At 37.0% G+C, this 72,089-nt stretch overlaps 2 protein-coding genes and 2 long non-coding RNA genes across 4 annotated transcripts; all 4 read left to right on the top strand.

The window, feature by feature from the left end:
• The first annotated feature begins 15,826 nt into the window (after positions 1–15,826).
• On the top strand, positions 15,827–18,866 carry LOC113783812. Its single transcript, XR_003469987.1, has 2 exons — positions 15,827–16,087; positions 18,680–18,866. It is a non-coding gene; the product is annotated as an uncharacterized LOC113783812 (long non-coding RNA).
• A 6,361-nt stretch (positions 18,867–25,227) lies between these two features.
• Positions 25,228–28,267, top strand: LOC113783816. Its single transcript, XR_003469989.1, has 2 exons — positions 25,228–25,488; positions 28,081–28,267. It is a non-coding gene; the product is annotated as an uncharacterized LOC113783816 (long non-coding RNA).
• Positions 28,268–30,688: 2,421 nt separating this feature from the next.
• On the top strand, positions 30,689–33,480 carry LOC113783798 (probable purine permease 10). The gene is made up of 2 exons (XM_027330015.1): positions 30,689–30,767; positions 32,233–33,480. The coding sequence occupies exons 1-2, from the start codon at positions 30,731–30,733 to the stop codon at positions 33,342–33,344; spliced, it is 1,149 nt and encodes a 382-aa protein (XP_027185816.1). The 5' UTR covers positions 30,689–30,730; the 3' UTR covers positions 33,345–33,480.
• Positions 33,481–67,449: 33,969 nt separating this feature from the next.
• On the top strand, positions 67,450–69,523 carry LOC113783680 (purine permease 21-like). Its single transcript, XM_027329883.1, has 2 exons — positions 67,450–67,593; positions 68,258–69,523. Exons 1-2 carry the CDS (start codon positions 67,554–67,556, stop codon positions 69,376–69,378), a joined length of 1,161 nt encoding a protein of 386 aa, XP_027185684.1. The 5' UTR covers positions 67,450–67,553; the 3' UTR covers positions 69,379–69,523.
• The last annotated feature ends 2,566 nt before the right edge of the window (positions 69,524–72,089 follow it).

Here is a 72,089-nt window from a genome sequence, read left to right as displayed (position 1 = left end):
GTATGGTCGAGGAGATTGATAAGTCGTAGGGACTGTTTTATGGAATCATTGGGTATGAGACCCTTGATTTTGGTATACTCGAGTATTACCATTGTAAACTGAATGGAGTTCGGGCCCGGTAGGGGTATGTGAGGTGGATGAAAATTGGCGAAAGCGGGGTCTACGGTATTGGTTACTTCTTTAAGCGTTGACGGAGGGTCAACAGGGCAAGATCAAGTACGGCAAGCGAGAAAAAGGGCTCTTGAGAGCCGCCCATATCCTTTTACTGAATTTAATGTAATGTTAGTTCGGATTACTTGTTGAACGTTGGACTGAGCAACTTTGTGCTTATGTGAACCTTACTGATCCACATGAGTGTACCTCATTGGGCGAAAGCTCACTCCATTGCTTTTGTTTTCCTTACAGGGATGTGAATACCTTTTGGAAACTGTGAATTGGAAGCCGAGTTGAGCTAGTTTCATATACTTTTGTATAGTTTCTTGATGGTTGGAAAACCTAAATGTATTTTGTTGTAACACTATATTTTGAGTTGTAATTTGGGAATCTTACTTGTATAAATATGTTTGACACTGTTCATGTGAGGCTTTGATATTCCGTTTCATTTCATGGTTTTGTTTCGCTTGAGCGCGCTATTACCTTCCGGAACATTTTAGATTGTACATAATCGAGCTAGTAGTCCTGGCGAGAGTTGGGCAGGCAGTCCGCTAACCCCTTTGGTACGCCTTAGGAGAAGGTGGGGCTGTCACAGGTGGTATCAGAGCCTAGGTTAGAAATGACCTAGGCAAGTTTGACTTTTGTTCCTTAGGACCTGTGAGGGAAGTGTTAAGGAACCGTTAGGTCTGCTTATCTTTACGTTGTTTAAGATATGAATCCTTTTGCTATCCTTGTAGGCTATGGCTGGAACCAGTGGTGCCGGTGGAGGTGAGCTACCTAGGAGACGCCCGCGCGTTGTCGATTATCAGGAGAGGCCAGGAGGTCCTATCCGGCTCTGGTATACCGCTAGTCGGACTCGTCGCTGTAGTCGTTGCCAAAGTCACTCCAATGCGGATCACGTGATCGTGGCGGTACTGGATGAGCGGAGGAGGCTTAGACGGGCTGCCGCCCTGGACCACACAGAGATGCTTAGGCTGAGTGGCATCACAAGGATGCAAGCCGACCGGATAGGGGAGCTCCGTGAGGATATAGCTATGGAGCAGGAACGCACTAATGCGCTTAGGGAGCAGTTGCAAGGGGTTAACCATCGTCTTACCAATGTCGTCCGGGAGGTTAGAGACCGTTCCGGCGGCATTATTAACGAGTGTGAGGCGCTGATCCAGGGTGTGATTGGCGCCAATGTGCAGGCGGAGGCTCCTAGTAATGGAACCTCTGACGAGGGGAGCACCCCTAGTTCTAGCCACGGGGGAGAGTCGGTGGCCTCGGTAGGGAGTTAGGTTGGACGTTTTGAACCACTTTTGTTGCTATGGGAACCGTAGATCAGGGAAGAACCCTTAGCTAGTCGTTTTTGTACGTTTGGACTAGCATTGTATATATAACTTTTGGATGATGCAATTCCCTCATGGACTTCCTTTGTATTGTACTTGACTGACTGTTACTATGTGACTTGTTTGCCACTGTTGTGTATATGTGTATATGTTTTGGTTGTGTATATGTTTTGGTTCCTTATTTCCGTTTACTATTATCTTTAATGTTATATTATATTCATGATCTACCCTAGATCGACTCGACTCTATGGAAGGCACTCGTAGTGGTCGAGGCCGTGGACGCGGGAGTAGGCAACCCACGTCTGATAGAGACACCGGAAAAATCTCGTCTGGACCAAACCCTGAACCTAGGGTTGACCCCAATGTCCAAATAGCTGCTGCCATGCAGCAAATGACTAATTTATTGGCCCAAGTGGTGCAGCAACAGGGTCAAAACTCTAATCCTAACCCGGGAAACCCTGACAACCACGTGGAGAGTGAGGATTGGGCTCTCGAGATATTCCAGAAGTTTGTCCCACCAAAGTTTATCGGGGGCCCGATCCGGACGTGGCCGAAAGGTGGTTAGAAAAGATGATGGATATTTTTGCCGCCTTACATTATATGGAAGAGAGGCAAGTGACTTTCGCCGTCTTTCAACTAGAAGGGGCGGCCCGTTCCTGGTGGAACGTCATACGACAAAAGTAGGAATAGGAACAAACACCCAGGACCTGGGTGAAGTTTATGAGGGAGTTCAACGCCAAATTCTTTCCTCCTCTGGTTCAGGAGCGGAAAGAAGATGAATTTATCCGATTTCGCCAAAGGACCCAGACTGTGATCGAGTACGAGAGCCAATTCACTCGGCTGTCCAAATTCGCGCCCGAACTCATCGTGACCGAGCAACCAAGAATACGGCGATTCCTCCAGGGTTTGAACGTGGAGATCCAGAAGGATCTAGCCGTCGCCCAAATTAACGTTTTCAGTGATGCTGTAGAGAAGGCGCAACGAATAGAAAGTGCCAGGCTCCAAGTGAGGAATTTCCAAGCTAAAAAGCAAGGACTTCCTAGTAGTAGTTCTGGACAGGGGGATAAGATTACCCCTTCCAAGTTTGGACGGGGAGCTGGGGGTGGAAGGCAACCGGGAGTAGCGAGAGGGGCTCAATCCAGAGGTGGCCAAGTTGGGCGAGGCCAAAGAGGAAATTTCCAGGGGGCTCAGCTTCAGTATCTCGCAGTCCCTGTGGGCATTGTGGGAAGTCAAACCACACGGAAGACAATTGCTGGCGGAAGGAAGGGAAATGTTTACGCTGCGGGAGTGCATACCACTAACTGGCCACTTGCCCGGTCCTCAAACAAGATGGAAGGGGGAGCCAACAACCTCCGAGGACTAATTCTGGACCAGCTAAAGGAGAAGGGACTAAACCCAAGGTGCCGGCACGAGTGTATTCGCTAGAGTCACAGCAGGTCCCTGACTCTTCCGAGGTCGTAGAAGGTACGATCCCTGTATTTCATCGATTTGCGAAAGTCTTAGTAGATCCTGGTGCCACCCATTCCTTTGTTAACCCTACTTTCATGTGTGGTATTGATATCAGACCTGTTAGATTACCTTATGACCTAGAAGTTAGTACCCCCACCGGGGACCATCGTTTGATCACTAGTATGATTTATAAGGATTGCGAGGTTTGGGTAGGAGAGAGAAAATTGATGGGAAATTTGATCAACCTGTCAATTAAGGGGTATGATGTAATCTTGGACATGGACTGGTTAGTCAGGTATAATGCTCAACTGGATTGTAAGAGAAAGGTAGTAGAATTCGGCATTCCTGGGGAGGCTACCATAAGACTGGATATGAGGGGTAGGTTAGCCTCATCCGCTTTGATCTCGGGTATTCGGGTTAGGAAATTGTTAAATAGCGGGGCGCAAGGGTTTTTTGCCTTTCTAATCAATACCCCCATCGATAAACTAAAGGTAGAGGATGTGCATGTAGTGAAGGAATATCCGGATGTGTTTCCTGATGAGTTAGTAGCTCTACCTCCGGAAAGAGAGATAGAATTCAAAATCGAATTGTTACTGGGAATCTCGCCTATCTCAAAAATTCCGTATCGGATGGCCCCTGCTGAATTAAGGAGTTGAAATTGCAGTTACAAGACCTTTTGGAGAGGGGTTTCATTCAAGAGAGTGTGTCTCCTTGGGGAGCCCCTGTATTGTTTGTGAAGAAGAAGGACGGGAGTCTGTGAATGTGTATAGACTATCGGGGGCTGAACAATGTTACGATTAAAAATAAGTATCCACTGCCCCATATTGATGAGTTGTTCGACCAGTTGCAAGGAGTAGTGGTCTTCTCGAAATTAGATCTTCGACAAGGGTATTACCAGTTGTTGATTAGGAAAGAGGATATTCCGAAAACTACTTTCAACTCAAGATATGGGCATTACGGTGATTGTATTACTCACATACTTGTTACTTCATTGCTTCGCTATACTTGAAATCTATGGCTTGGATGCTTGTGTGTATTGATGAGCTTGGTTGAGTTAAGGGTGTACTTTATCACTCTTACACTCAATAGCTTATGTGACTGGCTTATGTGATTGTTACTGTATCAAGTGAATGTCTTTGAATATACTTGAATTGGTGTCGTTTGGATGTATCCAACGACTCTTACTGTTTACTCTGAGCTCAACCCTATTGGAAGTCGATTGACTCGAGCCAACAAGGGTATGGTCGAGGAGATTGATAAGCCGTAGGGACTGTTTTATGGAATCATTGGGTATGAGACCCTTGATTCTGGTATACTCGAGTATTACCATTGTAAACTGAATGGAGTTCGGACCCGGTAGAGGTATGTGAGGTGGATGGAAATTGGCGAAAGTGGGGTCTACGGTATTGGTTACTTCTTTAAGCGTTGACGGAGGGTCAACGGGGCAAGATCAAGTACGGCAAGCGAGGAAAAGGGCTCTTGAGAGCCGCTCGTATCCTTTTACTGAATTTAATGTAATGTTAGTTCAGATTACTTGTTGAACGTTGGACTGAGCAACTTTGTGCTTAGGTGAACCTTACTGATCTGCATGAGTGTACCTTATTGGGCGAAAATTCACTCCATTGCCTTGGTTTTCCTTACAGGGATGTGAATACCTTTTGGAAACTGTGAATTGGAAGCCGAGTTGAGCTAGTTTCATATACTTTTGTATAGCTCCTTGATGGTTGGAAAATCTAAATGTATTTTATTGTAACAATTTATTTTGAGTTGTAATTTGGGAACCTTACATGTATAAATGTGTTTGGCACTGTTCATGTGAGGCTTTGATATTCCGTTTCATTTCATGGTTTTGTTTCGCTTGAGCGCGCTATTACCTTCCGGAACGTTTTAGATTGTACATAATCGAGCTAGTAGTCCTGGCGAGAGCTGGACATGCAGTCCGCTAACCCCTTTGGTACGCCTTAGGGGAAGGTGGAGCTGTCACACCAACTCTCGCCAAGACTACGGATCGGGAGCAAACGTAAATCCTACCAACCGCTCAAGGAACTTCGAGAAGATAAACATTTAGAACCCAGTTGAGCCGAACTAAAATATATAATCAATCTTTGGTACAACGCTCCCACGAAAAATCAAAACTAAATGGAAGTGCCGCTAGGACTACTAAGCTAATCACATCCTGAAAAACTTGTTCCGAAAGATTATACAGTGTTCGAGCGCTACAACGACCGTTAAAAGAAACGAAACGAAAAACGAAAACAAGTTGCGGATGAACAGTGACTGCCACGTCACATTTCGGCCGGAACCCAATCGAATACAGATAACGTTATATAACTCTAGAGAATAACATTTTCAAACCAAATAAAATGCATGAACATGATTAAACGATTTTATATATATACGTTTGTAATTTACAAATCAAAAGAAAAATATTTGGCTCAAGGTACATTTAGGGTTTTCCAACTCCCGAGTAGCTAAACAAAAGAGTATTTACACTAGCTCATTTCATTCTTCAAAACATCAAAGTTCCAAAAGATGGTTCCCTGTAAAGAAAACAAGGATAACGGAATGGGGTGAGTTATAAGCTCAATGAGGTACCAAAAGTATAAACAGTCGAAATCATGAGAAAACACTTTTAAGACACATGTACACATCAAATAAAAGAAATGAACGAACACCACAATTTAAAGGATACAAGTGGCTCTCAGGAGCCAAATTCCCATTGCAATACTTGATCCAACCTTGTTGACCCTCCGTCAACGTTTAATGAAACACACGTCCGTAGACCCCGCTTACGCCAAAATTCCGATCACCAAATACATCCCTTACCGGGCCCGAACGCCAAATAAGAACAGGAATGATAATACTCGAGTATACCGAAAATCTAGAGTCTCCAATACCCAAAGATTTTCCAGGAACAGGCACCCATGGATTATCAAATTTTTCGACCAAGTCCTTGCTGGCTCGATCCAATTGACTCCCCATGAGATTGAACTCAGATTTAGCAAAAAGGTTGTTGAATGCACTTCTAAATGACATTATAACAGGCACAGGTAACAGATTCAAATATATACAGGAAACAAGTCACATAGGCCAGAGAACGAGTGCGATAAAGTACACACTCGTCTCGTACAAAATAAACAGTTGGCAAGGATATTCAATTAGCAATTTGCAAGTACAGATAACTAGTTTAAAAATAATTCAGGGGAGTGGTACACTCACCAATTAAAGCAAGGATACGTCAAAAGTTTCAACCAAGGTAGGGCTCTAATCACCAAGAAACCCTAGAATAACCAAGGTAAACAATTATGGTTCCCACAGCCACAAATCCAGTAAATAAAATGCACAAATGAGACTCGACTACAAGTCGTAGATCTTGCCAAATAATTACTCATGCAAGTGTGCAAAACATGATTTTGGGACGAAAATGTAACATGAAGACCTAGGGCTCGAACAACCCCAAAAACCCTTCTTATATATATCCCAAATCAAACCAAACTCGAAGAAATCCAACACTCCCAAAATTTGGACAGCATATCCCCTACATTTCCTTACTTTTCCATTCTGCAAGCAGCACCAATACATCTCAAATCAACCACATACACATCATATACTATAAAATACACCTTTCAGCACAATAAGCACAACTGAAGCTACACTTATCATATTGAAACAAATCTTATGGCGTTTCGAAACCAAAACATATACCTATATTTCTTATGAAGACCTCCAAAGCCAAATCATGCATTTTCATGATCAAAAATGAAAATCCCCACGAAAATAGAAATCTGCCCGCGAAACAGGGTTCATGGGCAGTCAAGAGTATTTTGGTCATTTCATGGGTTACAGTGCTCCAATTGAGCTAAAATTTTGCAAGCAGCTTGTTAACATCATTTGCTACAACTTTCATGTTTTAACCTAAGCCTGATTCGGCCTCTAACATGCACTAATAAAGTCGGTCAGAACAGGACAGATTGGAACCCTAAAACTGAAATTTTCCGCACAAACTGAAATTTTCCACAAATAACCGCAATTAACGCACAAGGGATCCATTTAACACAATTTAGAGCCATCAATCCAAGACCAACCATAATCATCATATGAAAACAGAAAAATTCCAAAAAAAATTAAAAATTTGGCTAACTCCACTTTAATCCATGAAATCTTCCACAAAGTAGCATCTATAACAACGATAAGCCACTACTTATCAATTAATTGAAGTAAAGAGAAAGTTTGTAAGCAAAGTACCTTGACACCTCAAGAAAGATGATAACTTAGGATTTTTCTTTTCAAAACAACTCCACGACCTCTTTAATCCTTCCTAGCAAGGAGTTTTTATGGAGTGATTTGTGATATTAATGGTTGGAACTCAAGATTTGGGCTTGGATTTGAAGAAACAAGATGAAGTTTTCCTCTCTTTTCTCTCCTCAAAGATTCGGCCAACAAGGTGAAAATGAAGAAACATTTGATCAAAATTTGATTTTAGTTAAGGTAAAGAAATTTGGTCAAAGTCCCCAACCAATGGTGTCATGACACTTGACTCTTCTTAAGTTTATTCTTATCCCTTTGTCTACCAAAGTTAACCTAGATAACTATTCTCTAATTATCTCCTCACACCCTGTAAAATGATATCCCTTAATATGAAACTTAACCTAGTCGTCAAAATTTTATCGCACTTACCACGCTAGCGGGTCCCACGCCCTTAATACATTGCCAAATTAGTCCGAACTAACTTATACTAGAAAATATTTTGAAAAACTATATTCACTTATAAAATCTCTGAAAAATTAATATAATAAGGTTAAATGAAGAAAATGCATGCGATAAAATAAAATAAAATATTCTAAAATAAAGAAAATTTACGGATCCTCACACTCTCTCCCCCTTAAAGAAATTTCATTTCTCGAAATTTTCTTAGCACTCGGATCTATAAAATCTAACGTAAATGGCGGATTGTACCTTCTACGTGCTCAGACGGGTTAGGGGTTTGATGTGACTCTAGGGAATACACCCGAGCCAACACCTTCGGTCCAGTCCCTTCTCCCTTCGACTGGTTAGAGTTAGTCTTGGTTGATTGTCGATTTCCACTCCCTTCTCGAGATCGGCTTGGGCAATTAGCGATTTGATGATCTGCACTCCCGCAACGTAGACATTTTCTTCCTTTCTTCCAACAGACATCCTCCGTGTGATTCGGCTTTTCCATAGTACCCGCAGGGACCATGGGAAGCAGAGCCCGAGCCTCTCTGTGAAGCATCACTTGACATTCCAGGAAATCTTAACCCTACAGTTCCCTTTCTGAGCTTGGGAGGTGTACTCGTATCCTCTTGTCCCATGCTACTTCCAGGAATAGTTCTTTTCTTCGCCTGAAAGGTTCTAACTTGCAACCTCGCGCTTTCAACTCGTTGAACTTTTTCCACTGCGTCACTGAAGGCACTCAGTTGGGCTACAGCCAGATCCTTCTGAATCTCAACATTTAAGCTCTGGACAAACCGCCTTATCCTCATTTGCTCAGTCACAATTAGCTCGGGAGCGAATTTCGACAACCTAGTGAACTGGCTCTCATATTCGGCGACAGTCTGAGCTTCCTAGTGAAGCCTAATGAACTCATCTTCCTTATTTTCTTGAATTAAGGGTGAAAAATATTTTGCATTGAACTCTATCATGAAATTCGCCCACGTTCTCGTTGTTTGTGCTCTTTCCCATTTCAATCTTATTACATTCCACCAAGAACGGGCTGTTCCCTCCAGTTAGAAGACAGCAAATGTCACTTGTCTTTCCTCCGTATAGTGCAACGCCGCAAAAATATCAATCATTTTCTCTATCCACCGCTCGGCCACATCAGGGTCTAGTCCTCCAAGAAATTTCGGTGGGGAGAACTTCTAAAATCGTTCGTGGGCCCTATCTTCCCCCTCTATATGGTTACTAGGGTTTCCAGGTTGAGGAGTAGGGTTTTGATCCTGATGCTCGATTACGTGAGTTAAAGATCAGTCATGCGCTGGATAGCCGCAGCTACCTGAACGTTAGGATCCACTCCAGATTCAGGGTTGGGTTCAGGCATTGGTTCCAGATTTTCCACTTCATTCGAGGGTTGCCTACGTCCACGGCCCCCGTCTTGTCCACTACGAGTTCCTTCCATTGGATTAATTAAACTAGGCTCGAGGCACGAATACAAGATACAAACTAGTGAGGTCAGTCAGTCAGACAAACATATAATACGTCCGCATCAATTCAAAAGCAAATATACATATAACACGACTGTATCAAACAAATCACACAGTAACAGTCAGTCAAATACAAGCACTATGGAAGTAAGGGGGTCATTCAATAGTACATACTACGAACTAGACCAAGAGTACAAAAGCAACTAACGAAAAGCTTCCCCCCCCAAGGTTCAATCCGTCATCTACAACAAATCACAATTTATCTCTTAGGCAGGGTTAATCATCCACACATCATATAAAGTTCTGTAGAATCAGATGTCTAATTCGCCCAAGTCATTTCTAACCTAGGCTTTCATCCCTTTTCGTATTTGGGTACAAAAATCTAAAATAAGATAATTCACCACTCGAGCTGGCCAGTTCCAAGAGTAAATCATCTATATTTGTAATTCCTACCTGACATATGTATCTATAGTCTCCAAGTACCAGAATAATGTTTTGAAACCTATAATACACCGTGATTCATAGCTTATGCTCAAAAGAGTACTTAGTCCCTTACACTTATTCAAATGAGCGAGACCACAACACCACTTGGCCCTAAACTCACTCCGTGCAGAAATCACGTGAAACAGCTCTGATACCACTTATGACAGCCCCACCTCACCCTAAGGCGAACCAAAGGGTTCGGCGAACCGCCTGCCCAACTCTCACCGGGACTACGGATTGGGAACAAACGTAAACCCTACCAACCGCTCAAGGAACTTCGAGAAGATAAACATTTAAAACCCAGTTGAGCCGAACTAAAATACATAATCAATCTTTGGTACAACACTCCGACGAAAAATCAAAAAGAAATGGAAGTGCCGCCAGAACTACTAAGCTAATCACATCCTGAAAAACTTGTTCCGAAAGATAATACAGTGCTCGAGTGCTTCAACGACCATTAAAAGAAACGAAACGAAAAACGAAAACAAGCTGCAGATGAACAGTGACTGCCACGTCACAATCCGGCCGGAACCCAATGGAATACAGATAACGTTATATAACTCTAGAGAATAACATTTCCAAACCAAATAAAATGCATGAACATGATTAAACGGTTTTATATACATACGTTTGTAATTTATAAATCAAAAGAAAAATATTTGAATCAAGGTACATTTAAGATTTTTCAACTCCCGAGGAGCTAAACAAAAGAGTATTTACACTAGCTCATTTCATTCTTCAAAACATCAAAGTTCCAAAAGATGGTTTCCTGTAAGGAAAACAAGGATAACGGAACGGGGTGAGCTATAAGTTCAATGAGGTACCAAAACTATAAACAGTAGAAATCATGAGAAAACACTTTTAAGACACATGTACACATCAAATAAGAGAAATGAACGAGCACCACAATTTAAAGGATACAAGTGGCTCTCAGGAGTCAAATCCCCATTGCAATACTTGATCCAACCTTGTTGACCCTCCGTCAACGTTTAATGAAACACACGTCCGTAGACCCCGCTTACGCCAAAATCTCGATCACCAAACATACCCTTTACAGGCACCAAACATACCCTTTACAGGGCCCGAACACCAAACAAGAACAGGAATGGTAATACTCGAATATACCGAAAATCTAGAGTCTCCAATACCCAAAGATTTTCCAGGAACAGGCACCCATGGATTGTCAAATTTTCTCGACCAAGCCCTTGCTGGCTCGATCCAATTGACTCCCCATGATGTTGAGCTCAGATTTAATAGAAAGGTTGTTTGATGCACTTTTAAATGACATTATAACAGGCACAGGTAACAGATTCAAGTATATACAAGAAACAAGTCACACAGGTCAGAGAACGAGTGCGATAAAGTACACACTCGTCTCGTACAAAATAAACAATTGGCAAGGATATTCAATTAGCAATTTGCAAGTACAGATAACCAGTTTAGCAATAATTCAGAGGAGTGGTACACTCACCAGTTAAAGCAAGGATACGTCAAAAGTTTCAACCAAGGTGGGGCTCTAATCACCATGAAACTCTAGAATAACCAAGGTAAACAATTATGGTTCCCACAACCACAAATCCAGAAAATAAAATGCACAAATGAGGCTTGACTACAAGTCATAGATCTCGTCAAATAATTACTCATGCAAGTGTGCAAAACATGATTTTGGGACGAAAAGGTAACATGAAGGCCTAGGGCTCGAACAACCCCAAAAGCCCTTCTTATATATATCCCAAATCAAACCAAACTCAAAGAAATTCAACACTCCCAAAATTTGGACAGCATATCCCCTACATTTCCTTACTTTTCCATTCTGCAAGCAACACCAATGCATCTCAAATCAACCACATACACATCATAGACTATAAAATACACCTTTCAGTACAATAAGCACAACTGAAGCTACATTTATCGGATTGAAACGAATCTTATGGCGTTTCGAAGCCAAAAAATATACCTACATTTCTTATGAAGACTCCAAAGTCAAATCATGCATTTTCATGGTCAAAAATGAAAATCCCCACGAAAACAGAAATCTGCCCGCGAAACAGGGTTCATGGGCAGTCAAGGGTATTTCGGTCATTTTATGGGTTACAGTACTCCGATTGAGCTGAAATTTTGCAAGCAGCTAGTTAACATCATTTACTACAACTTTCATGTTTTAACCTAAGTCTTATTCGGCCTCTAACATGTACTAATAAAGCCATTCGAACAGGGCAGATTGGAACCCTAAAACTGAAATTTTTCGCACAAGCTGAAATTTTCCACAAATAACCGTAATTAACGCACAAGGGATCCATTTAACACAATTTAGAGCCATCAATCCAAGGCCAACCATAATCATCATATGAAAACAGAAAAATCCAAAAAAAAATCAAAAATTTAGCTAACTCCACTTTAATCTATGAAATCTTCCACAATGTAGCATCTATAATAACGATAAGCCACTACTTATCAATTAATTGAAGTAAAGAGGAAGTTTGTAAGCAAAGTACCTTGACACCTCAAGAAAGATAATAAGTTAGGGTTTTTCTTTCCAAAACAACTCCACCAACCTCTTTAATCCTTCCTAGCAAGGAGTTTTTATGGAGTGATTTGTGATATTAATGGTTGGAACTCAAGATTTGGGCTTGGATTTGATGAAACAAGATGAAGTTTTCCTCTCTTTTCTCTCCTCAAAGATTCGGCCAACAAGGTGAAAATGAAGAAACATTTGGTCAAAATTTGATTTTAGTAAAGGTAAAGAATTTTGGTCAAAGTCTTCAACCAATGGTGTCATGACATTTGGCCCTTCTTAAGTTTATTCTTATCCCTTTGTCTACCAAGCTTAACCTAGATAACTATCCTCTAATTATCTCCTCACACCTTGTAAAATAATATCCCTCAATACGAAACTTAATCTAGTCGTCAAAATTTTATCGCACTTACCACGCTAGCGAGTCCCACGCCCTTAATACACTTCCAAATTAACCCGAAGTAACTTATACTAGAAAATGTTTGGAAAAACTATGTTCACTTATAAAATCTCTGGAAAATCAATAGAATAGGGTTAAATGAAGAAAATGTATGCGATATAATAAAATAAAATAAAAAAAATAAAAAAAATTTACGGGTCCTCACACCGGTAAAGGGGTTGATTGGTGGACGGAGATTGAAGTTAAAGTGGTGTACTACTGGACTGGTTACTTTACTTGAAAGTTGACGGAGTGTCAACTACTACTTGATCAAACTATGATGAAACAATGGGAATTTGGCTCTTGAGATCCATCGGTATCCTTATCTTTGAAATAATTATTACTTGTCGTGTTATTGTTTCTTTTTATGAACTTTTACACTCGCTCATTTTAAGAGTTCAAGTTTTATATATGACCAACTTGCTACTTGGGTCTGCATGAAGTTTTGGAACCTCACTGAGCTTTAACTCACTCTATTCTGTTAAATTTTTTTTCCTTACAAGGGGTACGAGCGAGGGCGTGAGACTGGTACAGATTAGCATAGTCTATTTTTTAAATTTTTGCGATTGTATTCATGCTAGTGCTCGATTAGGGTTGAATGTATCTAGAATTCATATCTTTTGTTATATTTGGGATTGTATGAATGTTTGGACTAGAGATGAATGTACATGTATGTTCCAAACTTAGGAACTATTATTCCATTTACGCTTGAGGTTGTGAACTATTTTATTTGACATAAGTGAGCGAGTCCTGGCGAGAGTTGGGCAGGCGGTCCGCGAAACCCTGGGGTACATCCTAGGGGGGGTGGGGTCGTCACAGATGGTGTCAGAACTCTTATCGAACTCGTGTCGGGAGAGGGTTCTCGGACTGTGGTGATTGGCTTGTTAAGTATGGAACAAATGTCTATGGTTGGGGACATTAGATATGTATGTTGGGTAGGAATTTTAAAAGTGGTTGATTTCCTCTTGAGACTAGCTAACTCAAGTAGTGGATTATCATATTTTCGGATTCTTGTACCCGATTACCAAAGAGTGATACCTTTATGATAAGTCGATATCTCGAATAATATTAGGATAAGTCTGGATGGCGAAAGCCAAGATACGGGGAATACGAATAGTCTAGACTTGGGAGATATTGAAGATATTAGTGAGATTTGGGACTCTTATTATTCAAGTGTACATACCTGGTTGTACTTTTTCGAGTTTTGATTAAGTATAGTGCTTGAGGAATACTTGGAGTTGATGTCCCATAAGGTATGTGACCATATATATAAGGAGAGTGTTTTATTTTAAATGTGCTATATTATTTTCATTTTATGATTTAAAATTGCTTTTATCGAACTTTATAGCTCCTTTCTTTTGCTTATATCTATATAGTGTATCGTTTTTCAAAAGAGACATAGATGGTAGGCGAAGTCAGGGGTGTTAGAGTGGTAGAAGGTACGATTCATGTTTCCCATTGTCTGGCTAACATTTTGGCTATGGTAAGACCTGAGAGTTAGAGACGGACATGCAAGAAAAATACCCTGAGTTAGTTACGACTAAATGTATGAATTTCGAGATCGAAAATCTTTTAAAGGGGAGAGAGTGTGACGACTTGAAAATTCACCTATATTTTTCTTATAATACCCTTTTATTTTGAATAAGTTATTTTATAATATCTTTACTACTAAATTACTCCTTCCCTAGTTGTAATAAATAATAAAATCGAGAGTTTTATCTTTACTTTTATAGTTAGGGTAAACTAGAATTTTTGCGTATTTTGGCCGTGTGATCATTTGGTGAGGTATGTGTACTAAATTTGGTGGTTAAGAGTGCGTTTTAGATAAGAGGAAGTGTGTGATTAGAAATGCTAACATAGTCTAGTTTTTGAATTTTTGCGATTGTACTCACGTTAGTGCTTGGTTAGGATTGAATGTATCTAGAATTCATATCTTTTGTTATTTTTGAGATTGTATGAATGTTTGGACTAGAGATGAATGTACATGTACGTTCCAAACTTGGGAACTGTTATTCCATTTACGCTTGAAATTGTGAACTATTTTATTTGACGTAAGTGAGCAAGTCCTGGCGAGAGTTGGGCAGGCTATCCGCTAAACCCTGGGATACGTCCTCGGGGGAGGTATGGTCGTCATAGCAAGAGTTATAAAATAAGAGGGGCTTCACAAGTTTATGCTTTATACAGATTCTTATGTCGGTTTAGTTGTAATCATCTTATTTTAATGACCCACAATGGAAGTACTCCATGGTGGTATGCCATATTAGTTCACTACATCTAAAGTTGTTTTCTGTATTTTGTGTCCATAATTTCAATAGTCTAATCTATTTTTTTATTGTTATTCTTTCTGTTTGACAGGTTGATTTCCGCTTTCTGTGCAATTATTGTGGGTGTCAATAAGCAAGTATACTATTTAATTTATAATTTCTAGGTTCATGTCACTATTTTGCTTTTTAGTTTTTTAGGCGCTTATTGGTTTCAGATTCTCCAATTTGTAATTTGCTTTAGTGCTGATTCTGTATTTGGTTAGTGGTTTTCGTTAGGCAATTTGTAGGACTTGATTTATTTTGCTTCATTCCTTTTTTATCATAACTTCTGTTTGTGGTTGGTGTATATATATTTCCTTTTTCACTTTGATACTTTATACATATACATCGGAAGATTTAGGATTTCAACTACCACAACATAAAAAATCCATCCTCTGTGAGGACTCGAAAATTTTTATTATTTTAAAATCCCTAATTTTGGCTCAATTAATTAATTATTTGGATTTTTGTCACGAATAATATTTTCTAACCTTATTAGACCGAAGTACATGGTTTTATAGATTCGTTATATTTTTAAAGCGCCTCATTTCAAAAAATTATTTTTTTTTAAAAGCTTGTTTAGCGAAAAGTGAAAACGTGTCTAAACACTTTAGCCAATTGGGAGTACAATAAGCTCAAAATTTGAGACCTATACAATGGTCCTAAAATAGACAATTTTAGGTTTAATTATACAAGTGATAGCTAGTGGTACAATCGTTATAAGAATTTTTCAAAGGTTTCAATTTTTATTGCGCCTAAATTAGAAATACGTGTTTGCACGTGCGCGCTTAATTGAGGGATTTTGGAACATTATTTTGGGACAATTAAGAATGGATAATATTTATATAAATGTAAGTACCCTATAGGTTTAGTGCACTAGTGCAACAAACGTAAGAGAAATCGAACACAAAACGCGCGCGTAGGGTACTAGTTATAATTGATTTGACGTATTAAAAGATTTGACGTCAAGCGTCTTTCGTACGCAAAGGCTTCAGAACCGCAGCTTCATTTCAATCTCATTTCATTTCTGCAAAGCTTCATGGACGGCTAGACAGCAAGAGACAACCGAGGCTTCACCATTTCTTTCTTCCAAAACTCATCCAAATCCTTACCAAAACTTCCATAGATTCTTACCAATCTCCACATTCATTTAGCTTTTCACTTGGACGGCAACTTAGCTGCAAAAGGAAGGAGCTATCCACGGTTTCTTCAAGCTTCAAAGGGGCCGAAAAATCTGTCCAAACCAGTCATCAAAGTAGGTACTAGTCAAGCACCTTGAACTTGTCTTATGGAAGTTGATCTATACATTTGAGTTGGAATCTTCACTTTAGTAGCTTGTATTGTTGGAAACGTGGGCTCTATGAACTCCCACTTTGGGTTGATGGCTGTGATGATGTTTGATGATGGTTTTATTGCTGAATTAGAGCTTAAGGAAGTAGATTAAAGGTGTATTGTGGACAGAAACGTTGTTGAACTCTTGAAGTAAAAAGTTCCCATTTTACCCCTGTTCTGTTCGGTCATTTTAATGCAGAAACTGAGGATTTAATGGCCTGATTATGTTGATTACATGTTGCAGAAGTTGTGTACAAAATTTCGTTGGAAAATATTGAGTTTTGGTTGATCAAACGAATTTATTTCAAAAACTAGTAATCTGGAAAACGGTTTCGCCGTAATCCAGACCAGTGTTTGTATTTCGTCCATAACTCCGTACTCCGACGTCGAAATCAAGTGCCGTTAGCGGCATTTGAAACTAGACGTTCCCATGTTTCCAACGGTGTATAATGGACCTTCTGGTTTCGTGTGTGTAAGCCACACCATTCATCTGAAGTCGACTGTCCTGTTTCTCCGTTCTGCCGAAATGATTTGATGATGCTGCAACTTTAGGCTTGATTTTGAACCAGTTGCATGCTGAAACTTAAAACGATTTCTTCTGTGAAGTTGTAGCCCTATGAATCTATTTTCTAACACTATCAACCATTTCCAATTCCAAGTTAAATTGAGGGAGTTATGATCAATACACGGCAACTGCCTCGTTTTTGAAAACCTTAGTTTTGGACAGATTGCCTTAAGGATTTTTCCAAATTTTGGTTGATTGAATGACCACCCTTCCGAGGGTATTTTTCCATGAAATTTGATAGAGAGATACCTTTCATATGGGAGTATTATACTGCAAAATTTGGTGTCAATCCAAGTCCGATTCGACACTTAATGAAAGGTCCAAAGTCAGAACCAAATCTGGAAATTTTGTAACAGTCTTGAATTTCTCCCAACTTTGAGCTATCATATCTGGGTGCTCGAAACTCCGATTCTTGAGCCGCTTGTTCTGTCCAAAACTTTACTTGTACTTCTAATTGAGTTATAAGTTTCAAGGGCCGGTTTACAACGACTGATTTTTGCCGAATTTCCAAAGTTAGCGAAAAACCAACCCCGGCTCAATCCTGGTAATCTAGAACAGCAACTTTAGGCTCATTTTTTGAATACCATCCACTTAGATTCATGGAATGATGTCTTCTAAGGACTTTTAGTACTTTTGAAGACGATTCCAACGGTACCAAATTCATCAAGTTTCGATTAGTAGAAAGAAAGTTATGATTTTTCAAAGATTTGACCAAAAATCGAAAATTCTGGAATTTCAGAGGAAATCCGCGAAGGAACAATTTTACCAGAATCCGGCCTTGAATCCGGCCAGTTTCTGGACGGATTGTCGGCCGGATTGGTGGTCAAATTTGAAAAAAAAGGGAGGTTAGCCACTGCCTCCAATCCGGCCAGGTTCCGGCCGGATTGTGACGTGGCCAACCCTCCTTCGATTTCGATCGTTCGTTTTGCAATCCTTTCGCTCGTACTCAATTCCAACCAATGATTTTAAGGATAATAATCCGATTTTCACTTAAGTCCTACACCCTTTTGAGAATCCAATTTCAAAAACAAGTCAAACGAAGTTTTCAAATATTTCCGAACCTTACCCGTGCCCAATCTTTCTCACCACTTGGGGACCTATAATAATTGTCTACTATTCGATGTTCAGGCACACACGAGGACCTCCAAGAGGACCCTACCGTGGAAGTTTGAACTCTCCCTCCAACCTACTTACTTGCATAACTGGTGAGTGTCAAGTGTATGCCTACTTGAACTCTAAAGTCTTGATTCATGATTGACTTACCTGATTATATGCTCGGTCTATTGGATTTTGAAAAATGGAGTCGAGTGTGTACTTAATCGCACTCGTTCTCATTTGGAACAAATGACTCATGTTTGACATGTTTTGCATGGTTTATATGACCTGAAATACATGTTTGAACCTGTCAAATGCTTGAATTTATGAAATGGTATGCTATGATTGCATACGTCGATGGAGTGAATCTCCTCGACATTTACATGATACACGGGGGACGCCCAAACTCATAGGCCGACCTTGGAACTCGAGCCGGCATGAGCCTGGTCGGGAACCTTGGTGAGCCATGAGAATTACATGATAAGCTTGATCTACTTGAGAGATCTCGCTTGGCATACTCGTGAAGTATCGCCTTATAAGTGTCGTGCGGGCCCGAAGTGGTGTATGGTGGACGGATGAGAAGTAAGTGGTGAATTACGGATATGAAAATATCAACCCGGTTGACGGAGAGTCATCACGGGGAGATATACAAATGACATCGACAAATGTGGAACTTAGCTCCTGAAAGCTTCCATATCCTTGAATTGTTTCTGGTTACATTTTGTCGGCGTTATTACTTACTTGCAAGTGATTACCTGAATTGTTATTTGGGGCTTGTAATTTGAATTATGTGTCTGCATGTGTGTTCTTGGCCTCACGAGCGTTTTTGCTCACCCTGTAGATTTGTTTTCCTTAACAGGTTTGAACTCGGAGGTAAAATGGAGAAGCCCTCTGATGTACTTTTGTTTAGGGCTTGTTATTACTTTTGGTTATGCCTTTGGTTTTGAAATTTTACTTTTGGTATGGAAATGTAACCCTTGGACGAAATGAAATCTGTATTCTGACGTGTGGTTTGGTGAATGGATGACTATTATTAGGTTTGAATACTTCCGCATTTATTGTATTTAAGTTATTGGCTTTTGTTGTGTGGTCCGGCTATAAGTTGAATGGAGTTGCTTGAGTCCTGGCGAGAGTTAGGCAGGCGTCCCGCGGATACCCTTTGGTTCGCCTTAGGGAGAAGTGGGGGCGTCACAGTTGGTATCAGAGCGCTAGGTTAGAGATCTATATGGGGAACATATTAGATACTCTACCCTTAAGACTCGATATGGGATGACTTAGTCATACCTAAAATGAAACTCGGGGCGAACTAGCAACTAAGTTAGTTTTACCTAGAGTGATATTTGGAGACGAATTAGTGATTGGGTAGGCATGCATTACAGGATGTTCAAACTAAATGGAGATTTAAATTCTAACCCAAAAAGGTGCTAATATATTGCAGGGATGAAAAACGGAAATGGAGTTCCTGCAGCTAACGGGAATGGCCTTGCTAATGGCCATATAGCGCCTCCTAGGCCTATCTTCTATCGAGCTTTGGTTGGGGAAGCTCGAGTACGCTACTTTCCATCTGACAGATATCCCCGATGTGCTTGTGGGGTGACTTTTACTTACCCAAACTATGTTGTGCTGGCCTTGGACGACGAGCGTCGTCAGTTGGTGACTGCCAACTTAGACTTACAGGCTGAGGTGGACGAGTTTCGACAGATGGTGAGCGCTCAGGGCGCTCAGGGCTAGTTGATGAGGCTATGGAGGTAGCCCAGGATTCTGAGGAGGATCCGGAGGAGGATCTTGAGGAGGAGGTTCCTCCTGGTAGTCCTGCTGCGGACTAGGTCTAGCTTGATCGACCTCTTTTGACCCTTTTGACTAGTATTAGCAGGGGTGATGCTAAGTGCTGAGGCCATTGTATTTTGCATGACTGTGTGGCCTATTTCTGAGGCACTAGCTTTACTTTAGTCTTCTGTGACTAAAAGTACTTTTATGGCACCTGTGTGTTATACTTTTGTGACTACCCCATGACTTGCTAATTGTATGAATTGGGTGTGCTAATTAATGTAAATTATTATTAATTCCAATGTTTTCTTGATTGGTTCCTGCTTTCTATTTTGCATCACATAATTTATTTATTTCTTGCACTGGGCACGCCTAGGTCATGGAAGGACTAAGAGGTGGTCGAGGCCGTGGTCGAGACCGTAGTCGAGGTCGTGGGCGAGGGACTAGACAGGCCCAACCTCAAGGGGGTGACCAGGGATCGGCAACTGCACCGATCCAAGGTCAGGAAAATATTGAGGGTAATCAAGTGGCTACTGCCATTAATAGAATGACTGATATCCTAGAGCGTTTGGCTGATAGACAGGACCCTGGACCGTTCAACCAACCTGGGGGTCAGGAAAGAGGAGTGGATAGAGCCTTAGAGAGATTCTTGAAATTTAACCCGCCTAAGTTTCTTGGCGAACCTGATCCTGAGGTGGCGGAGAATTGGTTGGAAAGGATGACCAACATATTCGCTGCTTTAGATTACACTGAGGATAGGCGAGTTAATTTCGCTGCTTTTCAATTTGAGGGAGTAGCCCGTGCTTGGTGGGATTTGATAAAAGGAAAATGGGAGAGAACTCAAACCCCTTGGACTTGGGATAATTTCACAAGGGAATTTCATGAAAAGTTTCTTCCGCCCTTAATCCAAGAAAAGAGGGAGGATGAATTTATCAAACTGAAACAGGGAACTCTTAGTGTAGCGGAGTATGAAGGAAAATTTACTAAACTTTCAAAGTATGCTCCCGAACTGGTGACCAATGAGCGGAAAAGGATTAGACGGTTTGTTCAGGGACTTAATGTGGAGATACAAGAGGGCCTGGCCGCAGCCCAAATCTCTACATTTACTGAGGCCTTAGAGAAGGCACAAAGGGTTGAAAGTGTAAGATCTCAAGTGAGAGACTTCCACAGTAGAAAGAAAAACTTTTCCAGCCATGCTTCTGGACAAGCTAGTAAAAGTGTACAGCCTTCCAAAATGGGAAAAGGAATGGGAGGACCAAGGACTACTAGACCTTCGAGAGGAGCTTTATCTAGAGGAGGTCGTAGTGGACTAACACAGGCAAGAAGGGCGCCTTCTAGTGGTTCAGCGGTGACCCCTCAAGTCTCGTGTGGTTACTGCGGAAAACCCAACCATTCTGAAAATGACTGTTGGAGGAAATCGGGGAAGTGCCTGGCTTGTGGTAGTACCGAGCATCAGCTTGCGAACTGTCCAAATAAAATGAAGACGGGAGGTGATACCCAAAGGCCAGAAAAGTCAGCTTCTAAGCAAACTAGTGCCGGAGGGAGTCGACCGAAAGTACCGGCTAGGGTTTATGCACTGGACTATCAACAAGTTCCTGAGGCAACTGAGGTGGTAGAAGGTACGATTCCGATCTTTCACCATTTAGCTAGGGTTTTAATTGATCCAGGTGCTACACATTCTTTTGTAAACCCTAATTTCATGAGTGGGATAGACTTGAAGCCAATTAAGTTACCATATGATCTAGAGGTTAAAACGCCTACTGGGGATCAAAGTTTAATTGCTAATTTGGTGTATCAAGGTTGTGAAATCTGGATTGGGGAACGAAAATTATCGGCTGATTTGATGGGATTGATGATTAATGGATACGATGTAATTTTAGGAATGGATTGGTTAACCCGTTATAATGCTCAGCTAAATTGTAGGACGAAAGTTGTGGAGTTGCGTATTCCAGGAGAGGCAACCCTGAAACTGGATGTAAAGGGTAAATTAGTTTCGTCTGCACTTATTTCAGGAATTCAGGCTAGAAAATTGTTAAGTAGAGGAGTTCAAGGATATTTGGCTTTTCTTATTAACACCCCTAGTGATAAAGTGAATGTGGAGGACATGCCTGTAGTGAAAGATTTTCCTGATGTTTTTCCTGAAGAATTGGAGTCTCTACCCCCGGAACGGGAAATAGCCTTTAAGATTGATGTAACTCCGGGAGTAGCCCCTATTTCTAGGACGCTATATCGAATGGCTCCAGCGGAATTAAAGGAGTTGAAATTACAACTGCAAGATTTGCTAGAAAGAGGTTTTATTAAAGAGAGTGATTCTCCGTGGGAAGCCCCAGTTTTGTTTGTTAAGAAAAAGGACGGGAGTTTGAGACTATGTATAGACTATAGAGGTTTAAATAATGTTACAACTAAGAATAAATACCCACTGCCCCACATTGATGAGTTGTTTGACCAGTTACATGGGGCTGTAGTATTTTCTAAGTTGGACTTGAGGCAGGGTTATTATCAGTTGAGGATTTTGGAGAAGGATATACCCAAGACTGCTTTTAACTCGAGATATGGGCATTTTGAATTTGCCGTGATGCCATTTGGGTTAACGAATGCTCCTGCTGCTTTTATGGATTTAATGCATAGGGTCTTTAAACCTTATCTAGATCAATTTGTGGTGGTCTTTATTGATGACATATTGGTGTATTCTAAGAATGTACAAGACCATGAGAAACACTTGAGAGTTGTTTTACAGACCTTAAGGGAGCACCAATTGTATGCTAAGTTTAGCAAGTGTGAATTTTGGTTAAAAGAAGTGACTTTCTTGGGACACATAATTTCTAAGGATGGAATTAAAGTGGATCCAGCTAAAGTTGAAGCTGTTTCGAAATGGAAACGACCAGAAAATCCTACCGAGGTTCGGAGTTTTATTGGATTAGCAGGGTATTACCGGAGATTCATTCAGGATTTTTCAAAAATTGCTGGACCCATGACTGAATTGACCAAGAAAAATGGGAAGTTTATATGGAGTCCTAGGTGTGAAGAAAGTTTTCAGGAATTGAAAAGACGGTTAACAAGGGCACCCGTGTTGGCTTTGCCAAACGGAAAAGATAGTTTTGTGGTTTACACAGATGCTTCTAAGGAAGGACTGGGTTGTGTTTTAATGCAAGATGGCAAGGTAATAGCATATGCCTCTAGGAAATTGAAACCACATGAAGGGAATTACCCGACTCATGACTTGGAGTTAGCGGCTGTGGTCTTTGCTTTGAAGAAATGGAGACATTATTTGTATGGAGTAACATTTGAGATTTTTACAGACCACAAAAGCCTTAAGTACTTGTTTTCTCAAAAGGAGCTGAATTTGAGGCAACGTAGATGGATGGAATTTTTGGAGGACTATGATTGTACTATCAAGTACCATCCAGGGAAAGCTAATGTAGTGGCCGATGCCTTGAGTCGTCAAGTACAAATGGCTGGATTGATGATTAGGGAGTTTCAATTATTGGAAGAAGTGAGTTACTGGAATCCTCGATTGGAACCAAGGAAGGTAATTTTGGGGAATATTGTAGTAACTTCCACTCTATTGGAGCGCATTAAGGAATTTCAAGGAAAGGACACGGAAGTGCAAAAATGGGTGGAAAAGGGTAAAATGGAAGACAAGACAGATTTTAATTTGGGGTCAGATGGAATATTGAGATTTCGGAATCGGGTAGTTGTGCCAAAGGATGAAGGACTTAGAAAGGAAATCTTAGAAGAGGCACACCGATCAAAGTTTACGGTACATCCAGGAGGGAATAAAATGTACCAAGACTTAAAGAGTCTGTATTGGTGGGAAAACATGAAAAAAGAAATTGCCCAATTTGTCCAAACCTGCTTAATTTGTCAACAGGTTAAAGCCGAACATCAGAAACCGTCAGGACTTTTGCAACCCCTAGAAATACCTGAGTGGAAATGGAAGAATATCACTATGGATTTTGTATCGGGGTTACCAAGAACACAGAAAGGCCATGATGCAATTTGGGTAATAGTGGATAGATTGACCAAATCGGCTCATTTTCTGCCGATTAACATGAAGTACCCGTTGGAAAAGTTGGCTAAATTGTATTTGGATGAGATCATTAGGTTGCATGGCATACCTGTGAGTATTGTGTCCGACGGATCCGAGATTTGTTTCGAGGTTTTGGCAAAAGATGCAAGAAGTATTGGGGACTAAATTGAACTTTAGTACCACTTATCATCCCCAGACTGACGGACAGTCGGAAAGGACAATACAAACACTTGAAGACATGTTAAGGACTTGTGTTCTGGACTTTGGAGAAAATTGGAGTAAGTTTTTGACTTTAGTGGAATTTGCCTACAATAATAGTTTCCACTCTTCTATTCAGATGGCACCGTATGAGGCACTTTATGGTCGGAAATGTAGGTCTCCAATTTGTTGGGACGAAATAGGTGAACGGAAAGTCCTAGATCCGATCACAGTATCTTGGATTGAGGAAGCTAATGAAAAGGTAAAGTTGGTACGACAAAGAATTCAGGTTACCCAGAGCCGCCAAAAGAGTTATGCTGATAATCGGAGAAAAGAATTGGAGTTTAATGTTGGAGATTTAGTATTTCTCAAGATTACACCTCTGAAAGTAAGGTTGAAATCCGGGAAAGGAAAGAAATTACAACCAAGATTTGTAGGGTCTTATAAGGTTATCCAACGTGTGGGGAGTGTAGCCTATAAGTTGGAATTACCGCCGAGTTTATCTCGAATCCATAATGTGTTTCATGTATCTATGCTTAAGAAGTATCATCCGGACCCTTCTCACGTCTTACAACCGGAAAATGTTGATATTGATGAGACCTTAACCTATGAGGAAAAACCGATTAAGCTTCTGGATAGGAAGGTAAAGGAATTGAGGAATAAACGGATACCATTAGTGAAGGTCCTCTGGAAGAACCATGGGTTGGAGGAAGCAACTTGGGAGGTCGAAGAGGCAATTCGAGAAAAGTATCCAGACCTGTTCGTCAATCAAGGTAAATTTCGAGGACGAAATTTCTTAAGAGGGAGAGGATGTGAGGACTCGAAAATTTTTATTATTTTAAAATCCCTAATTTTGGCTCAATTAATTAATTATTTGGATTTTTGTCACGAATAATATTTTCTAGCCTTATTAGACCGAAGTACATGGTTTTATAGATTCGTTATATTTTTAAAGCGCCTCATTTCAAAAAATTATTTTTTTTAAAAGCTTGTTTAGCGAAAAGTGAAAACGTGTCTAAACACTTTAGCCAATTGGGAGTACAATAAGCTCAAAATTTGAGACCTATACAATGGTCCTAAAATAGACACTTTTAGGTTTAATTATACAAGTGATAGCTAGTGGTACAATCGTTATAAGAATTTTTCAAAGGTTTCAATTTTTATTGCGCCTAAATTAGAAATACGTGTTTGCACGTGCGCGCTTAATTGAGGGACTTTGGACCATTATTTTGGGACAATTAAGAATGGATAATATTTATATAAATGTAAGTACCCTAGAGGTTTAGTGCACTAGTGCAACAAACGTAAGAGAAATCGAACACAAAACGCGCGCGTAGGGTACTAGTTATAATTGATTTGACGTATTAAAAGATTTGACGTCAAGCGTCTTTCGTACGCAAAGGCTTCAGAACCGCAGCTTCATTTCAATCTCATTTCATTTCTGCAAAGCTTCATGGACGGCTAGACAGCAAGAGACAACCGAGGCTTCACCATTTCTTTCTTCCAAAACTCATCCAAATCCTTACCAAAACTTCCATAGATTCTTACCAATCTCCACATTCATTTAGCTTTTCACTTGGACGGCAACTTAGCTGCAAAAGGAAGGAGCTATCCACGGTTTCTTCAAGCTTCAAAGGGGCCGAAAAATCTGTCCAAACCAGTCATCAAAGTAGGTACTAGTCAAGCACCTTGAACTTGTCTTATGGAAGTTGATCTATACATTTGAGTTGGAATCTTCACTTTAGTAGCTTGTATTGTTGGAAACGTGGGCTCTATGAACTCCCACTTTGGGTTGATGGCTGTGATGATGTTTGATGATGGTTTTATTGCTGAATTAGAGCTTAAGGAAGTAGATTAAAGGTGTATTGTGGACAGAAACGTTGTTGAACTCTTGAAGTAAAAAGTTCCCATTTTACCCCTGTTCTGTTCGGTCATTTTAATGCAGAAACTGAGGATTTAATGGCCTGATTATGTTGATTACATGTTGCAGAAGTTGTGTACAAAATTTCGTTGGAAAATATTGAGTTTTGGTTGATCAAACGAATTTATTTCAAAAACTAGTAATCTGGAAAACGGTTTCGCCGTAATCCAGACCAGTGTTTGTATTTCGTCCATAACTCCGTACTCCGACGTCGAAATCAAGTGCCGTTAGCGGCATTTGAAACTAGACGTTCCCATGTTTCCAACGGTGTATAATGGACCTTCTGGTTTCGTGTGTGTAAGCCACACCATTCATCTGAAGTCGACTGTCCTGTTTCTCCGTTCTGCCGAAATGATTTGATGATGCTGCAACTTTAGGCTTGATTTTGAACCAGTTGCATGCTGAAACTTAAAACGATTTCTTCTGTGAAGTTGTAGCCCTATGAATCTATTTTCTAACACTATCAACCATTTCCAATTCCAAGTTAAATTGAGGGAGTTATGATCAATACACGGCAACTGCCTCGTTTTTGAAAACCTTAGTTTTGGACAGATTGCCTTAAGGATTTTTCCAAATTTTGGTTGATTGAATGACCACCCTTCCGAGGGTATTTTTCCATGAAATTTGATAGAGAGATACCTTTCATATGGGAGTATTATACTGCAAAATTTGGTGTCAATCCAAGTCCGATTCGACACTTAATGAAAGGTCCAAAGTCAGAACCAAATCTGGAAATTTTGTAACAGTCTTGAATTTCTCCCAACTTTGAGCTATCATATCTGGGTGCTCGAAACTCCGATTCTTGAGCCGCTTGTTCTGTCCAAAACTTTACTTGTACTTCTAATTGAGTTATAAGTTTCAAGGGCCGGTTTACAACGACTGATTTTTGCCGAATTTCCAAAGTTAGCGAAAAACCAACCCCGGCTCAATCCTGGTAATCTAGAACAGCAACTTTAGGCTCATTTTTTGAATACCATCCACTTAGATTCATGGAATGATGTCTTCTAAGGACTTTTAGTACTTTTGAAGACGATTCCAACGGTACCAAATTCATCAAGTTTCGATTAGTAGAAAGAAAGTTATGATTTTTCAAAGATTTGACCAAAAATCGAAAATTCTGGAATTTCAGAGGAAATCCGCGAAGGAACAATTTTACCAGAATCCGGCCTTGAATCCGGCCAGTTTCTGGACGGATTGTCGGCCGGATTGGTGGTCAAATTTGAAAAAAAAGGGAGGTTAGCCACTGCCTCCAATCCGGCCAGGTTCCGGCCGGATTGTGACGTGGCCAACCCTCCTTCGATTTCGATCGTTCGTTTTGCAATCCTTTCGCTCGTACTCAATTCCAACCAATGATTTTAAGGATAATAATCCGATTTTCACTTAAGTCCTACACCCTTTTGAGAATCCAATTTCAAAAACAAGTCAAACGAAGTTTTCAAATATTTCCGAACCTTACCCGTGCCCAATCTTTCTCACCACTTGGGGACCTATAATAATTGTCTACTATTCGATGTTCAGGCACACACGAGGACCTCCAAGAGGACCCTACCGTGGAAGTTTGAACTCTCCCTCCAACCTACTTACTTGCATAACTGGTGAGTGTCAAGTGTATGCCTACTTGAACTCTAAAGTCTTGATTCATGATTGACTTACCTGATTATATGCTCGGTCTATTGGATTTTGAAAAATGGAGTCGAGTGTGTACTTAATCGCACTCGTTCTCATTTGGAACAAATGACTCATGTTTGACATGTTTTGCATGGTTTATATGACCTGAAATACATGTTTGAACCTGTCAAATGCTTGAATTTATGAAATGGTATGCTATGATTGCATACGTCGATGGAGTGAATCTCCTCGACATTTACATGATACACGGGGGACGCCCAAACTCATAGGCCGACCTTGGAACTCGAGCCGGCATGAGCCTGGTCGGGAACCTTGGTGAGCCATGAGAATTACATGATAAGCTTGATCTACTTGAGAGATCTCGCTTGGCATACTCGTGAAGTATCGCCTTATAAGTGTCGTGCGGGCCCGAAGTGGTGTATGGTGGACGGATGAGAAGTAAGTGGTGAATTACGGATATGAAAATATCAACCCGGTTGACGGAGAGTCATCACGGGGAGATATACAAATGACATCGACAAATGTGGAACTTAGCTCCTGAAAGCTTCCATATCCTTGAATTGTTTCTGGTTACATTTTGTCGGCGTTATTACTTACTTGCAAGTGATTACCTGAATTGTTATTTGGGGCTTGTAATTTGAATTATGTGTCTGCATGTGTGTTCTTGGCCTCACGAGCGTTTTTGCTCACCCTGTAGATTTGTTTTCCTTAACAGGTTTGAACTCGGAGGTAAAATGGAGAAGCCCTCTGATGTACTTTTGTTTAGGGCTTGTTATTACTTTTGGTTATGCCTTTGGTTTTGAAATTTTACTTTTGGTATGGAAATGTAACCCTTGGACGAAATGAAATCTGTATTCTGACGTGTGGTTTGGTGAATGGATGACTATTATTAGGTTTGAATACTTCCGCATTTATTGTATTTAAGTTATTGGCTTTTGTTGTGTGGTCCGGCTATAAGTTGAATGGAGTTGCTTGAGTCCTGGCGAGAGTTAGGCAGGCGTCCCGCGGATACCCTTTGGTTCGCCTTAGGGAGAAGTGGGGGCGTCACATCCTCATCTATCAACTATGCTATAGGTTGTTTTCTCTAGACGGTTCCTTTGCCAGATCAAAAAATTTTCTCAAACTTTTCAATTTTCTTCTCCTACTGGGCTCTGAAGTTTTTACCAACACTTTGTTATTTAATTTCTTTTCTAATCTTGTATTTTAAGAATGATTTCTTCTACAGCGTTCATCAATCCAATGTTTTCTTAGCAAGTTAAGGGTTTAAAATAGTAGCTCCATCAGACTCAACTATTTGTTTCTTTCGAGAATTCATTATACTAGAACTTTTTTGGATGGAATGAAGTTTGATTCAAGTGATGTGGGTAGTCTTTCAAGTTCACATTTAGTCAAAAGTTGTAAGGCCCAAAGACATCCTAAGAGGGGGTGAATTAGGTTGATCACACAGACTAAGCAAATAAAACAAGTTTTCACCCAATAAAAGTACTCCAAATAATTGCACAAATTCACAATTATAAAACAAATGTAGAGTAATAAAAATTGCACAATTGAATAACAAAAATGAAAAGAAAGAGATAGCAATTCAAACCAAAACTTCCAAGTTCTTTCCAAACTTGAAGTCAACTCCAATTCAGTGGTCACTTCAACTGATGGTGTTGCAAACCATCTTGTACATAAAGAAGATCATTTTTTGCTCACCTTGAACATTCTTTACTTGAGTGAAAGAGGTTTACAACTCTTCTAGTTAACCCTCACTATATTACAATTGATTTCCAACTAACCAACCAACCAAGAGTTAGGGCTAATCTGGACTGTCTCATACATTCTCGTTTACATTCTCGTTCCACAAGACTCTCTTGTATATACATGTAAATATACAACAGTTTATAAATAAATAAATAAATAAATAAGCTTCTATTGTATCCAATCTATAGCAGTCTTTTGTGTTATTAATTGATTCATCTTGAAGACAAACACAAGATAAAATTTGTTGTATCCAATCTGCAGCAATCTTTTGTTATTAATTGATTCACTCTAAAGACAAAAACAAACTAAAGCAAACGGCTGATTAACTCCAACCATAACGAGCAAAAAAGTAGCCTAGGCAACCTGGCACGCAAGTGTTAGGCCCCAATTCCGCTATCCTAGTAATTAGAATTGCAAACGAGTCGAGATTTAGATTAATCGAGTCGAATCTCTACTTAATTTTATCAAACATGAACTTGATCTCGAGGTTGATGAGCTTTCAATGTAAAGCTCGAGATTAAAAAAATCAAAAATAAAAATTTATTTTTTAAAAATGAATAAAATAATAATTTTTGTTAACAAATAATAAAATATTAGTGATATATATGTAATTTCACTATTAAAATAAAAAATAAAAATATATAAAATCGAGCCGATCCACGAATTAACGAATTAAATATTTTTAAACTCGAATTTAAGCTTGAATTCAACTTAAACAATTTGAGTTCGATGTTGATCAAACTAGAGTTGAGTTTTGACTTGAACTACATGATCAACTTGCGAGCAACTCGTCGCAGCCCTATTCGTAACTCACGAATAAGGCAATGGATGGACGGAGGCCGAAACAGAAACAGAGTGATTGACATACAAAATGTCGACCCAAAAGAAGAAAAGATCAAGCATGGGAACCAGGTTTATTTAGGGAACCTTTTTCTTGGGCCAGGTCGTCTTTCCACAATTAGGTATAGAAAATTTTTACCCTAAGATGAGTATCGTTGGGCCCATGCGTACAAATGACAAACTAGTGAGGTACAGCACTGTAGATGAATTCCGTTGCCCCACTGCCATTTCACAGCCTCAAACTTCCTTTCACTTTTTTATTTTGGAAAATTTTAAATCTGACCTACTAGAAGAAATGCAGGGGAGGCTTTAACAGCTTTTGAAGAAGCATTTAAGGAAGCATTTAAAATTTCGGCCTAGGTATGGTAGATTTTTCGGCCTATAGCATTTAAAAACTTTTAAAAAAGAAATGCAAGGGAGGTTTTTTTTTTGGGCAAAAATGTATTTGATTGCATATTCATGATGTCATAATTTATTTTGAGAAAAGCATCAAGATTTAGCTTTGCTTCGAACTTCATATGATAAATTGATTTCTTCTTCCATTCGGTAAATGCACAAAAGTAAAGAAAATATTACACATTAGGTTGTCTGCTTCATACTAGTGTATGTATATAAAAGACGCATGCGAGTAATCTTTGATAATATCGCATCAGCTTTGAGAAGTGTCCAAGCACTAAATAACAGAATCTGTACTTAAATACTTCGTGATGTGTTTTCTGCTGCAACTTTAGAGTTATCCTTACTTGAACCCCATACTGTTTCTGTACTGATTTTCTTGGATGGAGGAAGCTCGAAAACAGCCTTCATGCACCACAAGTAAGTCAGAATCTTAACTTTCCTTTCTTCCATTTCACTTCGGCAATTCATTCTTGTCCTGAAGTCATATAATCTATTGGTACCTGCCAATTTTTTCATGTTTAGGATTATGCTAGTGAAGTCACAGATTTTGTTAATTATCAGACTCTGTAGCAAATATACCATTTTAGACAGCAATTGTAAAAGAGGGAACCATGATCATGCTTGGGTGGCCCTGGAGGATTAACTGTTAATTCGCTGAGGTTACTCAGCAAGACATGGCCTGAAATTTGGTATTACAGTTCATCATTACAGGTGTAATTCCAGTTAACTGGGGCATGCCGTGATGAGGAATGCAAGCTTTCAGCCTTTTACTGGAAAAGAAAACTAGGGATAAGATCTAATGCCTGTTGTACAGGGATCATTTAATTTAGCTCTACTGTAAATAGATCAAATGATAATTTCATAGTCTGAACAACTTATACTCCTCATTTTCCATTATAAATATCACCAAGAAAACAATTACGCTTAAAGAGTTGAAAAACATTGACAAAGAACCATTGAACAAACAGGATGCACTTTTTTAATGGTCCAAATCTTAAACTTGATTCTTTCACTTCCATTAGCAACTAGCAAGAAAGTAATCTTCTCATTTTGCAACATGCATCTATCCAGCCGTGTCTCCTTGGTTCCGCACTCATAACCACAGAAACAAATTATACTAATACAGTTTTCGATAACACTTGCAACCCCTCTGGAATTTTGATCTTTCTAGGAGTACTTCATGCAATTTTGACTATAGATATCTGAATAAAACGTTAGGGATCATCAGTTTCTGATTGTAGCTCTTGATCAAATTTCTTGTGATATTAGCAGGTTGAGGCAGAGACTTGCTTCATATATGTAGATTAGTTCTTCTTCTATAAGGCTCTATGTTTTGTAGCTGAGGGTATCATTTGCGCTTGTAAAGCCTAATAGTTTTCGTACAACAGCTGTATAGCAGTAAAAAATGTAGGCTGTTCTCATTTTTGCCATGCAAGTTTATGATTTTCTATGTATTGATGAAAAATAAGTTCTGAACTATGAGTGATTTAGCTCTAGTTAGGGCCAAAAGAATCCTGCTCAATATATTTGATTACTAAAATGAAAGTCTGGTTACGGAAATTCCTATATTTTTTAATTCCTGCCAAAATCCATCTTAATGATCTACTTATTACTGTTATCACTAAGGGATAACAGTGAACTGGATCTAGTTTTTCTGGTGCATCTTCGTAGTGTCTGTGTTCAGAAAGCTTGAAACCACTAATTCCCCACTAACAAATTTGACCTGTGGAAGTCATGTTTCACAGGTTAGTTCTACTTCATTTCTATAGCGTATGCCTCCCAGTTGACAGTATATTTCCGTAGACTATTCCTTCTATTTCTGTGTGGGATTTGCAATGAAGTGGCTAGATAATGCTGAATCCTTCTAAAATTGCCTGACCAGGTACGGAAGCTAAAGAGATATTGCCAACTGAAAATATGAAAACTCCCTTGCAGTCAAATGCACGTTGGCTTAGAACGTACAAATGGTGGTTTCAAGTGGCCATCTACATATTATTTCTCCTCTCTGGCCAGGCCGTTGGTACTCTTTTGGGCAGATTATACTTTGATAAGGGCGGAAACAGTACGTGGTTAGCAACATTGACACTAACTATGGGCTTCCCCATGCTCCTACCCTTCCTCTTCCATTCTTCCTTACAGAATCATAATGCAGATTATAGTAGAGTCCAACAGCCTTCCGTTCTTGTCCTTACTTCAATTTATGTCTTTCTTGGGCTGTGTACAGCTGGGGATTCCGTGTTATACTCACTTGGCCTAAAATACCTTCCAGTCTCGACTTATTCTCTGATATGTGCAAGCCAATTAGCATTCAACGCTGTTTTTGCATTTTTCCTGAATGCACAGAAGCTTACCTTTTTCATAATAAACTCTCTTGTATTGCTAACCATTTCTTCCATAATCCTGGTAATCCACAAGGATACTGAAGATTCCAGTAACAACTCCAAGAACAAATACACATTAGGCATTATATGCACGGTTGCTGCATCTGCTCTATATGCATTTGTGCTTTCATTCACTGAACTCATGTTTCAGAAGATACTTAAAAGTAAAACTTTCAGAGTCATTATTGATCTCACATTCTACGAGTCCTTAGTTGCAACACTTGCAATCGTAGTGGGGCTTTTTGCGAGTGGAGAATGGAAGAGTTTGAAATCAGAGATGCAGGATTTTAGACTGGGGAAAGTGTCGTATATCATGACTTTTCTTTGGACTGGGATATCATGGCAGGTTTTCAACATCGGTTGCAATGGACTGATTTTCAAGGTCTCTTCCCTGTTCTCCAATGTCATTAGTGTTGTAGGCTTGCCAGTTGATCCAGTTCTAGCTGTGGTAGTTTTCCACGACAAGGTGACTGCTGCCAAAGTAGTATCCCTCCTGCTAGCCCTGTGGGGATTTATGTCTTATGCCTATCAGCAATATCTTGATGATCTGAAGGCCAAGGCCAAAAGAAAGTGTCCGAGGGAAGTTACAGAAGATTCGATCACAGAAATATAAGTGCTGGATATGTATTTTGCCCCATTGTATTGTTCATTTAGAGGACAAATGTTCAATTCTTGCAACTTACTTGTGAATTCAGAAGACGAGATTAGCACTTGCAATACTCTGGACAAGCAGTTTGTTATGTCCTGCAATCAAAGGATAAGAATACACATTTATATTTAAAAAAAATGGTAGGCTAACGTTTGTTCTTCCTCCTACTTTATCCATTTCAATATCATCTTTCTAACAGACTGGAAGCAACATAATGACAAGAATGATGAAGGGAACAATGGTTTGCTGCCTGCTCAATGTGTTCAAAGGGGATATCATGAAGCTTAAGAACACTTTGTGATTGCTCTTTCACTTGTATTGAGAGGGAAGACAATTAAGTTAATCTATGCTTTTGGAAAAATTGTCATTAAGGTCATGTATAACGTAATTTCCCCATGGCTTGAAACTAGGCATGACAATGGATCGAATGGTTTAAATCTTACCTAGATTCAATCCAGAACCACCCATACCCTATAAAAAAGTTATGAGTTCGGGTAAGATCCGGTTTTCTATAATCCACGTCCAAATCCAATATATTAGTAAATTTATAAAATATTCTAATATACTATAGTTATTAGATCGTATACAATAAAACTTCATGATTGTTTCTTTTTTCAACTTAATCCTAGTTATTTTTTTTAATTTTTATTTTAGTGTGTTTACAAAAATACAACAAATATCCATTGGATATCCAGATTCAGAAGGGTTTGGATTTGGATTCATTTCTTTAGACCCATAAGGATAAGGGTCTGGGTCGGGATTTAAGTTTGGATCAAAGGATCTAATCCATACCTTATCCACTTACATGCTTACTTGAAACCGAAGCAAGATTTTAAAATAGTAACACTCTCTTTTCGCCTTCAATTAGAAAACCGAGTCTTAGTCCAACTAGTGGTACCAGTATGTTTCATTTATTAGGAAAAAAAAAGAGTGAAATTCACTTTGCCCCGCATGAATGTTAGATTTTGGTTCACCTTAACCATCCTCAACCGAAAAATTGGGCAATTTACACCCCATATGCTAACATCATTTGTACTTTCTAGTATATTACAATGGAATCACAATTTTGTTACCACAATATACCTGTAAAATACTTGCAATCATAGCCTTCATTTTTCCAACGGTTATGTTTTGAAGCGTTAGTAAGACGCCACAATTTAACATGCATGGAACGACCAAGTTTCAAGTCAATTTCTGCCTTCTGAACGAACAAAAATACCTTTACTTGCTTTTTTCACCTCTGGCACTTTGGAATCTTTCCCCTTTTTCTTAATTTGTCAATCATCTATGCTCAATGGACCTAGTTACGGTGATTGGTAGTTGATTGTAGGCAAAAAAGTGGGGGGGGGGGGGGGGGCAGGGACATTTTTTGAACTTTTTGCAAGTCTATATAAATTTCTTGTACATTCTTACAACAAATGTGTGATATTTTGTTACTGTTCATATGGATCCCATATATAATAATTGTATCTCTATTGTTAAGTTTTATAAATAGTTCACGTAGAATTATGCCTTGTTCAAAAAATGTTGCATCATTCAGAACGATTGTTACTGACAACTGTTTGTGCCCTGATTCGAAAGTGGCAAGTGGAGGAGATCGACACTTAGGCTTGGGAACCTTTTTGTTTTTTTGGCACGTCTAAGACCTGAACGTTTGTATCTTATATGTTTCTCTGTTCTTTTGTTTCTTTTTTTTTTTTGGGTCGCATGATTTGCACTTTTTTTATTGCCTCTAATTGGGGCCAATATTATAATTTCACCTCTCATATTACTGCCTTGAGGATAAAATGGTCTTTTTAGTTGTTCAACAGGCATTTTGTCGAAATTCAGTTGACTATTAAAAAGAGGATCTATCAGTTCTTTCTCTCATTCAAAACCGTGCACTAGACTTTCATTTCACACAACTCTTAAGTGATAAAAGAAAGAAAAACTCATCTTCTTTCTTTTTTGATTACCTTCCTCACATATGTATAAGACCGAATCCATTCGATTTCTAAATCTCTAAAAACAATTATTAATCCTTAACTTTCGAGGAATCCTTCATCAGTGGTTGTGAATCACTGATTTTTTCAATCTTTTCGACCTTGGTTTTGTAGGAGCAAACCAAGTCAGAAAGATTGAGAAATAGGAACTATTTGGTTTGTTTGGGGGTGCAAAGCGTCTACTTTAGAAATGGATGATGGGGGATGTGAGCCAACCCACAACCTTCATGGCTCAAAGTGAATTCAATCCAAAACAAAAGAAATTAAGACAGCGAGGCTTGTTGAAATAACAGAAGGAAACCATAAATACATTTGGTAGGTCTAATTTGGAGCTAAAACTAATATTCTAATGTATCAAAATGATGAAACGAGCAGCAATTCCATAAGCTTCAGCATGGATGATGAACAAAGATGACCACACAAAACATAGGCTCTTTTGGCACTTCCATTTTTAGGAGTGTTTTTATTTTTTTTTTTACGACTTATACAAGACCCTCTAAAAACATGACATCCCAAATTTTTAAAATACACACCCTAAAATACTAAAAAATATACAAACTTTTTTCTTTTCTTCCTTTCTTCTTTTTCCTTCTCCCCCACCACCACCGGCCACCTCAACCATGATATGGGAGGAAAACTCAAATTTTGTTCAATTCAAGCCATGTGGCCCTTTTTGTCTTTTACTTTCCCGTCACAAAGGCCTAGGACATTATTTTTTTGTCAAACGGCAAGTAATTTTATATATAATCAACACTTGATACTACAAGTTTAACCACAAAATAAGGCCACTGCCCTACTATCTTCCCGGGCACATTCGATTAGTCACAGGGAGAAGTTTATCTCCCAACTAACATTATGCACAAGCTTTACATCAAATTGTGCCAGCTTGTGAGCATATTGGCCGCTTTAAAGTCAACCACTTTATATTTGATGCGAATAGCACAATTGATGGTATATGGGGCAGTTTAGCACTCAGATCAATTGAAGGGCAATGAATATGTTACCTAGTACCTTTTTTTTTTGTCAAAACGACAAGTTTGTATTGTTTAGTCAAAAGTGTTTACATGGCAAGCAAAAGCTCGATGTTTTACTATATGCATTCAGCACAGTAGATTGGGATTAACCTACTCTGCATCCTTATAATTGCACAATCCTTCAGCAGTAAACAAACAACTTAGATCATTCCCATTAGCTATTCCTAGGCATATGTTACCTAGTGCTTGAAATGTTTAGAGTTGTACTTAAGGCAATTATGGTTTTGTTTTATTCTAATCCATCCTGTTGTTGTATTTAATACTAGGCCACATGAGGTGCATTTTTATTGTCGTTGGTATTGAATTGAACAATGCAAGAATCGAAGAGAAAGCTAAACAGTATCACAAAATGGCACTGCCTAGTCAATTATTATCGCTTGCACTTTAGTTGCTGCCGCATTTACTCTCTTTAAAAACAAAGAACAAATTGAATAATGGTGTGCCAAAATTGAGGAATAGGTTGGATATTCCTTTGTCCAATGTCCACACAAATATAGGTGCTTGTTTTCTAGAGAGGAAATTCAACAATGTTGTCATTATAGTGTCACTCTTCGGGTCAAGGAAATTATTAGAACTTTGCCTGCCGCTGAATGTGAGTTTTTTGCTGTTGTGTGTGATGAGATTTGGAGCAATAGGAACTCCACTTTGTTTGACGGGAAAAGACGTGATTCACTATTAGTAGTTTGTTTCTCGTCCACCTATCTTGCTGCCTTTAAAAGGGGTCAATGCCAATGGTTCACAACTGTTGAAGCACTTATCAGCAGTACGGTGATCAGCACCACCTTTAAATCAGGTCAACTTTGATGGTACAAAATCTCCACGGTAAAGCAAGTCCATGGTATTGGGATAGTAATTCGTGATCATGTAAGCTATTTCACAGCTGAATTGTCTAAACAATTCCATGGAATTGTTGAACGTACTGTGGCAGATGCTATAGCAGCAAGGGAGGCTTTAATCTTTGCAAATAACCTGCTCATTCCAAGTTTGGTTGTCCAAGGAGATGCATTATCAATCATTCAACATTTCCAGTCTAAAGATGATGTTTGCTCTGATGTAGGATCAATTGTTGACGATTTGCATACATAATTCTGTCTGATTATAATGATATTGATATAAATTGAATCTCAAGAAAAGCAAACAAAGTCGCACATAAATTGGCACATTATACTAAAATCTCTGACTTTGTTGAATCCCTTTGGAACTCTCCATCCACTGTTGTGAAATAAATTGTATTGGCGATTTTCATCATTTTGAATAATAAAATATCCTTTTCATCAAAAGGACACTTGTTTTATCTCCATGTCAGCTCAATTTGATCTTGCCTTGAAGAAGAAAAATTTGAAAAATCAAATAAACCATATGGGTCTCAAGGGTCAAGACATAGAAGAAACAAAAGGCTGTTTTACCACGTCCACTAACTAAATCCAACCTGGCTTGGCCTATACCATGCCGTGAAGTGCAGAGTTTGTATGACTGGTGTGCACAATGGGTTTCAGTGTTTGCCAACAGCCCAATTATTATAATCCGTGTATTAACAGAGTTTTTTTTTAATAGTATTACTTGTAAATTTATAGAAGCATGAATAATTCAAAAAAGTAATATTCTTATATAATTATAAATATTTATTTTACCAAATTAATGTATCTAAGTGTTCAAGTACCATATTAACCTTTGAATCAGTTATTAAATTTTTATATGATTAAAAAATCTAAAATTATATGCCCGTAATCAGTTAAACACCAAAGATGCAAAAATATGTTTTCTCCATGAACAAATATTAATTTTCTAGCAACTTTAATGAAGTAACAATTAAAATAACACCAAGTAAATTTATTGCATATAGATAAAATAAATTAAATGAATATATAAATAAAAACAAAGTTTGTTAGAAGATTTGTTAGAAGAGAGAGGGAAACCGAGATAAAATATAATTCAAATTTATTTAAAAGGATTAAGTTGTAAAAAGATAGAAATTATGAGAAGAGTTGGATATGAATATGGATAAAATCCAAGTATCCAAATGACCAATCAATTTTTTTCAATTAAGCACGCCACCTAAAAGAGAGAAAATGGGTGTGTGTATTCTTTGAGATATTATCTTTTTTTTTTAATTAGAAAAAGGATTAATTTCCTTGTTTTGATATGAAACTACAGTGTCATTCATGGGCCTCTTCTATATTCAGTTGAGACGAGTTTTAACACAATTAAGACAGGTACAATGGGCTTTGAGGATTTCTTGTGATATGGAGTTATTTAGGACTAGAAGAAAAAGCAATTTTGCACAAAATAAACAAAAAGAAGAAAAGTGCACTTCTTCAAAAATGTGTTATGCGGGTCTTAACAAAATTGTGTTGGATCAAGATAGGCGCCAGATAATGTAGAGTGATGTGGAGTCGTTTAGGACGTTTGTATAGCCGTTGTTCTTGACAACGTTGATTTCTTTCAGCATATTGTATTCAAACCAAAAATGGATGCTATGCAACACAAGAATGCTACTAAAAGGAAATAAAAACTTGGTCGTGTTTGCCACATTTTCCTTGAATATATTTTCCAATCATCTTTTTACTTCACATTTATCAAATCGTTACAACATTTTTTCTACAGAAAATTCAAAAAAATGCAATCCAAACATTGTTGTATCATGTTAAGGAAACATAATTAGAAAAAGTGTATCCTAAATTTTTTATGGACATAAAGGGCTATTTGAGCAAGAAATAATACTGCACTAAGCGTAATGGGCTTAACCATTGAGCTTAGCTTTTGGGCTGTATGTAGGAGTTCAAATCCCACCTGCAGGAAAAAAAAATTCAAGGATTGTGTTAAATCACTCCTTTGATCTAGTAAGGTCTGTGTATCTACTAGCTCCTAACACAAACCCTTTTTAGGCTCTCATTTTCTTTTAATTTAAGATAGATAGGTTATACAATAGTTATCGTCTCAAAAAAATAAGCATAATGGCTTCACATTTTTTGTATACAACAACGTAAACTAGAAATGTAGCATTCTTGTCAAACATATATGAAGCAAAACCAGTCTCTCTTTATGAGAGTTGCTTTCTCTCTCTAGCTAGAGAGCTTGTCCCCTTGGTGTTTTAAAAAATTTTAAAATTTCCAAACTTCAAAACTGTACGGAGCGTTAAAACCAAGCCCGCCTAGTTTTTGCCAAATTTTGAATCTTTCCTTTTTCAAACTAGCATCAAATTCATGAGCAAATATGCATATTCATAGATGTGACTGTATAGATTTCAGTGATGAACTAATCTTAGCTAATGATAGTAGATAGGAGCTTCTACTTGGAGTTTTGCTAGTTTCCCAGCTCAGAATCTGTTCTCGTCCTCATAGCTTCAAAATCGTGAGCAGATACACATCCCGTAGATCAACTTCTTCAGTTTTCTAATTAGATTGAGTTAATCTGGAGCATTCAGTGTCTTGAGCTAATCTGGAGCATTTATTAAAAAAAAAATAGTTTACTTCTTTGACGTATCCTTTTTTAGCTTCTTTTGTAGATTCTAGTTTCGTACTATTACTTTAGATAGCTGCTTCCCCTAGTTTCCTTTGTTTCTGCTGTTGTTTTTGGTTTTTTGTTTTTTGCAGGTTTAAGGGCCGGAGATCCATGGGGTGAAAGGTTGGCAGGTGGAATACAAAGTAAAGCTGGTTCAAATGGCTGATGAGATAGAGGAGGTGCTGCGGAAGTTTGTTCTTTCAGAGAAGAAGGCAGGGGATATTTAGATAAATGGGAAGGATGTGGTTTATTGGCTGGCAGAATGTAAGCTTAGCATTATTGGGAGGTTGTAGGAGAAAAAACAATGAATATTGCAGGTATGAGAAGTTTTGCCAATAATATGTGAAGTTTTGCTAAACACATGAAATTTGTGGGAATTGGGGTAAATTTGTTTCAATTTGTACTTGATAATACGAGTGATAGGGACAGAGTGTTAAATGGAAGGCCATGGATATATGATAACTTGCCTATGGTAGTGCTCCCAGGGAAAGAAGGTATTGAAATTGATGAGTATGCTTTTAGGAAAACGTGGATATAGGTCTGGATTTGAAACCTGCCCATACATTGAATCCCTAAGGAAGCTGGAAAAAGGGTTGGGAGCGGGTGGGGGGGGGGGGGGTTTCCCTCAGCAAAAGAGGACATAATTCCTAATATGGGGAGTAAGGAAGGTAAACAATTAAAAATTTTGGTTGAAATAGACCCGACACAACCATTAATTAGGGGAATCACTATCAAAATGAATGGGATATTAAAATAGATAGATTTTAGATATGAGAAATGTCCGGATTTTTGTTATTGCTGTGGGATCCTAGAACACAATGAAAGAAACTGTAAGGATAAAGGAGCTAATATAAATAGCGAACAACAGTTTGGGGCTTGGCTTAGAGCTAGTACACCTAGAAGTCCTACTAAGAAATACAATATGGCTAACCAACCAGAGAATAACAATAGAAGTGAATCCAAAAATGATAAAGGGATGGAAACGTTTAATTGGCAGTTGTTGCTGACTTGGAAATCTAATGAGAGAATGCATAGTATTGAGGAAGTATCAAAAGAAAATCAAGGGGACGAGTTTCTTATGAGGTAAGTTGTGAATGTTGAAAAGGAACAGCAGAAGAAACAATGTGAGAAGGTAAATAGGGATGGGAAACTTAGTAGTAATAGTGAAAACATGATGATAGAGAAATAGCATAGGGACAACCAGAGAGATGAAGAGGGAAGTAACATCAAGAGAGATGGAAAGGAATCTTTGAGTCTAATCATGGACTCACCAGGACTCAATCAAGTAGATGGAATGTGGATTGATGAGGAAATTGCAATAAATACATGGCTGGGGAAAAGTAACAAGGAGCAGGAGATAAAGAAGGGGGCCACCAATATAGAGGTAGGGAAAGGGAATACAAAGGATGGTAGGGCCAAAAAGGGCAAATATAAAGGCAATAGGGGATGGAAGAGATTAGTACAGGAAGTGAGTAAAAGAAGTCCTTTGAGTGACTATATGGGAGGGGTGAACAAGTGATAGAAACTAGGAAGAGGAAAACCAACAACATGGAGATGGAAATTGGAGGAGAAATTGATGAGGGGAAAGGGCAGAAAAGGAGTAGAATGATGAATATGGCTAATAAAGAAAATGATAGGCTGAAAGTGGTGGAGTTCAACCTAAATGGGGCTCTTAGCTCTCAATGAAGGTTTTGGTGTGGAACTGTCGAGGTGTTGGGAGTCTTTTGACAATTCTCCAATTAGAGGAGGCAGTGAAACTCCATTCCCCAAATTTAATTTTCCTGTCAGAAACTAAGAATAAAAAATCTTTTATGAAAACTGTTATGATGAAGCTCATACATGATAAACTGTTTGTGGTAGATTCGGTAGGCAAATCTGGTGGCTTGGATATGTTTTGGAGGTTAGATATTGTGATTACCAAAGTGCTGTTTACTGATTTCACTATTGAATTGAAGATTGAGGATAATTGCAGAAATACCAGCTAGTCACTCATATGTATTTATGCAAGTACTAAAGATTAGGTCAGAAAACAACAGTGGAAAACAATTGAATGCAGAAAATAGATTTGGAATGAGAAATGGTTGCTTGCTTGGGATATGAATGATATTCTCGCTAATAAGGAGAAATGGGGTGGTGTGAAAAGACTTGAGAATAGCTTTAGAGAATTCAGAAACTTCATAAGAAGTAAACAACTCATTGACATAGGATTTGAAGAGAAACCTTGGACTTGGTGTAATAACTAGGAAAAGAATGGTGAAGTTAAAGAAAGATTAGACAGATTTCTGAGCAGTAAAGATTGGAGAGCTGAACATGGAAAGGCAAAACGTATACACATACAAAATGAAACTTCTGATCATTTTTTGCTGCTTCTAGACACAGAGCCAAAAGGGAAAAAGAGGAAGAAAAGGTTCTGTTTTGGTAGGAAATGGTTGCAATACAAAGATGTGGGAAGGGTAGTGATAAGGTATAAATTGTAGTGCATTTATAGGTCTAAATTGCTAGTTAACCATGTTATTTGAACTTTATCTTGAATAGAAATTACTTAATTTTATGTTATTTGAACTTTATCTTGAATAGAAACTACTTAATTTTACTCTTATATTATTCTAATAGGTGAAAAGCTCAATTGGAGGGAAAACGGACTAAAAATGTGGCGCGAAAAAGTAATGAAAGAGGAAAAAGTCAAGAGGAAGAGGTTTCGTAGGAATGACATATTTCAATATTTTGGCAATAACTTGAGTTACACAAATTTGATTGAGATGATTCACGATTCATAGTGAATCTAAGAGAATGCTCTACAAATCTTATGAAAACATCAAAGTCTGGTTTTCACATTTTCATAGCCAAATATTCAAAATACTCAAATATAGTTGCACTGCAAAGTTCTTCTAACCAGTTAACAGTATTTTGCACTGCATATCTCAGCAACCAGACCTCCAAATGACTTGATTCTTGTGGAGTTGGAAAGATAATTCAAAGGGCTACAACTTTTGTGTTTTGAGCAAGAGCTGATTCAGCCTCGATGATGGAGATTTTTCGCCTTAAAGTGGATCTGTGCATGGATCCGAAGCGATCCGTCCACGGATCTTCAATAACCTGCGCTGATGTTCACGTCGAAGATGTTCTGATCAAGTCATCCAATGGAACTCCGGCGCCAGAGTTTAGGCCGGTATTTGCACTGGTGTTCATCTAGCAAATGCACGAAATTGTGATTTTTTAGCTCCAATAAGCCCAATCCTACCCCATTTCGAATACTACTTTAAGAAACAATAAATAGAGGCTATCTAGGACGTTTTTAGGGGTGAAAAACATTAGTCTAGATTAGTTTTAATATCTTTTCATAGTTATTCTTGAGAAATCAAAATCAAACGAAGGCAAATCAATGGAACATGCAAGGAGAATGTGACGACCCCACCTCCCCCTAGGGCATACCCAAGGATTTGGCGAATCGCCTATCCAACTCTCGTTAGGACTCACTACATTCACTAAAATCAATTCTCAAAATAACCGTTCAAACCTCCATATGAGCACTGAAGTTCTACAATTCAACCAATAATTCAAGTTTAATTACAAATCAAAAGTGAAACATAAGATCTATTACCAAAATATCAAAATAAAATCTATCTGCCAAAATAGATGTATAAGAGTCATTACATTCAAGTTCAAACTTATCCATTCCGGGTCTCCATTCCTGCAAGGAAAACAAATCTAAGGAGGGGGTGAGCTAAAGATCAGTGAGGTTTTATTTTCTAAAAAAAAATGAGTATTCAACAAGCAATCCAAATAGTTAAATCATGAGAACATCTCATTTAACGATTCAAGGCAATCAGGAAGTAAATGTTCAAACATTTAAAGATTTGAAATCGTTCAAAACATTCCAAGAGTAATAAACATTCAAGCGCTCATTTGAAGCCATTCATTCAATCATTCAGTCTCCGTCATTCAGTCATTCATTGCATTCCATCCAATGACCAATTCACTGGCCAGTCCTCCACTTGATTTCATGGTCATACTAGAGTATACCAAAACAGTAGCCTAGGGTTACCAACCTACCTGACCAAGTCCACTTCTGACTCAAATAGGCTAGCGACGAAGGGCAAGGGCCCAATTCAGCCAATGGCTTACATTCATGCACAAGTAACATGTACAAGTAACATTCAGTCATTTGTTCATTGAAAATTTCAAATTCAATTAGATCAAGTGTGATAAAATACACACTCGCCTATCAATCGTAAAACAATCTTTGAAAATACATTTAACAGTCAAATAAGCCAATAACAACACAATAAAAGCATTTAATTCACAAACACAAGGAACACTCACCATTTGACCTCACCAATTGGTCACCCTGGTTCTTCCTCTAGAACATTCTCAAGTCCCCTTGTTTCCCACAAACTCAAGATGAAAAGCAACCAAGAAGTACTAATAGTTTCTTTCTTCAAGAACTCCTCCAATAGCTTCCTCCCAAGCTTAATTCAAGATTTGATGGAGTAGATTTAGGTTTCGCTCTTGTTTTTCACTAAATAGGCAAGGAATCAAGACTAGGAATGGAGTTGTTTTCTCTCTCTTTTCTCCCCAAATTTTGTCCAGCCTAGGCACAAGAAAAAGAAATGTTTGTTTGGTGAAATGGAAGCTTAGTTATAAGAGAATTAGTCTTGGTCTTGGTCAACCCTAGTTAGATGATTGACAAGTGGCAAGAAACCAAGTGATATCTATCTAATTGCCTCCAAATATCTCTCTTTCTCCTAATTATCTATTAACACCTCTATTCCAACAAATTTCATTTGCACAAAACTCCCTCTAATCCTCTAAAGTTATTGCACGCACCTCACTAGTCGATCACACTAGTATCATCCACTATAAAATTTAACATGCATCAAATGAAACATGCAAACATGCACCAAGTAATTTAAGAAAATAGGTCAAAATCATGATTCAAATAATAAAACAACCAAGAATTCAAGGCAAGTAAATGAAAATCAAAGAAAATATGTAACTAACTGTTGGGTCACAACACAACTTGCAAACATCTAAAAGTGAGCAAAAATGAACAAAACCTTTTTTTTTCTTGGTCAAAGCTAGGGTTTGAAATCTCTTGTATTAAAATCTCTTTCTTTCCATAAATATGTCATGCCACAAAACGTTAGCCAATCAATTAAAAGAAGCAATAAGGTACAACAGTTCGTTATCATTCACTATATATACAAGTAAGTAAGCCAAATTGAAAGGTATGAAAATTTTGGGTCCTCACACTCTCTCTCCCTTAAAAGAATTCCGTTCTCGAAATTCTAATCTTTGCTTGCAAAAATTCAAATATGCAACCTCCAATTTACTCATGGTCATTGTCAAAGCCTTACCCAAAAAATACTATGGCTACTTACCCCCATAGTATCCTTTCCATTCTCAATCGGAGCGGTCATCCTACGTTTGCTAAAAGAATATATACAAGATTAGAATCCAAACCCTTTTCTCCAAAACTTCCATACTTAATCCAAAACTCTCGATTTGGGCAAGATAGGAATCAAAGCGAAATCCCTACTTTTACATCTAGGGATAGGTATGAAGGAAGCATAGGCAAGGGTAGTCAATCAAAAACCAAATTAAAAGGCGATAGGTCTGCAGTGCTAGCTTCTCCAACATGCATAATGATCTAACCACCAGCGATAGAAACTCTAACCAACCAGTTTCTGGATTAGTCCATTATAGCACTCATCGATCTATTCTCCTCAATCAGTTCAATTCCTATGTCACATATTAAAATCTTCCATGCTCTGACCTTTTCCATTCACATTTACCTCAAAGGTAGTCGTGATGTTGACTTTCATCTAAATGTTCTCAACTCTTGGGTATTGGGGAACAAGAATCCGAAATAAGATAATTCAAACTCGAGTCGGCCGGTCCAAAGAGTAAATCATCTACATTAGAGATTCCTAACTGACGTATATATCTATCTTCTTCAAGTATCATAATAAAAGTTTTACGCCTATAACATTTATGATTCATAGCTTATGCTCAAGAAGAGTACTTAGTTCTTTACACTCATTCACGTAATCGGGACCATAACACCACTTAGCCCAAACTTACCCCATGCAGAGATCACTCGAAGCGGCTCTGATACCATCTATGACGACCCCACCTCCCCCTAGGACATACCCAAGGGTTTGGCGGACCGCCTGCCCAACTCTCGTTAGGACTCACTATATTTACTACAATCAATTCTCAAAATAACCGTTCAAACCTCCATATGAGCACTGGAGTTCTACAATTCAACTAATAATTCAACCTTAATTACAAATCAAAAGTGAAACATAGGGTCTATTACCAAAATATCAAAATAAAATGTATTTGCCAAAATACATGTATAAGAGAGTCATTATATTCAAGTTCAAACTTATCCACTCCGGGTCTCCACTCCTGCAAGGAAAATAAATCTAAGGGGGGGTGAGCTAAAAATCAGTGAGATTTTATTTTCTAAAAAAAATGAGTATTCAGCAAGCAATCCAAATAATTAAATCATGAGAACAGCTTATTTAACGATTCAAGGCAGTCAGGAAGTAAATGTTCAAACATTTAAAGATTTGAAATCGTTCAAACCATTCCAAGAGTAATAAACATTCAAGCGCTCACTTGGAGCCATTCATTCAGTCATTCATTGCATTCCATCCACTGACCAATTCACTAGCCAGTCCTCCACCTGACTTCATGGTCATACTCGAGTATATCAAAATAGTGGCCCAGGGTTACCAACCTACCCGACCGAGTCCGCTTCTGGCTCGAATAGGTTAGCGACGAAGGGCAAGGGCCCAGTTCAGCCAATTGCTTACATTCATGCACAAGTAACATTTAGTCATTTGCTCATTGAAAATTTCACATTCAGTTAGATCAAGTGTGATAAAGTACATACTCGCCTATCAATCGTAAAACAATCTTTGAAAATACATTTAACAGTCAAATAAGCCAATAACAGCACAATAAAAGCATTTAATTCACAAATACAAGGAACACTCACCACTTGACCTCACCAATTGGTCATCCTAGTTCTTCCTCTAAAACATTTTCAAGTCCCCTTGTTTCCTACAAACTCAAGATGAAAAGCAACCAAGAAGTACTAAGAGTTTCTTTCTCCAAGAACTCCTCTAATAGCTTCCTCCCAAGCTTGAGTCAAGATTTGATGGAGTAGATTTAAGTTTCTCTCTTGTTTTCTCACTAAATAGGCAACGAATCAAGGCTAGGAATGGAGTTGTTTTCTCTCCTTTTGTCTCCCCAAATTTCGTCCAGCCTAGGCACAAGAAAAAGAAATGTTTGTTTGGTGAAATCGAAGTTTAGTTATAAGAGAATTAGTCTTGGTCTTGGTCAACCCTAGTTAGATGATTGACAAGTGACAAGAAACCAAGTGATATCTATCTGATTGCCTCCAAATATCTCTCTTTCTCCTAATTATCTATTAACACCTCTATTCCAACAAATTTCATTTGCACAAAACTCCCTCTGATCTTCCAAAGTTATGGCACGCACCTCACTAGTCGATCACACTAATATCATGCACTATAAAATTTAATATGCATCAAATGAAACATGCACCAAGTAAAATAAGAAAATAGGTCAAAATCATAATTCAACTAATAAAACAACCAAGAATTCAAGGCAAGTAAATGAAAATCAAAGAAAATATGTAACTAACTGTCGGGTCACAACACAACTTGCAAACATCTAAAAATGAGCAAAAATGAACAAAACCTTTTTGTTTCTCTTAGTCAAAGCTAGGGTTTGAAACCTCTTGTATTAAAATCTCTTTCTTTCTATAAGTATGTCATGCCACAAAACGTTAGGCAATCAATTAAAAGAAACAATAAGGTACAACAGTTCGTTATCATTCACTATATATACAAGCAAGTAAGCCAAATTGAAAGGTATGAAAATTTCGGGTCCTCACAAAGAAGATTGGAGCAAGCAATTGAGAAGTTTTTTTTTACTCTTTTTCTTATCTTTGTAGCAACTCTTTGAATTCGTGGTTTTAATTTCCAATCATGTTGAACTAAATTGTTTTTAGGGTTAGGGTTTTTGTGAAGGAATTCGGTTAATTTTTCTAGTTTAATTTCTTGCCTTTTGCTATGATTTATTTATTTTGATTTAATTACATGTTTATATTTTGCCACCATAGACATGCTCTTAGGGTTTGTATTGAATTGAGAAGGGATATACAACTGTGCACTAGATAAATAAACATATTTAACCTAATTAGGAGAGTAGGTTAGGATTTGTATAACGCATTTATATCACCAAAGTTTTTAAAGGGTTTAATCGAATACTTGCGATCTTGAGAGAGATGTAAGATTTAATTAGACACACTTTAGATATATCGAGAGATAATCTAAAATACAATTGTGTGATGCATTTATAGTTTGTTAAGAAATTAACCAGATAATTGATTCAAATTCTAGATTAAAACCTGAAACCCTAGACTTGCGTCTATTGTTTTCTCACCACTACTCTATTTGAATTGATTATTCCTTTATCGTTTTGTTAGAAAAAAAAAACCACTCCTTGAATTTAAATTTTGTTATTTTAGAATAATTAAAGTGGAAAATTAACTCGTCCCTGTGGTTCCGACCTTGAAATATTTCAGGTAAATTATTATTACGATTGACCCTGTGCCTTTGCAGGAAATCGTCGACCAAGTTTTTGGAGGATGACGCTAAGTTTTTCTACTTTAGTTATTTTTGTTATTTTGCCATTTATTTTTATTTTTATTTCTTCACTTTTGTTTTTATTTTTTCTTGCTTAGATACCTTGGTTTAAGACGGCTTTAGACATTTCTAATAACCAAAATCCACCACCAGCTCCACCTGCTAGACTTTATCTGAGGGACATCCAATGTCTCGTGATAGCAGCTTCCTCACATTGTATCCGGCTAAGTGATGGAGTCAGGAATTACGAGGTCAAGACCTTGCATTTTAATATGCTTCCTACTTTTCATGGTCTACCTAATGAAGACCCGCTATCTTCTATCCGAAAATTTTACTCAATGGTGCAAACTTTTTCATTGAGTGGGATATCAAAAGATGATCTACGAATGAGGTGTATTCCCTATTGTCTCAAGGATCGTGCTAAATCTTGACTGCTAAACTTACCTGAGAGATCCTTGAGAACTTGGGAAGATGTTTACAATATCTTTGGAACCAAGTAATATTCTCCGCAGAAAACTATTGATTTAAGGACCAAGATTTGCTCCTTTGCTCAAATGGAGGGAAAGCCCATTCACAAAGCTTGGGAACAATTTAAGCTGGTACTTTTGCTCAATATCCTCATCACCAGTATTTGTTGGTTCTACAAGTACAGTTTTTCTACGATGGGCTGACTTTCACGACTCAAAACATGGTAGATTTTACAGGAGGGGGCACATTGGTGATAAACTTCCGGAAGAATTGGTTGTAATATACGAGTTACTTGCTAGTAACTCTCAACAAAAGGCAAGTTGAGGTAAAAGAGAAAGTGTTCATGAAATGTCTAGTTCTAAGGATTTGGGTTCACAAGTGGCCGAATTGAGTCGTCAAATGCATCAGATGCAATTATTGCTAAAATGTGAAACTTAGTCTTTAGAGCCATGTTATCAAATGAATTATCTCTTTTCTAATACATATAATAAGGGGTGGAGAAATCTCCCTAATTTATCATGAATCATGGAGATCTTAATAATTTATCATGGAGAAATCAAGAGATCACCCTTATGGGACCACCTAGGTTCCTAGGTCAGTCGTAGGGATCCCAATATTTGCCTTCACCTGCTCAAGAAAAGAAGCCAAGTGTTGAAACCATGATGTTACAATACATGCAGAAACTGGAGCAAATAACTCAATCTCAACAAGCTTCTATTCAAAGTTTGGAGAGACAAGTAGGCCAATTGGTTAAGGCGCTGACTGAAAGGGAGCCAAGCAAACATCCCTATACTACTGAGGTGAACCCAAAAGAAACTACTATGGCTGTGACTCTTTATTCGGGCAAAGTATTGAATGATCCTATCATTGAGTCCAAGACTAAATCAAGTGAAAAGCAAGATAGGAGCGGAATTGCTATTGAAAGTGCAGGAACTGGTGATTCGAAGAATGGTTCAGGTGAAAAGACTCAAGGTGAAGACAATCAACATATGAAGGTGCTTGAGGTGAAAGCTTATGTGCCGCCCATCCCTTTTCCCCAAAGGCTTAAGAAAAAGGCAATTGATGAGCAATATCAAAAGTTTGTGGAGATGCTCAAGAAACTTCAAGTGAACATGCCTTTTTTTGAAGTTCTTGCTAATATACTTGCTTATGCAAAGTTCTTGAAGAGAATAATGTCTAAAAAAAAGAAATTAGAAGACTTTGTAGAGGTGTTTCTTATTGAGAAATGTAGTGTAGTGCTACGGAAAATTAACTCTGAGGGTTGGTAAAGAGAAAGAAGAATTTAACATTTTTGAACCCTTAAAGTATCCTTCTTATGAGGAATCTTGTTCCTATATTGCTACTACTGACGATTTGTATGGTGAAAAATATGTCTTAGAGCAGCATATGGGATTTTTGCCTTTGCATGATCATTGTTCATATTCTTTTTTGGCGGTCCAGAAGTGCAAGATGTGAACAGTTATGCAGTACTGCAGGCACATAAATTAGAGGAAGTGCAAATGTCTGAATCATTTCATCTTCCTTGAACTTATAGGCTTTGTCTGACTGAAGACATAAGACTTAGTTCTTATTGGGAGGCAACCCGACTTCTTTCTAATTTTATTTAATATTTTCCTTGTTTTTGGGATTAATGGTGGTGTTTATTTTCTTAGGATTTTATTGCTTTCTAGTTTGGGTTATTTGGTGGTGTATTTAACTCCTATTTGTAGTATTTATTTGTCTTTTTATAGGTTGGTAGGATGGCTATATGAACTTGACTATTAGATGATAACGCAACTTCTCTTACCCCACTTGATCTTTGGCTCTCTATTTGTTATCAGGGGAATTTCACTTTCAGCTCTTTTCTTGTTATTATTTCTTTATTTTATCTCCAACATTGAGGACAATGTTGTCTTAAGTGTGAGGAACGGGTGAAAGAGTACTAAAGTGAAATTTTTGGTTAAAATTTTCAAAATTTTGTTCTTATTGTTCATTCTTGGATATACAATGGCTTATATTTCAAGATTTATTATTATTAAAATTTATTTATATGTTCAGTGTTAAATAGTGTTATGTTAGAGTGTTTCTTTGGTGAATATTTGGTATTTTGAAACATTTTCAACTTTTGACTAACTTTTCTAGGTATTGTAATATTTTTCTAGCATTTTTCTTGTGAATTTGGCTTGATTATTAATCTTAGTTCTCCATGATAATGAGAAATGAAGCATGGTTTTATGTTATTGTTGGTGTTGAATGTTTATTTTATTAATTTGACTGTACTCCGCTAGTTATCGTTACCTAGTAACCGGGGGTCTTCACACAAAAATATCGATCTTCGCGTCAAAAAGTGATGATAGTTATGAGTATGTGATTCTTTAGCGGTGAAGTTGAATAACCAGACTTTTTTATTTAGGAGATGTTGGACTTTGCGTCAAAAGGATTAAACGGCTGAGAATTAAGTACATTCCCCTTGTTAAAAATATAAAAAAGCTTAAATATGGGGGAATTTGAAGAAAAAAAGAGAAAAATAAAGAAAAAAAGAAGGAAACAAATATATGAGAATTAACCTAATAGCCTGTGGATCCATATAGTTATATATCTGAAATTTTGCTTAATAGTTGGGCTGTTTGCAAGGCAATGCTTGTTAAATATTTTATATCTCTAATTTAGTTAGTGGGAGTTGAAATAGTTGATGGTGTTAAAAGCTAACCGAACAAGTGTTCCTTTGGTTTTCACTATTGACACTTGACACTTATTTAGAATGATTGCTTTGAGAATAATAGCCTTGAATATAGCCATTGCTTGTATTTAGTGGATTTTGTTCTTGTGCTTGAGGATAAGCACAGACTAAGTATGGGGGAATTTGATAGGGTATAAATGGTAGTGCATTTATGGGTATAAGTTGCTAGTTAACCATGTTATTTGAACTTTATCTTAAATAGAAACTACTTAATTTTGCTCTTATATTGTTTTAATAAGTGAAAAGTTCAATTGGAGGGAAAACGGACTAAAAATGTGGCACGAAGAAGTAATGAAAGAGGAAAAAGTCAAGAGGAAGAGGTTTCATAGGAACGACATATTTCAATATTTTGGCGATAACTTGAGCTACACGTATTGGATTGAGATGATTCTTGCTTCTTCTTGAAGCTAAGAGAACGCTCTACAAATCTTATGAAACATCAAAGTCTGGGTTTCACGTTTTCATAGCCAAATATTCAAAATACTAAAGTATAGTTGCGCTGCAAAGTTCTTCTGACCAATTATCAGTATTTTGGACATATCTTAGCAGCCAGACCTCCAAATGACTTGATTCTTATAGAGTTTGAAAGCTAATTCAAAGGGGTACAACTTTCATGGTCGAGCAAAAATGATTCGGCCTTGATGATAGAGATTTTTGGCCTTAAACTGGATCCATGCACGGATCTGAAGCGATCTGTCTGCGGATCTTCAATAACTTGCACCGATGTTCATGCCGGAGTTGTTCTAGTCAAGTCATCGATGGAACTCCTGTGCCGGAGTTTAGGCCGGTGTTTGCATTGGTGTTCATCTAAAAAATGCATGAAATTGTCATTTCTTAGCTCCAATAAACCTAATCCTACCCCGTTTCGAATACTATTTTAAGAAACTATAAATAAGGGCTATCTAGGACGTTTTTAGGGGTGGAAACATTAATCTATATTAATTTTAACATCTTTTCATAATTTATTCCTGAGAGATCAAAATCAAACGAAGGTGAATCAATGGAGCATGCAAGGAGAAGATTGGAGCCAGCAACTGAGAAGTTTTCTTACTTTTTTTCTTATCTTTGTAGCAACTGTTTGAATTCATGGTTTTAATTTCCAATCATGTTGAATTAAATTGTTTTTAGGGTTAGGGTTTTTATGAAAGAATTTGATTAATTTTTGTAGTTTAATTTCTTGCCTTTTACTGTGATTTATTTATTTTGATTTAATTACGTGTTTATGCTTAGCCACTATAGACATGCTCTTAGGATTTGTATTGAACTAAGAAGGGATATACAATTACGCACTAGCTAAATAAACATATTTAGCCTAATCACGAGAGTAGGTTAGGATTTGTATGACGTACTTATATCACCAAAGTTCTTAAAGGGTTTAATTGAATAGTTGCGATCTTGAGAGAGATGTAGGAGTTAATTAGGCACACTTTAGATGTATCGAGAGATAATTTAAATTACAATTGTGTGATGCGTTCATAGTTTGTTAAGAAATTAACTAGATGATTGATTCAAATTTTGGATTAAAACTTGAAACTCTAGACTCGCGTCTATTGTTTTCTCACCACTACTATATTTGAATTGATTAGTCCTTTATTGTTTTGTTAGAAAAAAAAACCACTCCTTGAATTTAAATTTTGTTATTTTAGAATAATTAAAGTAGAAAATTAACTCGTCCTTGTGGGTTTGACGCTGGAATACTCCAGGTAAATTATTACTACAATTGACCCTATGCGCTTGCGGGAAATCGTCGATCAGGTAGTTAGTGAGGCTTGGGACAAATAGCAGATAGGGTCCAAATTCTTCAAATTCCACCACAAAGTTAAGGAATGCAGAATTGCTCTACTTAACTGGAACAGAAAGCTAAAAATCAATGCACAAAAAGAAATACAAGATTTGAAATAGAAAATTAGTGAAGTCAAAAGGGGAGATTATCAGGGCAAAAGAGCACAAATTGCTGGCCACATAAAAAGCTTGCAGAGGAATACAAAAAAGAAGAGATGTTCTGGCACCAGAAAGCAAGAATTAACTGGCTAAAGGAAAGGGATAAGAATATTGGATATTTGTGTGCTGTGGTAGAGGGGAGAAGAAAAAGGAACAATATCTCTACTCTCCTGAAGGAGGATGGACAGTGGTGTGGTAGTGTTGAGGAAATTGAAAGGAGATTACAGGATACTTCCACAGCCTTTTCACCTATAGTCAACCTGAAGCTTTTGATATATTATGATAAGCTATTCCATTATCAATCACAAACCAAATGAATCAAAGGCTCACTAGACCTATCACAGAAATGGAAATCAGAAAGGCAGTGTTCTCTCTTCATCCAAACAAGGCCCCTGGGCTGGATGGTATGACTCCAGTCTTTTTCCAAAAATTTTGGAATGTCATTAAAACTGATCTTATTGCTGCAATTGATAGTTTCTTCCATTCTGGTAATATTCTGAAAGCTATGAATGAAACTGTCATCACTCTAATTCCTAAAGTTGATGCTCATGTAAGTGTTTCTCTATTCAGACCAATAAGCTTATGTAATGTTGTCTATAGGATCATCTCCAAAATTTTGGTTAACAAATGAAACCTTTGCTGAATTTCTGCATTAGTCCAAACCAACAGCTTTCATTCCTGGTAGGCAGATCATTGATGATGTGATAATTGCTCATGAAGTTGTTCACTATTTGAATAGGAGAAGATATGGCAAAAATGAATTTATGGCACTTAAACTAGATATGTCTAAAGCCTTTGATAGAGTAGAGTGGAACTTTCTGGTAAGAATCATGGAAAAAATGGGGTTTTGCAATACCTGGATAAGATGGATTTTAACTTGTATTTCCTCCGTGACATATACTTTTAACATCTATAGGGAGAAAGAGGGTATGTGAGGCCATCTAGGGGATTAAGACAAGGGGATCCTGTATCCCCTTATCTATTTTACTGGTCTCTGAAGGTATTTCTAGCTTATTGAAAACTGCCATGAGCAACAAAAGAATCTCTGGGCTAAAAATTGCTATTGCAAGCCCTGCCTTATCCCATCTTTTCTTTGCACACGACAACCTCATTTTCTGTAGAGCTAACAAAGAAGAAGCAAGAGAGGTGATGCAGGTTCTTAAAGTGTATGGAGAGGCTTTTGGACAGATCATAAACACAGAAAAATCACAGGCGTTCTTCAGTAAAAACACAGATGACAGAAGGAGAAAAGAGGATCTAAACATCCTTGGAAGAATGAAGCAGGTGCAATAGAGCAAATATTTGGGACTCCCAATGGTAATTGGAAGATCCAAAAAAAGACAAGTATTTAACTACATAAGATAGAAAGTTATAGGAAAACTTAATGGTTGGAAGGAAAAGATGCTAAGTCAAGCTAGGAAAGAGGTGTTGCTCAAATTTGTGATACTAGCAATGCCTAACCATGCTATGAGTTGCTGTAAATTACTAGGAGGACTATGTAAGGAGATGGCAAAATTCTGGTAGGGAACAAAAGAAGGTGAGCACAGAATACACTGGACTGGGTGGAAAAAATTGTCAGAAGTGAAAGGAAAGGGTGGACTTGGTTTTAGGGATTTGCAAGATTTTAATGTAGCAATGCTGCCCAAGCAACTCTGCAGAATAATCACTAAACCAAACTTGCTGTTGAGTAAGGGGTTTTTATGGCAGATATTATAAAGGGAAGCAAGACCAAACTTGCTAATTGGGAAATGGAAGCAAAACCAGGTGATTCATGGATGTGGAAAAGTATCCTCAGTGCAAGGAAAATGCTAGAAAGAGGAACCAGGAAAAGAGTGGGGGATGGGAAGACAATTGACATATGAAATGATAGGTGGATCACTGATAGAGAAACAGGAAAAGTTCTGACACCAAAATCTCATGCATGTAATGTAAGGAAAGTGCAAGAGCTAATACAGGATGGAAAGTGGAACCTGGACCTAATGAACACAATCCTGAATGAAGAAGATTGCAAGAAAATAGAAAAATACCAATCAGTGTTTGTGCAAGAAAGCATAGGATTGTATGGCCTTTATCAACAACTGGCCAATACACTGTGAAAACTGGATATGTGCTAACCAGAGAGATGCAGAATGAAGAAGGCAGAGTGGCCCAAAATGTAGAAGGAAACAGCAGAAATGAGCAAAACACTAAGACATTGAAAGCTGTTTAGAACTTGAACATTAAACATAAGTTGAAACACTTTATATGGAAGTCTCTACATAGAGTTCTGCCTCTAAATGAAATCATCAGAAGCAGAACAAGAAAAGGGGAGGATAAATGCCCATGCTGTGGGGAAGCAACAGAAACATTGGAGCACATGATGTTTTCTGCCAACATGCTGAATGGATATGGAAGGCTGCACCAATCAAGTGGGATGGGTTGCATTCCTTTAGGCAAAATTTTCTGGCTATGGTGGACCACTTTGATGGAGGCAAAGGAAAGAGAGGATGGGGAAGAACATATTGCATTAACTCTAAATATCCTATGGCAAATATGGAAATTCAGGAATCAAATGCAATTTAAAAAGGAAGCAAAATGTCCAGGCTTGACAGCACAAAAGGCAACATATGAATGGCAGGAGTATAGGAGGGCACGCGCGTGCGGGTGGGGGGGGGGATGTGTGTGTGGATAAAGAGCAAGATGGAGAAAACAGCAAGCAAGGAGCTGGAGTCAGATGGACAACACCTGAAAGGGGAGTGATAAAGATAAATACAGACGCAGCTTTCAACCAAAGAAAGGATGTTGCAGGATGGGGAATTGTGGCTAGAGATGATAGTGGTAAGCTAGTAAGTGCTTGGGCTGGAAAAGAAAATAAGCATAGTGAACCAGCAATAGAGGAAGCAACAGCAGAACTGCACTTTTGAAGGCAAAACAAAAAGGCTGGAGAAACATTTGGATACAATCAGACTGCAAAGTGGTGGTAGATAGGATTGAAGAAGATTGCATTGGGGATCCAGTGACTGGGACGATAGCTGAAGACATCAAAAAGCCTAAGCAAGAGTTCTGTAAATGTTATTTTTCCTTTATTAATAGGAAAGATAACTATGTTAGTTACCATTTGGCGAAATTTGCCTTAAATTAGTGAAGTGAGTTGGGAACAGTCTTTCCCTCTTTGGCTCAGTTGTCTAGACAGAAATGATGTAGGAGCAGTTGCTCCAACGTTGTAAGTACATTTTATTTGCAATATAAGTTCCGTTATCGTTTGGGAAAAAAAAAACAACGTAAACTAGACTTACATGGAAGCAGTAGCACAATACACAACTAGAAATCGACTCCAATTATACCAAAGCAGGTACTTAGAAAACATTGGACTAACAATAGGTACTAAAAGACAAGGACTAATCAACACAACGAACATATGACATGCATAAGAAGCTGTCTTTTCATAATGGAAACAAGCATAAAAATTTCTTAGAAGTGAGGTGCATAACATTTTAGTGTTAATGTGAGTACAAAGGCGGAACTGAGCAAGCAAATGAAACAATTTATAATTATGAAATACAGCAACAATTTGGTCAATCAAAACAAACGCAACAACAAACAAAGGGTCTAACAATGCAACACTTGCAACGAATTACACATGGAAAACAAACGGAACGTTGAAGACCTCATTTTCAAAGCTAGTAACTTAAAATTTTTAATATTCCAATTTGCTTTCATCGGATGATTGACCTCACCCAAAAGTCTTTTAGTCAAATCAGGCAAGTGTACTCACATCATTGTGTCATGTGATAAAATGCAGGAAATGGGGTTCATCAGTTCCAGTTCTCTCCAGTTGTTGTAAATTGATAGAATTTCAGTACAAATCAGTATAATTTTAGTGTACATATGAATTAGGGTTATTATCACTTTACCCTCTTAACGTTTGGTGCTACTATCAATTTCCCCCTTAACGTTATCTTTTAGTCATTTTACTCCTAAGACTAACGGTCAAACTTAACAGAATTTGTTAATTAAAGTGAAAAGACATGTTTAACCCTTAAAATTATTATCACTTTACCCCCATAAAATATAGTCTCATTATCAATTTACCCCATAGAATTATTTTTTAAACAATTTATCCTACCATTAAACCAACTTAGCAAGTTAAAAAACTTTAGAAGAAAATACCCTCCTCTTTGCATAATAAAAATAATAAAAAATTTAGAGTGACTCTTCTCCTTTTTAGTATCAGGAAAAAAGTCAAAGTAATTTCTTTCTTCTTAGCAATCTTATTAATATTGAAAAAAAAATAGAAAGATGGAGAGGGGGAGGGGGAAGGGGAGAGGGAGAGAGAGAGCTCAATTCTTTTTTAAAAAATTACAAATAAGAAAGAATTAAATAATTTTATTATTTTAAAATTATTTCACTTTTTTGTTTACCACTAAATTCCAATCCTAATCTCGACAACCTTAAAGTAATACGATAATGTTAGACTTTTCTTTATTTTCTTTTTTTGCAAAATCTAATTTTTTGTCTCCTTCTTTCTTATCTCTTTTTCTTTTCCAAGTATTAATAAATGTGAAAAAAAGAAATTTGAGAAAATCCTTTTATTTTTATGTTTTTCGATGTCTTAAAGTGAAAAAAAGGAAGAATAACCATTCCAATTTTTTATTTTTAATTATGTATAAAAAGGGTAAATATATTTAAATATTTTTTGACCATACTAGTTAGATTAATGATGAGGTGAAATGCTTAGAATATAATGTTAGGAACCAAAGTAATTGTATCACTATAATCTAAACGAATAAAGTGATAATAACAATGTAGCAATGCTATAAAATAAAAGGGTATTTTTGTCCAAAATTTCTTAATATATTGAGTTGAATTACTCATGGGGGTAAAGTGACTAAAAGATAACGTTAAGGGGTAAACTGATAGTAGTGATATAGTTTAAGGGGGTAAAGTGATAATAACTCTATGAATTATTACTGATTTGGTGCAAACTCACGGTAACACTAATAATATATTAGTTTATACTAAAACTGTGTCAGTTTATACAATTAAACGGAACTGAACAGAGCCTCAACTGGAGAGGCCCTGACCCATAAAATGCACAATCCTAAGCTCTCTTACTTTTTAGTCAATTGCTTGAGTCGTCAACAATCCTGTGCAAATCAACTGCTAGTTACTTAAAGAGTTTAAGTCCACCAATTAGCTTGTTATTGGAGTTTGTCGACTTGGGGATGAAACAACACTTTTGAAATAACTGTAGTGTTTTGACTACAAAATTAAGAGTAATGATTTGGTGTTGCATTCAACTAAACCAACCTATGTACGTAATCTTTACCTGCTGAGGAGGGCATAAGTATGTTGAATTGTCTCGTGTTCGGATTAATCAATCATTGGTTGAGTTCTAACAGTTTTTCCTGGATCAGGTCCACATGATACATCTGCAAAGATAGGAACAGGTGTATTACAATAAGTTTGCCTAGAACGTTGAGAATCTTATCCTAAAATATCTTTATAATCACTAGGATCGCTACATCCTTGTCATTTCAATATACCATCCCACTCTAGTAGTCTACATTTTGATGGGTTCAAATTTTTTTTTTTAATTATCTATCCATCTGTTGGCAAGTTCCTTTACAGCATAGACTCCATTAGGGTTATTAGCACAACAACAATAATTGGGAAAACTATCACTCATACATGGTGCATTAGTATAAATTACATCATATCAAATAAGTCAGATTGATTTTTCATGTCTAGTATCTATTAGACAAGAAAGCACGTCTCTTATTAGGATAGAATTGATTATGATATAGCACATGAGAGTATTACGCAATACACCTTGACCATATAATACTTTTTCACGGGAGGTTGAGTGAGAAGAGAAAACATTCAGGAAAGAGGGTTAAAAAAGAAGATCTATATCTATATAAATTTGAGAAGGGATTTTTAGCAACAAGCCTCCACACACCTTCCCACTCTTAGTTCTATTTTTCTAGCATTTTACATTTATTTTATTTCATAAAATACATCATGTCTACGTTTGAAACACACAACTACGTTTCCATCAAATAAGAATTCCACTCCAACAAACACTCCTCCCTTCACACATCTTCCCACTCCAAATAATATTCCTCCAATTAATAATTCCACTTCGATTAAAACTCCTCCAACCCAATAATAAGAGATAACAATATGATTTCACCAAAAATCGCAATTTACCATCTCTTATCTATATCTATGATTGCCTTGCGTTATTTATGATTCTATTCCAATTAATACTTCTAGAAGACCATAAGAAGAGATAATAAATATAACATCCCTTCATGCTTTCATTAATTAGGTTATATGATAAAATAAATGGTGGGATTGCGAATAATAAAAAATGGAGTGCAAATAACATTTTCCTAAATAAGAAGTGGCTTTTATGCCTTTCTAATTTAAATAGGTATGAAGTGGCTCCACTTATATAGAAATTTGTTTTGAAGTTTATAGTGAGAGGGTAAATAAAGAAGAAACATTGCCAAACTTAGTAAAAGTAAAAAAAATAAGTGATAGTATTTTATCTTTTAACTTAGTAATCCTAAGCAAAAGGGCAAAATTAAATAGAAAACAAAAATGGAAATAATGTCATGGATTTAAAAATCAAGAATGATACCATTCATGAAATCTAAATTATGAAATCACTAAATAAAAACTACTAGCCTTTTAATGTGGATTTTTTTTTGAAATATTCATTTTTGATAAAAATAATGATAATAACAACACCAATTCTACCAAAATTTTTTTTTAAAAAGTAACAGTATAGTTTAAAAGCAAGATATAGAACATTCGACTCTAAAATACTACTTAATTTGTATATATCTGACCTTGATTAGATTTGAATAAGAGTGCAAAACCTAAACACTAAGGATAACGTTTGGTATCATTAATTATTTTATGTATTCTTATTGCGGTCTTCATATGTAAATATGTATTTGCTATGTTAAAATACATATATATATATATATATATATATATTGATTGCAGTACTTGAGGGTATTATAGATATTATTAGTTTTTCATTTCCATTTTTAGATGCTAATAATTGCAACCATTGTAATCAATTTTCAGTTTTATATTTTCATTATGGTAGGTAAAGTTAAATATATTGGGTCGCAGGGATATGAATCTAGAGGTTGGGTGGGGGAAGAGGGGAGGAAAGGGAATGGTGAGGAGTTGACAAGTGGCAGGAAGGTTGAAGAAAAAATGTGGGTTACAAGGATGGCGGATAAGAGATGAGAGAAATGATGGTGATTTTTAATAATTTTTAAAACTCTAAAAACACATATTATAGAGATTTTTTAAAAAAATCTACGTTAAAGTTTATGAAAAATGCTAATCTAAATGCAGTCAACAATTTTAGGGGCACAAAATAGGAGAAAGAATTTTTTTTTCTAAAAATTGAAGAAAATAAATTGGTTATAATTTAGTTTTTTATATCATAAGTTTTGATATATGGGTATAACATAATATGTTTTGTCGGATATTGATAGATTGGTTTTTTTTTTTTTAAAACTCTTCTTACCTTACCACCCAACGTAACCCTCTCCTTAAATGCATTAACAATTCCACTATCATATAAATCATTATAAATTAAATTTTTTTCAACATGTTAAGCATACACTTCTTTAAAATTTTTAGTATATATGCATATATTTATTTATTTATTTATTATTCTGTACCACAATATATAAATATATATATAATATTATTTTGATTTGAAATATAACCCCCGTGTATGGCACGGGTCAAAACGCTAGTGATTATAAAATCAAGCAGGAGAAAGAAAGTAGCCATTTCGGGACAGAGGCGGAAGGGGAATTTTGTTGGGCAGTGCCATGGGAGGAGTCGAGGAGATAGAAATGGTTAAAAAGAAAAAGAAAAAAAATGGGTGGCTCCTATTATTACTTTGTCTTATGCCTTTAGCGCTTAACCAAGTCTTTGTTGCATTGGATTTTGAAGGAAGGAACCACATAACAATACGAGTTAAGGTATCTCAACTTTACCTATTATATCTCAGCCATATAACTTAACATCCGAGCTAGTTTGTTTCATCATACAAAGGAATTCTAACCTGAAAAAAAAAATGAAGTGTAGTACTGATCTATGAGTACCCACTTCTAAACATTTTCCTTTTTCGTTCTAAGATGCATGTCTTGAAATCATTGTTATTGTGGCAAAAAAAGAGTAAATAAATAAATAAAAACTCATTCTGACAGCTTTGCATTGCCAAAACTAAGAATGGTGAAATTAAGATGCAAAAATGATACTAGGGTTGGAATGGCAAAAAAAAAGGATATTGGAAATTTTTTTTCAATTTGTTATATGTGAACATAAGGAGCAACTAGATAATGACATAACAATAATATACTACAACTAAATAATTCCACAAATTTCCATGTTTGACCAAATCAATATTCTTGCAGTGCATGCGTCCAATGAAGGCTAAACTAGACAATTTGTACAAGCACTACGCATGTTTCGCTTTCTCCAATATCCATACGTATATCTTAAGAAAATTTTGCTACAGTGAATGAGAGAATTGCAGTTTTGGTCCCAAATATTTAGAGTATGAGCGTTTTTAGTTTTAAAAGTTTGGATGAAAGCAAAAGTAATTTCAAATATTTAAATTTCCATGCACATTTAGTCATAATGACTGACTTTCACTAATTACCATCAGAATTAGGTCACGTGCCAGCAACTAATTTTTTAAAAAAAATTTAAAAATTAATATAATAATGCTAGCCATAATTTGTAATAAAAGATTACTAACTATTCACATGCTAGTCACTTGAGTAATTAGTTTTAATCTATTTTTTTTTGTCAACTGAATTTGTGTATTTCTAGGCTAAAGATAATTATTCATGTGATCAGCATGCGAGTAATTAGTCCTCATTTATTACAAATTATGGCTAAGTAGTTTTTCATGTTTTTTTAAAAAGTTTAAAAAATGAATTGCTGGCACATATTAGCATGTGCCCGGAGTCTGGTAGCAATTGGCAAAAATCAATCAATGGGACTAAAATCTGCTTAGAGATTAAAATATTTGGGACTATATTTATATCCGTCCAAACTTTAAATGCTAGAAGTGCTCATATCCCAAATATTTGGCACCAAAACTACAATTCTCTCATAATGAAATCCCATCACTCAAGACTATTGACTTTTGATGAGATAAGGCTTTGTTTGCATTGCAATTCTTGGGGAAATTTATTTTTGATTTTTGGGGAATATTCCTCATTCAAACACATTTTTTAACAATCTTTGTTTTAATATGCATCATATTTAAAAAATGTATTAGTTTTAGGTTCATGAATAGTCTCGCATTGGTTCAAAAGATGGAGAAAGAACGATTAATGTGTAAGGGTATGAGACCTAATAGTTTAAGTTTTTGATCAGAGTTGGATTCTTAATTTACGTATTCGGCTCTTTGGTGGGCTCTCTTGAGATTTTTCCCTAACAAGTGGTATCAGATTTTCTGATTGTAAATTTGGGCTACTTATGGGTAAGTAGATTCTTCTCGAAGTTGGATCTGTGAAAATTCTCTTTTTAGTGGTGGACCGAAATGCCAATGAGTTTAGCTGGTGTTATATTAGGTGCATCATGAGTATGACAGGGGGTCCGATTGGTGTTAAACCAAGAAGTTAAGGATTGGTAGGGGTCCGAAATCTAGGTGTTAAAGTGGACTTGCATTGAGCATTAAAATGGCTCGGAAAAGAACTTGTAAACATTGGTTCAATGTGAGAGGTTCACGAATAAAGAATTTTGTCCCACATTGATTCGAAAAATGAAGAAAAAGCGATTAATGTGTAAGTAAAGGACCGAAATCTAATAGTTTAAGTTTTTGGATCATGATTGGGTTTTTGACTCACATATTGGATATTTTGTTGGGCTCACTCGAGGTTTTCTCCCTAACAATTAGAGGGTTTTTTTTTTAAAAAAAAAAAACTCCGTAAAATTCTCAAAAAATGCAGTCAAAATGGGCTGGACTCAAGTTAGTGTGTTACGGAAAACTACACTATACAGCAAATCAAAATTGAGCAGTCGTGATGTTTACTTTAAATCTTCCATTCAATGCGCCTTAAAATGCTACTTTCAATACCCTAGGAGTTCGTTTGGTTCACGTATTGGATGAGATAGTATGATTCATTTTCAGATTATTAATCTTGGGGTTGAATCATTCTCGGATTAATAATCCAAATCATCTAGTGTTTAGTTGATTCTAGATTGGATAGAATATATTGGAAAATAATCCTATCCTATATTTGGTTGGAGATTGAATGAGATAGGATTACTATTTTAATGACCAAAATACCCTTAATTTGTAGGATCATTTTAATAAAATAATTTATAAATTTTATTTAAATAAAATAATTTTAAACTTTAGAATTATAAAGTAAATCAAGGGTTTTGATATATAAAATTTACATTTACTCAAAGTTAGCCCATTTGGGACCTTAAAAATAGGTTCTAACCTAGTTTTTGAATCTAAATTTTAAATTTAATTAAATAATGGATCGAGTTTTGACTAAATTAGGTTTAAATTGAATAAAATCCAATCCAAATAATAGTTCTAAATGAGCCACGCTCAAGCCAATAGAATATTTTTCTTTGGGCTGAATTTGAACTTAAATAGACTTTGATTGAGCAAATAAGGTTGGTAAGGGCAACATAGTCCTTTTATTATGATGTAAGTAGGGGCAAATTAGTTTAAAATTTTAAATTAATTAATAGGGGTAAATTTTGTCAAAAAATTTAAAATAATGAATAGGGGAAAATTAGTCAAAAAAATTAATATAATTAGTGGGGTAAATTTATCCATTTATTGTTATATTATTGTGTGAGAGTATGATTATATAATATTCAACATGAATTTGTATCATTCGCAAGGGTAAATTAGTCCAAATATTGTTATGTTAGTAGTAGCGGCAAATTAGTCTAAAAATTTTAGATTAATTAGTAGGGACAAATTAGTCCACTCATGTTATATTATCTTGTAAGGGTAAGGTTATATAATTATAAGAGTATAAATTTTATATTATTTGTAAGGATAAATTAGTCTAAAATTTTATCATTATCTCTTAGTCATCTCTCGATGACTAATACCACCTCCTCCATGAGATTATTTTATCCCATGAATAGGGGATTTATTCGATTAATTGGGATATGTCATCCCATATGTAAAAGGCAACCAAACATGGGATGATACAGGATAATTAATCAAATTCAGTGTAATCCCATGAACCAAACAGATCCTAAGAGAATCCTTACTGTGTCTACTATAAAAAAAAATACACTGAAAGGTGTTCCTTTAAATTAATGCTTCCTAAAATTGCTGTTACTCCTATAAAAGAATTTTTGAATCTTCTATGTCACAAAGAGAGTAATTGGCTTTATTTATCACTAGTGCTCAATGTACACTCCATATGCGTGTAATAAAAAAATACATAATATTTATGATCATATATTTTAAATAAAAATTTTTATCACAGAAGCAAACTTTAATCTTTTAAATATTTCTCATTAAATAATTTTAAGTTATAATGCTTTTTGGGATAGTTATGTTGAAAATATATACTTATATAGTTAAAAGTAAAAATAGTCATGTGTAGTTAAAGGTAGTTAAACTAAAAGTAATTTTTATAAGGATAAAAGAGGAAGTTCATAAAGTGACAATAAATGTAAAGTTCAAACCCCTTCCAAGGCTTTATATTATATGGTATAGACATTTCATTTTTGCTTACTAGGGGAATAACGGATGGCACATTGATTACTGATAAACATTATTTTCTTATTTGTCCGGCAGAGCAAACCATAACATGTTATTTTAGTTGATCAAGAGCGTGATTTATTTGAAACGTTTACTTGCTTTTGCCTGCTGTTCATTTTGGTTTATTGAAATTTGGTTGGTACATGTAGTTTTTCCTATATTTTTTTTTAAAATTTTGATTACTCTTTGGTTTTTCAATTTAAATTGAGGATTTGGGTCATTATTGTCAACTTTAATCCAAATTTCTATTATAAGTCTGAACAAATTCTATAGTGAGTTTAATTTACTTTAATCTAAATTTAGCATTGCCAAAGAATAATTACGTGGGGAAGTTGGATGCTTGAAGTGTTGTTCTATTAAAAATAGTATTAGAAGTAACACATAATTGATTTATTAAAGGGTTACATGAGAATGAAATATTAAGATAAGAAAGTGCTTGCACTCTTATAATAATAAGACTCTTCAAACTTTTAAAAGAGTAATAGATAGGGGTGGCACGGTTTAGGTTTGAACCGAAATCGGATTGGCCGTTGTTGAACCGAAATTGAATTTGAATTTTAGATTCTGAAACCGAAACTATAACCATGACTAAAGGTTTAGATTTAGTTTCATCAAAATTTTCAACCAAAATCAGAACGGACAATGTAAGATCTATTTAAACTATCTTAAAAAATACTTATTGCGTAAAGATCAATTTCAATAGTTGGTACCCAACACACGAGTCCCAATCCAACTTGAACGACCCATATTCCCATTTTATTAGTATGTCTAGACCCCACAACTAATTTAAGTTCAAGACCAATCCAATCTAACTAACAATGACGTTTTTTTATATATATATAAAATTTATGTCATTTGCTTTTTTCCTTGCATATGATAATATAATAAATTTCTTTCTACATTCATTGTCATATTTTATTATAATAAATATTATAATAACAAGTGTTTTAACATAACTAAAAGAACAAAATCCTAATTGAAAGAAATCGGAATCATAATCGAAATAAAAATGAAACTAAAACTAGATCCGGAATCGAAGGTTTAAGAACCGTAATTGCAACCATCTTTATAAGGGGTGATTCAGATTTTACTTTTTACAAGAATCATAACTGTCGTTTTTTAAAACGAAACCAAGGGTTCTCATATCGGATACGGGGCACAAACGGTTGCAGGTGCAACCGTTTGTGCCGGTTATCCTTATTTTGCACTGCGCGTAACATTGGTTAAACACGATGTAACTTTTTTTTCACAGGATGTATTTTCAGAACAGATAGTGGTGGACCCCACACTTGGCGCGGAAATCGAGTTACATGGTGTAATCTCAGCCGTACAAAATTTTGAGGACAAATCTTGACCCTTAACCGTGCAGGGACGGTCATACTGATGACAGTATGACCGTCCCTGCCCCAAATCCTCTCATATCATGGTCAAGTTTGGCAACCTTGTTTTCTAGCCAGTTTTAGGGATCTAATGATTCTATACTAGCCAAGCCAGTACTCTCTCTCTCTCTCTTCCTCTTCCTAACGTCATCATCAGCCTGCCTAACCGTGGCTAAAATTCTAGCACTGTTTGCCATTAGGAGGACATTGAAGGGGCATATACACCAGTAGTAAAAATGGTAGGGCCAACAGCAAAAATCGTGGCATGGCGGCTATATATCAACTCATTACAGACAGAACCAGCCCATATCTCATAAAAATCTATCCATTTGCTCAATAATGATTCTCGCTTAATACACAGCCCACCAATTTCGGAGCAAAGTCTTGAGCAAACAAACTTCAATTCATTTCTAGACATTGATGGTCACTGCTGGTTGTGACACTGAAAATGTGAACGAGGCCATGGTGTAAAAGTCCAAACCTACAACTTGCTTCAATAAATTCAGTACCTCAGAGGTTCAATCTTATGGATATGGACAATTACACATTACCAAACCAAGCTAGCTGTATATATATTGACCAAGTAACAATGAGAAGAAGGAACTCGTATGCTTCGGTACCTTATCTAAGTGATCAGAATTCTCATTTCTCTGGTTCTACCTTACATAAAATCTTCTTCAATGGAGGATGCAGCTCAAGAAAAGCAAATACATGTCACGAGTAAGTTTTCAAGGTAGATTAAAAGCAAGTACATAAAGTGTCTGTCTTGTCTGATTTTCTTGACTAGTATTTTTCTTAATTTAATTTTATTTACGAACTTTTCTTGTTATTGAATGTATGTAGGATTTCTGTATCTAAGCTCAAATAGTCCACCTTTAAAGATAAAACAAATTCAGGTGTCATGCTAGCTTACAACATACTGATTAACTGAAGTACAGACTGATTCACCTATAGAGTTCTTAATTTCTGATCTTCAAACATAAGTGGAGCAATTTGGATCTTCATTTGAAACTATTGAATGACGAAAACAGCTAACATTCGACAACTGAAATGCCAAAGTCATTCAAAGAAGCTCTGGTCAGGCCAATGGAGATCTTTTTCGTTTTTCCGAAAGTCAAGTCTATATAATTAGTCTCAAGTTTACATCATTTTCAAGTACAAAAAGCAGAGTTGCTGCCATTAGCTTTAGCAGACAGTACATGTGACCTTCCGTTATTGAACAATTTTTGCATTAGCGTGCAAAAAGGATTTTCATGTGTTCGCATGAGCATTTTTCTTTTTTGTTTCTGATATTCCTTAAAGATCTTCTTGTTATGTCCTCTTCTGCATTAAGAGAAATGTGGTAGAGAAAACTAATCCTGATCTGTGTTTGTTAATTTATCAGTTCAGGGAGCTGCTCAAGAATCAAAATTTACTGAAAGTGCGGGAAAGGCCATTGGAAACCAACAGTCATCTGTTCCTTTGCTTAACCAATACAAGAGATGGCTTCTAATGGCCTTATTTGCCCTTCTTGTGCTCTTTGGCCAGTCAGCTGCTACACTCCTGGGAAGGTTGTATTATGTAAAGGGTGGAAATAGCAAATGGTTATCGGCATTTTTACAAGTTGCTGGATTTCCAATCCTCCTGCCATTCCTATATAACACAAAAAACAGAAAAAACAACTCAACTGAACAAACAAAGCCACCATCTCCTATAGTCCTCGGATCAATATATATGGTTCTTGGCACTTTGCTAGCAGCCGTAGGGATGTTATGTTCAGTAGGCCTCTTATATCTTCCTGTATCCACTTTTTCGCTCATCAATGCAACTCAGTTAGGCTTCACTGCTTTGTTTTCCTTCTTTCTCAATTCGCAAAAGTTCACTCCTTTCATTGGCAACTCATTGGTACTTCTGACCACTTCCTCTGCCCTCCTTGTGCTTCAAAATGATGACTCCTCAGGCTTCTCAAAATCCTCCAAAGGGAAATATATTATAGGATTCATATGTACCCTATTAGCAGCAGCACTTTCCTCATTGATACTATCTCTAACACAATTTGCAATCAACAAGATTCTGAAAAGGCAAAGAGTTAAGGAGCTTTTCGATTTCTTGATTTACGAATCGCTTGTAGCAAGTTGTATCCTGTTGATCGGCCTTTTCACTAGTGGAGAGTGGAAGACCCTTACAGCAGAGATGAACAAATTTGCACTAGGCAAGACATCCTATACAATGACTTTGATGTGGATAGCAGTGTGCTGGCAAATTTTCTCCATTGGGATAGTGGGGTTGATTTTGAAGGTCTCTTCACTCTTTGCTAATGTCATCAGTACACTGGGGTTGCCAATTGTACCAATTTTAGCTGTATTCATGTTCAAGGACAAGATGAGCGGAGTAAAGGTAGTAGCGATGTTGCTTGCCATATGGGGATTCATATCCTACATTTATCAGCATTATCTTGATGATTTGGAGTCCAAGTCCAGAAAAAAAGATGTCAGTAGCAATGAGATTTCCCTCATTCAGAACTAACTTAAGCGTTGTCTGTGCACTCTACAATAGACCTATCTTCTTCATTTGTTCTTTACATGGTGGAAATTCTCGACTTTTACAGTGAAGTTAGGCCAAGATAAGTCCTCCTATACTAATAAGAAGTGGATGATAATTGTGGAACTGATCACGGATTTGCTTTTACATTCAATTAATTCAACCTAAATATGTTACTTATCCTCATATGAAGAAGAGGTTTAGATAACTTGTATTTGTATACATGTTCTGATCACTCACCAGATAATTTGCCTCTGGCTTCGAAGTTCGAACTCCAAACTCTCGTCGCTGAAGTCTTTATTAAAACAGTCTAACAGACCCAAAAAACATTGGCTCAACAAGAGGCCCTCAGCTATTCACGTCGAACCCCAACAAAGGAGGAACCAAAATTGCCCCGTTTTGATTAGTGAGGACCAAAAATTTAAAAAGGAAAAAAAAGTTCCACTGCAACAGAGGAGGTTATGAAACGTCAAAAGTCAATTATGAAATTCCCGCCCAAACACGAACAGGCGCGATTATTAATTAATATCATTAAATCCAAAAATGCCTACTTTTCTCAGTGTTTCCCACAAAAATTGTGATTACTCTCAAAAACTCCGAGAAGCCTCCTTTTCTTCGTCAGGAAAATTTGTCAATGAAGGTAGCACGACAAGGAAACATATCCTCCCCAGGAAGAAGGTTGCAAACGGAGAGTAAGCGAAAGGAATCTGGAAAAGGAAATCTTCAACGGTTTGGCAAGGTTCGTTTGGAAACTGCTGATCACGCTGGACAAAACTACCCGAATAACAATGGGTAACAGATCTCTTGATTCTAAAGTATTATTAAACATTTGGGTTTGCTAGTTGTGGTTGTGGGTGGACAATCTGTTAGGGTTCATGTTTAAAGAAAAAGTGAACTCTTCCATTTAAACGATGAGAAAAGTTACAAGTGATCAAGTAGCTGCCCAAATAGAAAAGGTGAAAATCATCGAAAAGTAACAAAAATGGAGAATATGGTCGAGTGGTATTGCCAATTAGGGATGCTGTCAAGTCGAGCCGAACTCGAGTAATACCATACTTGAGCTTGAGCTCGAAGGTTATGAGCACTACTTGAGTTTGAACAAGCCTCAAACTTCAGGCTCAAACTCGACTCGATGTAATTAAAAACAACTCGAGCTCGAACTTGTATAAGATTCGAGCTCGAGTACTCGAGCTAAGGTCGTAAAATGAGCTCGAAAACCTTTGTTTTCTAAACCAGAATTCTGCAAAAATTGAGTGCAAAAAATCTGTGCTTTCCTTCAATAAAATAGCAACTCATATTAAAACATGCATTTTGCTTCATTTCAACACAAATGCCAACCATGTGATTCGAGCACTCTAAAATCCACAGTATCAAACTAGTTAATATGATAGTTTCTCAATAGCCAAAATAGCCGTGTAAGCAAAAGAAATAGAGAACCTGATATTAATAGAATTTACTCACAACACACTAAACGTACAAATTTGAGATCAAGTTCTTTATACAACATTCTATTAAGATCCATTGCCAAGATTCTATACAGCAACTCATGTATAGATTTTAGGCAAAAGTCAAAACACAACTTGGCAACAGCTATACAACATTCACTTGAGTAAAAAAAAATCACCAGATTCACTACAGCTATACAGATTTGAGTCCAAAGTCAAAAGTCAAAACACAACTTGGCAACCACAGCTTGTCAACATTCACTCACAGCTGTACAGATTTGAGTCAAAAGTCAAAAGTCAAAACACAACTTGGCAACCACAGCTTGTCAACATTCACTTGAGTAAAAAAAAGTCACCAAATTCACTACAGCTATATTGATTTGAGTAGGTCATTTGAGATGTTAACTGCATAGAGTTCACATTCCAAAATTCCAAGTTTCTAACACCTATTGCCAACCAAAAAATATAAGTCCCGTCAAATATCACCAAAGACAAAAAATGAATTAAACTAAGGTACAAAGTTATCGAGACTCCGGAGGTCTCTCTCTACTGAAGGAATTTAAGAACTTTTCCTTTTTAATTTTTCAAATTAAGTTCTCTAAAACCAAGCAATAAGAATTATGATTTATGAACTCCCTACTTTGTCCACACAAATAAATAAAGGTGGTAGAATGGTTCATTATAAATTTCATAAGTTGTTTACATATATTAGTAATTTTATATATAATTTTTTTTATTTTTTATGCGATACTCGATAGAGCTCGTCGAGCTCTTGAGTATCACATATCTAAAATCGAGCTCGGCTCGCTAGCTCTATCGAGCAGCTCGAGATCGAGATCGAGCTCGAGCTCGGTCAAGCGAGCTCGAGCTCGAGCTGCTGACCGAGTAGCTCGCAAGCTCGAGTCGAGCTACTCGGTTCAGCTCCACCCCTATTGCTAATTACAAGCAATGTTTTAAAGCTCAGACCGGACACCTATCCGGTTCTTGGTTCAGATCGGACTGACCGGTTCGATCGATGAACCAGGAACCGGATAGTTGTCTGGTCTAAGTGGATGTAAAAAACCAAATGGCAAAGACCCACTCAAAACCGGTCAACAACCGAGTCAAATTGGGGTTAAACCGGAAAACCAAATCTACAAAATAGCCCAGTTCTATTTTCCCAAGTTTCTAAATCTTTTCCAAGCCAAAAAAAAAATTTAGCCTTTCTCTCCCCCAGTCTTCAAATGAATCTACAATGGCAGAATGAATCTA

Source organism: Coffea eugenioides, chromosome 9 (assembly GCF_003713205.1).
Source record: "Coffea eugenioides isolate CCC68of chromosome 9, Ceug_1.0, whole genome shotgun sequence".
NCBI lineage: Eukaryota > Viridiplantae > Streptophyta > Magnoliopsida > Gentianales > Rubiaceae > Coffea > Coffea eugenioides.
Note: the sequence above shows the minus strand (reverse complement) of the source record. Positions and strands in the feature narration are given on the sequence as shown.

What these genes read in the sequence shown, in the direction of transcription:
- LOC113783798 (XM_027330015.1), top strand. Translation starts at nt 30,731, where the DNA reads ATGGAGGAAGCTCGAAAACAGCCTTCATGCACCACAA. An exon ending in ACAGCCTTCATGCACCACAA is followed by an intron (nt 30,768 to 32,232) that starts GTAAGTCAGAAT and finishes TTGCCTGACCAG; the next exon opens with GTACGGAAGCTAAAGAGATA.
- LOC113783680 (XM_027329883.1), top strand. Translation starts at nt 67,554, where the DNA reads ATGGAGGATGCAGCTCAAGAAAAGCAAATACATGTCACGA. An exon ending in AAAGCAAATACATGTCACGA is followed by an intron (nt 67,594 to 68,257) that starts GTAAGTTTTCAA and finishes TTAATTTATCAG; the next exon opens with TTCAGGGAGCTGCTCAAGAA.